Raw genomic sequence first — 69,937 nt, forward strand, 5'->3', positions numbered from 1 at the left:
TTCTGGCTTGTAGAGGACCATTTGCAGAATCAAACACTCATGTTCCAGACAGTGTATTTAGAAATTCACCATCTGGTCCTCAGGCAAGGTCAAACCTGCCCCGGTATCAGTGCATTCGAGATGACAATGATGACTATGATGTGTCATACTCATCTGCCATGTTCACGTGCTAGTCGGAACTAGGAAACTCAGAAATGTAAGACTTGATAACTGTTTGGAGTTATACACGTGCCACGTTCAACCAGTTAGCAAGTCGGACATTTCCGAGTTTCCTAGTTCCGACTAGCACGTGAACGCGGCACAGGCAACATCTCGAACGCACCGATAGTGGGGCACGACGAAGAGGAGACACATCAGGAGAACGAGTTTGGTTGATGCTATCAAAATGTCGGCGCCAGGAGAAGACATGTTTCCGAGTTGAGCAGGACGATTATGAGATGGAGTTACATCGAGATGCCACCGGGCAGCAAGCAAAGTCAGGAGAAGAGATATATTGGGACAGGGACACAGAAAGGTGGATTTCTGAGGAGGAAAGGAAGGGAAAAAGAGGAAGAGGTGGTTGAAGAGAATGAGGAAAGCAGAGGTTGAATTTGAATCTGATGAAGAAGGCAATGAAAATGGAGATGGGGTGTTGAAGATGATGGGTGTCAAACAGAGTGAGCCATGAGCCAGACTGAGTTCTAGAGGAGAAATTAAAGTGAATGAGGGCGAGTTAAGTGAGGTGGAAGGTGTGGTGAAGAGCTTGACATTGTTGAACAAAATAATCTAGTTCAATAGGAGTGACATATTGGGAGAAAGTGGACCCTTGCCTTTTGGCAGATCCATTTGTGGTTTCAGGATGGGTGGGAAAGGAGTTGGGTCCAGTAGAATCCGTGAAGGTGACCTGAAGTGGACTTTTTCTTTTTGTTTATGTTTCTTCTGTACAGAGGGAGCAGGCGCTCCGTGTCACGCAACTTGGGTCAAGATCTGTTTCGTGCTTTGCTCTTAGGAACAGGGCAACATTGAAAGGAGTGATTTCTGGGGAAGCGTTAAGTGTGGAGGTGGAGCAATTGAAGTTGAAGATTCAGAGTGTTTGTGATGCCTGCCGTTTGGTGCGACACAGACCTGGTGGGGAGCGTGGTGAAACAGAGGAGTCACTGTCAGTCCTTTTGAGTTTTGAGCCGGAGTCTTTACCAGACAAAGTCATGTTAGGATATATCAGTTGTCCTGTTAGAGCTTTTGTGGTGAATCCACTGCTCTGTTTCAGGTACAACATTTATGGTCATGTTGCACCAGTGTGTAGGAGGGAGATTCCAATATGTGAGAAGTGTGCAGGAGGGCATTGGACAGAGGATTGTGTCGTTTCGGTAAAGTTGAATGTGCCAACTGTAGGGTTGCCCATGTTGCTGGGGATCGGAAGTGTCCGATGCGAGAGAGGTGGGTTGAGGTGGCTAGAGTCAGAGTAGTGAGTAGTAGATCAGTGCCAGCACACGGATAGGCCAACGAGTGATATATGCTTCAGTAAGGTTGGCTTCTTAGAGTTCATAGCAATGGTTATCACAGAACATATATGTTGTGGTGGCAGCTGCAGAGAGGTATGTGGGTATATGACATTTGACTTCAGAAGAGTTACAGGCCGTTGGCATGGTGCAGAAGCAGATAGGGTCAAAGTGGAGTAGTGGGTATTTCATGAGTTGGAAGGGTGTTTATTTATTTTTTCCTTTTTCCCCTTTGTATCACAAAGTATAATGGATTTATATTATAGTCCATTTGGGGGTGGTAATGCAACATATTGAATGCCAACCACCAAAGAAAAAGAAGAGGACACGTCATACTCATCGTCGACATCTCGAACGCACAGATGCTGTGGCAGGTCAAACCCAACCTCAAACAGTCACGGCCAACTCAACACTACATGGCCCATGGGAGATTTAGATTCCTTCTAACAGCAAAACATATCACATATCACAATACCTGGCAACTGACTCAATGAATAGGAAATATTAGCCAATTTTTTTTGCATCTCTGTGACGATACGGGCTCGCGAAATAACGCTTATTCAGAATAGGCCCTAGACCTATTCGCATCTTGCGCTGTCACGTGGGATTACAGGTGCCTATTTAGGCCTGTCATTTTCAAATGAACACTCACATTGGTGTGTGTTAGTGTTTCTTTACAGTCAAGCTTAGGCCAAGTCATTATGTTGCTTATTTTGCCTAAAAAGATAGTAACATTTCTACTCACCTGCTTGCTTGAAAATCACGTTGGGAAGTCTTCTTCTATTACATCATGGCGGTCCGCAAACAAACGTTTAAGTGCATGCCGCCACCTACAGTGCTGGAATGTACGATTAATCATGATCTGCTCAATTCTGTACTACCATGAAAAAATTATACAAAAACAATGAAAAAATTAATCCCTACTAACTTCTACCAACCCCCCCCAAAAAAACTCCCCAACCGCCTACCCCGTTAATCTATATCTATATCTATATCATACTGAAACACTCCACCCTTAGGATTGTTCAGCATGTCAACAACCATTTCAACAGTAACATCTGTTCTCCGAATATCTCTTTTGCCGTCACAATAGCCTTTAACCTGGCATTTCTGCATATTTTGCATATGATACATCATGACTGATCCTACTGTATATCTCTGAGCCTCTCTCTGCACCTGGCATCCACCAAATGCTGCACTGTGTCCTCCCCCACAATTACAACACTTAACCTCCACATTGCTTCCACATTCAACGTAATCATGTTCCCCTCCACACTTGCCACATCTTTTCTTTCCTTTACACTAATAGCATTAACTGTGGACATAGCTATTGGGACCCCAGTGGTGACTCCCCTCAACCTAGCATAAAGCACATGGCTTTTAATCTTCTTCCCATTAAGCTTTACCATTTGCAGAATCTTCCCTTGCTGTTGCGGGGGGGGTGGGGGGGGGGGGGGGGGGGGTCAATGCAAATAGTCTGGGTATACATTTTATTAGATGTTCAGCAGTCTTATGGCTTGGGGGTAGAAGCTGTTAAGAAGCCTTTTGGACCTAGACTTGGCGCTCCAGTACCACTTGCCGTGCGGTAGCAGAGAGAACAGTCTATGACTAGGGTGGCTGGAGTCTTTGGCAATTTTTAGAGCCTTCCTCTGACACCGCCTGGTATAGAGGTCCTGGATGGCAGGAAGCTTGGCCCCAGTGATGTACTGGGACATACGCACTACCCTCTATAGCGCCTTAGCGCCTTGCGGTCGGAGGCCGAGGAGTTGCCATACCAAGCGGTGATGCAACCAGTCAGGATGCTCTCGATGGTGCAGCTAAATAATTTTTTGAGGATCTGAGGACCCATGCCAAATCTTTTCAGTCTCCTGGGGGGGAATAGGCTTTGTCGTGCCCTCTTCACGACTGTCTAGGTGTGTTTGGACCATGATAGTTTGTTGGTGATATGGACACCAAGGAACTTGAAGCTCTCAACCTGCTCCACTACAGCTTCGTCGATGAGAATGGGGGCATGCTCGGCACTCCTTTTCCTGTAGTCCACAATCATCTCCTTTGTCTTGATCATGTTGAGGGAGAGGTTGTTGTCTTGTCACCACACTTCCAGGTCTCTGACCTCCTCCCTATAGGCGGTCTCATAGTTGTCAGTGATCAGGCCTACCACCGTTGTGTCGTCGGCAAACTTAATGATGGTGTTGGAGTCGTGCTTGGCCATGCAGGCATGGGTGAACAGGGAGTACAGGAGGGGACTAAGCATGCACCCCTGAGGGGCCCCCGTGTTGAGGATCAGCATAGCAGATGTGATGTTGCCTAACCTAACCACCTGGGGGCGGTCGTCAGGAAGTCCAGGATCCAGTTGCAGAGGGAGATGTTTAGTCCCAAGGTCCTTAGCTTAGTGATGAGATTTGAGGGCACTATGGTGTTGAACACTGAGCTGTACTCAATGAACAGCATTCACACATAGGTGTTCCTTTTGTCCAGGTGGGAAAGGGCAGTGTTGAGTGCAAAAGAGATTGCGTCATCTGTGGATCTGTTGGGGCGGTATGCAAATTGGAGTGGGTCCAGGGTTTCTGGGATGATGGTGTTGATGTGAGCCATAACCAGCCTTTCAAAGCACTTTATGCCTACAGATGTGAGTGCTATGGGTCAGAGGTAATTTAGGCAGGTTACCTTGGTGTTCTTGGGTACAGGGACAATGGTAGTCTGCTTGAAACATGTAGATATTACAGAGTCGGTCAGGGACAGGTTGAAAATGTCAGTGAAGACATTTGCCAGCTGGTCAGCACATGCTCGGAGTACCCATTCTGGTAATCCATCTGGCCCTGCGGCCTTGTGAATGTTGACCTGTTTTAAGGTCATACTCACATCAGCTAAGGGGAGCGCGATCACATGAGCTCTCTTTTTCCTATGTCTTTCCACTACAGACCATTCAGATCCTTGACCCTCATCCTCCCGCTCCATATCATCAGAACGGTCATCCATATTGTTCGCATTCCAGCACAGCTGTTGCTTCTCCAACCTTCTTTCCATTTCTTCCATTTTGACCACACTACTCGCCGCCATTTCTCCACTCTGTTCCTGCCAATATCTGTCTTCATGTTGGGAGTTCTAGAGAGCGTGCATTCCCTTCTCATGCACTACTTTACCTGTGTAGTGCACGCACATTGTTTGGGATAATTCATTCTGAATTGTCAGTGACATAATATAAAATGTTGTGCTAATTAAAATGGCTTATACTATTTCCAATTACCACTGTATGTATTGATGTAAAATACATGTTTATTGAATCTCGTTGAGGTGTTTATTTATTGTTTTAAATCATAAATGGATCCACCTGTCGTTAGGTCATACTATGACCATTTCCGTTTTCAGGCTACTTAAGTAATTTGCGCTTTTTCACCTGATGTTGGTGGTGTATAGACAACGTGCTGTTGTTACAGTGTTTGGTTGTTACAGTAAGTAGGCCTAGCCTTCTTTGGATCCTTTTAACCTGTCTTTTTTGTCAACTTAAAACCTACTACTACAACCATTTTTTTTAAATGTTCCTGGACTGTACATTTGTAAATATCCTCAACATCACTTTTGCATTGTAGGCCTACAACACTGTAAATAACTATCCTTTTGATCCCGCTACTCCGTCTGCTGTCCCACTCTGGTCCCACTGTGTGCTCCAAAATCCAACTAACTGGGCTGTGATCCATTATCCATAAAGATGCAATATGCAGATATCGCTCCACCATTTCCTGGTTGCTAAAATTCAAAAATTCGAATAGTTTGCCTAATTTCAGTTTATGTGACAAAACAAGCAAATATAGTTTAGAGAATCATTGTACCATCTAAACCGCTGTGAAATATATTTTCCATAACACAGAAATATTGTATTTTCAGCTGTTTGAAGCTGGTGTACAAAACCGAAAGTAAAAGATGAAAAAACTAAACTTAAGAACGGGAAGCATATAAATAGTGCACATAGAACAGATCTACTGCTTCTTATACTTGCGTTCAATAAGAATGACAGATCTACAACACACTTTTCTATGTGAATTTGGTCAGATCCCCCAAAAAGTTACATAGTGCAGCTTTAATAGGCCAAACAATTTTACACCTCAAATAGTGTCAAGGCTCTACACTAGCAAGCCCGTGTCTGTGATGCTTATTGGATTACGTTACACACTTACACACTGTAACACTTAACTACAGTGTTGCTATAACAGTGTAATTATTGTTTTACAGTAAGTACAGTGTTACAAGAATATTGTAAATTGTTACACTGTATTGTTACACTGTATTTACAGCAGTAAAAAAATGAATAGTGAGAGTTAACAGGTTTCCAATCCTGTGCCACCATTACTCTGTCACATTTAGTGATGTGACTGATCGGTAACACCTCTGTTGTCAAAGCACTGTCAGAGTAGAACAACCTCTATGGAACAGAGCCAAACAGCCTGCTAGCTGTAAGCACAGGGAAACACACACACACACACACACACACACACACACACACACACACACACACACACACACACACACTCACACACCTTTTCACTCAGTGATATGACAGAGATATAGGTGCAGGGCGTGCCAGACCCGTGCCATGCATAAATCGGAAATACCAGAACACACACAAACAAACGTGTCCCCAAACTACTTTGTGGTGCTGGGGAATGCCCTCTCAGTGGTCCATTACCCCCAAATATAACATCTCCAACAGCAATTTCTACTGCGATATATGAGCATATGACAGGGTTGCAGCTGGGATTGGTCAACTGCCCATTTTGACCTCTATTGTGAAAGTCATCAGGGAAGGATGAAGGGATGATAAGGCGGTCACAGTCAGACATGGAGTTCCTGGGTGATTATAGACTCCCCTAACAGACTCTCTGTCTTACAGCACACAGAGAGAAAACCCTCTCTGGGAAGTCCTCCAGCTGGAAAGGACTCTCAACACAGATGGGAGCCTGCCATGACCCATACGGAGAGGTTATACCACAAGCCCTGCGGTTGCAAGACAAAACTGTAGCCAGCCAAGTGAGATACACAAACTCACCCGATCACACACACTTGCAACCTCTCTTCTTCTCTACATCTGTCTTTCGCAAACATTTGGAGACACTCACACATAGTCAGAGAGTCTTGGTTGAGAGTGAGTTTGCATCCAGTGGCTATATCTGTGTGACAACATCAAAATTATTTGGTGGTGCTGGTGAAGAAATGAATTCATCCACCCACCATGTGTACATCATCAACCATTGTATTCGCTGCTGAATCCGGCTATTGACTGGGATGGTTACAGCAGAACACAAGTTTTAGAGGGCCGGTGCCAAAAGAGGCAGGTGTCTGGTGGGCCCTAACAAGCTCTTTTCAATTACCCCTATAGAGTGACGTCACTGGCTGTAACGAACTCCACTCCAAACGAGCTCTGCTACATTCACACCCCCTATCTAGCGCTTGTTAATTTATTCAAGGCCAGGAGCAGAATGTCAGTGTGCTACTGCCCCCCTTCACCTCAGTCCCCCGCAGAGAGAAACTGTGTCATAATGCCGGACTCCTTTTCTCATTCAAATCACGCTTATTGTCTCTGTAAGCGACCGGCTCCGCTCTGAGCACACAGAACAACCGAGGCACTATACAGCGGCTGTATAAAATGAGTCCACCGACACAGGGCTTTGGACACTGGAGAGGCAGGCTGAGAGAAAGAGAGGCCTGTAGCCCTGACAGTAGCAGTATAAAGGGTGGTAACAGGGATGTCTGCTCTCATTTCCATCATGTAAACATGATTCACAGTCTTATCTGCAAAGCATCAAGTGTAAACACACAAACAAACAAACAAGTAGCACCCAGACACACTCCTGTCAGGATAACAAGAGGTGCATTGTCAGGAAAACAGTAGTCCATCACACTCTACTGTAAACATGTTGTTATTCTACAAAGATTGTTATCTATTATTATCAAGTTGATAATAACAGATCATATCAAGTAGTAATGGCAAAGATTTTTTATGGTAGAATTGGTAGATTGACTTGACACTCAACATGACCCATGGAAAATGTAGGCTACTTAAAAAATGACATCATTCAGAAATTAGATAGCTAACAGTGGGTCAACATTAATTCATGGATTTGTTGCATTGAGATCACAGCTTTTTAATGTAAGTCTACTCTAGATTGGCTATTACAGATCGATTACAACGCTGAAAAAACTCAATATAAAGTGCCAGTATAAACTGACTGTCTACATTTATGTCTTAACGTGCTGTCATATTAATTAGATAATTTACTGTTTCTTTGAAATTATTTTCAAGTGAGAGATACCTCAATGGTACCGTTATGTGTCATACTCTTGAAAGGCAACAAGACTGGTCTCTCCCTAAATGTTGCTAATGACATACAAAAAACACTTTACCCGGTCCATTGAGGGGTGGCTTGCGGACTATTTGTCTTGAGCGGAGTGTAACCCCTTACTGCAAGTGGAAAGGAAAGGAGGGCGGAGTAATACCAAGTTGTTTCCCAGCGCAGACTTCAAGCTGAGAAGAAAAAAAAGTTTTTCAAAAGTTCCAGGAGGAGACGCACAACAGCCGTGTCCGAGCTGCGAATGCTAATACGGGATAGGACCTATACGATTTATACACCGTTTTTACTTTTAGTTGATTAATGAACTTTTTGAAGATCCCAGACACTGCCTCTTGGAACTTTTATCTCTCGGTGAACTCAAAGGATGTATTACTGCTAAGTTAACACTTCAAAGAGAAGAGTTGGGACAAATTTCCACCGAGATGGGGGGGAATTATAAAGCTTGGATATTTTTACCAATTTTATTCTTGGTCCATAATTGCGAAGGTAAGGACAATTAATTTATTTGACAGTCACATACATTTCAATTAATGTGTATGTGATTTTTATTCTAAATTTGGCTAGCAGACAAGTCTGGACATATTCTAGCTTTTTCCGTTTTTTTCCCCTTCACAAATTGTTAACGTTACATTTTGTCACCTGTGCGCTGCGCAATTTAAATGGCATCAGATTGAAGCACATGCCAGACAACATGCTAGCTGATCTCTAGTCTAGGTTACAAAGATTTGTTTTAAGCATTTCATTTACAAAAGCATGGTTGGTTGTTAGTGCGGTTCAAAGTTCGATTTCTAACACATACGAAGGCTATTATAACGGGTTAATAACTGGATAACAAGCATTCGTTTTTGTACAGCCTACGGTAATAGGCTACCAATTTTGTAATTGCATATTGTTCTTTGTAGACTGGTAGTGAACAAGGAGTATTCTATCCTGGAATATTTGCCCCCTGAAGTTATTCTAACTTCTAGCAGTGTTTGAGTAACAAAGCCCAATGTATTCAATGGGAGGAAGTTGGGAGGTGTTTTGTGGAGGTTGATACAAATGTTGCATCTTCTATTGTGTGGTTGAGATTTTTGTTTACAGATTGCATCCGATAACAGCAAAGAATCCGCTTGTCTCTGCGGGATTGGTATGCGTCTCTGTGGGTAACTTTGCGAGGCTGATCGCCACGGTGAGAACATAATTACAAGCGATAGTGTGTTTGCCGCTGGCAGCGCTGTGCAAGCAAGCCCGCAAGAACGGAACGCGGAATGTAACAATTGAAAGAAAGTTACTTCGGGCATTCGTCCACAAGTTGTAGGCTAGAAGCACAGTTCACTCACATAAAAACGGAATTTCATATGAATGTCTTGTAGGAGATAAGTATTTTCCCTATTTCATTCAAGTCTTATCCTCGTTCGTGGGGGTATAGGGTGAGATTTGTTTGTGAGTGAAGGGGGGTGATGAGGCAACTTTACCCCCTCCTTATCTGAACAAAGAGCTTTCAACATTTGAACTTTGTTGTTGTGGGGGATGGGATGAGTGCTAGAATATAATTTAACATGATTTAAAAAAGGTAATGTATCTGTCTATGCTGTGTAATAAGCTCCCACATATGGCTCACAAACCTTTTGGATGGATGTTTGATGGGGTTGTGAGTTCCAGATCTGTTTGTGCGCGAAAATCCTTTGAACTAGGCCTACTGTTGAGAAAGTAACCTATAGGTCTATTTTGTTGACAGTAAAATAAAAGTTTATGGTAGCAAAATGTGATTGGTTGTATACAGGGAAGCTCATAGTTGAACTCTGAATTAATTAATTATCTTGCAATACCCCTGAACATTAATCAACTTGAGTCGGCTACATTACACTGTAATTAAACAAATTATGGAAACCATTCATTGGCTTATATGTTATGCCTACCCTCAACGAAACCGTTGGCAGATATTCTTATAGTAATCCCACATAGTCAATAATTACCATATCAAACCTATTATTACTAAAATGATGAATGAATCTATGAAAAATAAATGGAATCCTATCTCGTTTCTCTGTCTACACCCATCTCAGCATCTGCATTCAGTCGCAGATAACGCTATCAGCTCTTGCCAAGAAAGTAAACATAAGCGTACCCATGTAAGCGGGTGTGTCCATAAAGTGTCATTTTAACGAGTGGGAAAATGGAACTGTCTAGCCAAGAGCAACATGTTTGAAATCCAGCACATGGCTTACCGGTATGTTGGAATGATTGATTCTGAACAGCGGACAAGTGTAATTTGATTATATATATATTTTTTAAATGCCCACTTCTCCTCCCACAAATAATATAGCCTGCTCTATCAAATGTCTGGATGAAATTAATATTTCAAACCTGCCCTGAGAAAAGGGCCTGATCACCATGGGTCGGACTCCCTTCATCTCTCCTTCCTCTCCACAGGATTCCGCTGCGTGGATACATACAGACCTTGTGACAATGGAGGAACGTGCATAGACTCACCCTCGCGATGCATGTAAGTGCAACATCATGTTTTATGGATCACACATGTACGAAATCACTGCAGGCCTACATTGTTCCAAATGGTGATATGATGAGGAGGGAACTTTGAAACAGTTTAGGCCCAGATTAGTTGAGGAGTTATGGGGTAGAAACGGTTCAAGTAGGCATAGGTTAGTCATTTGTATCAGTATGCAGAACTTGTGTTATTTAGCGTTGGTTAGTAAATCATTGCATTGCAAATTACTTGAGCTGCACCGCGCTCACAATGGACTGGAACTCAGCCAAGTGCTGGGTGGTTATCGATACAGTGTGGACAATGGCAAGTGTTTACGGTGAACATTTGACACGTTTATTTAAATGTTTCAGTCTGCAATCGAACCACTACTTGGGGTGTAATGTGTGTAATGAACAATACATGGATACATACGAGACAGGTTGAATGGAGTGTTCCAGCCTGGACTTGTTTGCCTTGTGACACACGTTCATTTGGAGTTACACCTGTTGAAGATGAAGAGCTTTGTGAAACATAAATGACAGTATTAAACTGGTCATAGCATGACTAAGGTGTTCCTTATATGCAATTCGGTGGATTGTTTCGTAACCAGCGGAATTCATTTTGAGAGTTTCCCACGGTTTCTATATCGGTGAGGTCGTGGTTCCAGTCCGTCAGAGCGAGAGCAACATGGTTGTTCTCATCAGAGAGCCAGGGGCTGCTGTTTTTACCTTCCCGCCTGATTTGGACGTTTTCTGTGGGAGCTCTCACACTCATTCACAGTGATTAGGGGTCTTTGTTTTTCCAATAGGCAGGGGGTACGTGGGAAACAATCTCAGTAGTTAGGATAAATACCGTGTGATGATGGCTAGGGGGGCATTAGGCTTTTTACCATTGGGGAAAACCAAAGCCTATAATGCATTAGTGTTTGAAGTTGGACCAGAGCTGAGGATGGAACAATAATACTTGGTTCCTTTGGTTTTGACTTTTGTCTGATGAGGTTGGCTGACAGGCAGCTTCCCTCCACTACAGTAGTCTTTAGGACTTGGTTGGAGACACGACCCTCACCTTCATGCTACAGTTGGGCTAAAGGCTATTTGACATCACCACCATCATTCCAATGCTCAGTAGAGTTTCTCAACCAGGCTATACAGTAGATCCCTATGTAGGCTAGGGATTGACCACTGATTCCACCACAGTAGTCTATACTATAGTTGCTGCTTGATTGGAACATTCTACACTGCCGTCTCATTTCATTACTTACATCCCAGTTCTGACCTGTCTGAGAACATGGCCATTGTAAAAGATTAGACACAGACACTGCATAAAGGTATACAAGTGGCAGGCAGCGTCTGTGTAAACGCACGTGCAGCCAGTAACCAACAAACGACCATATAGTTGTCAAATCATTACCCAAGGCAGGGAAAGCGGTGGGTAAATGTGTAATTGTGTTAATAGCTCCTCAAACTGTTCTTTGTGAGATGAGCTCTCTTCTGTTTTCAAACTGGTTAGACTTTCTGGAGCAGAAGTCTTCTCAGGGTCGTCACATAACTCTGCTACCAACTAGCCTGTGCTTCAGCCTTCTCCTGGTCAATACTGTAGTATTGTACATAGTTAAACCCTTGAACTTGGACCAAGCGCGTTCATTCATCTCCCAACTTTAATGGCGTCACGTCACCGGGTTAGTGTTTGCCTTTCAGAGAGTGTGTAGTGTGTTCATGCTTTGTGTTCCTCAGCTTTTTGGCGCTGTGTGTCTATATGTATGGGGCGTGGAGGGCTATCCATTAATGCGTAATCACCCCTCTGGGTCAGTGTCAACAGCGATACATAGAAGAGATTCCCAATAGGAAATCTAAATGCCGTACCACACAAAATGGTAACACGTCCACGGCAGGGCCATGACCGGGGCAGGCAGCGAAGCCTCCGCCCGGACAACGGGGGAGCAGAGTGGTCAAACCAGTCCTAGACAGAGGCGACTGGAGGACCCAGCTCACCCCATCCCCTGGGATCCCAGTGTAACTGGAGAACCACAACAAAGATCCTTTCTTCCCCCAGATACCTGACTGTAACCTGGCACCATCAGGAGAGCTGAGAGCTGGGGAGAGGGTGAGAAAAGGAAAGGGCACAGGAGAGTGAGGGAGGAATGGAGAGAGAGAAATAGCAGATAGAGATAAAAGTGGTAGCTTTAGGAAGAAATTGTAGAGAGCTGGTGAGACACGTGAGATTTTACCTGAAAATCACAGAGGGCAAACTAGCCATTAGCTCTCTGTTTGAAATCAACCTGTGGATTTTCCTACCTGATGTTTCAGAGCAGAAGCTGTTGATCAAGTCCTTCTCTGAAGCTGTGCAACATGGGTTCTCAGGTGACAGTAATATTCTATATTTTTTTTTATTGTCATTGTTACTGTCCCAGAAACCAATGTATCCTCTGTCTGGTTGGCAAACATAAAGACATGTTACTAAACTCTGCTCTAAGCATGCCAGAACCATGAAGCTTTGCTCCCTCCCTGTTAGCCCTGTCTGTCTGGCCCCCTCATGGTTCACTGCTGTGGCCCTGTCTGTCTGGCCCCCTCATGGTTCACTGCTGTGGCCCTGTCTGTCTGGCCCCCTCATGGTTCACTGCTGTGGCCCTGTCTGTCTGGCCCCCTCATGGTTCACTGCTGTGGCCCTGTCTGTCTGGCCCCCTCATGGTTCACTGCTGTGGCCCTGTCTGTGTGGCCCCCTCATGGTTCACTGCTGTGGCCCTGTCTGTATGGCCCCCTCATGGTTCACTGCTGTGGCCCTGTCTGTCTGGCCCCCTCATGGTTCACTGCTGTGGCCCTGTCTGTCTGGCCCCCTCATGGTTCACTGCTGTGACCCTGTCTGTCTGGCCCCCTCATGGTTCACTGCTTTGGCTCTGTCTGTGTGGCCCCCTCATGGTTCACTGCTGTGGCCCTGTCTGTCTGGCCCCCTCATGGTTCACTGCTGTGGCCCTGTCTGTCTGGCCCCCTCATGGTTCACTGCTGTGGCCCTGTCTGTCTGGCCCCCTCATGGTTCACTGCTGTGGCCCTGTCTGTCTGGTCCCCTCATGGTTCACTGCTGTGGCCCTGTCTGTCTGGTCCCCTCATGGTTCACTGCTGTGGCCCTGTCTGTGTGGCCCCCTCATGGTTCACTGCTGTGGCCCTGTCTGTCTGGCCCCCTCATGGTTCACTGCTGTGGCCCTGTCTGTCTGGCCCCCTCATGGTTCACTGCTGTGGCCCTGTCTGTCTGGCCCCCTCATGGTTCACTGCTGTGGCCCTGTCTGTGTGGCCCCCTCATGGTTCACTGCTGTGGCCCTGTCTGTATGGCCCCCTCATGGTTCACTGCTGTGGCCCTGTCTGTCTGGCCCCCTCATGGTTCACTGCTGTGGCCCTGTCTGTGTGGCACCCCTCATGGTTCACTGCTGTGGCCCTGTCTGTGTGGCCCCCTCATGGTTCACTGCTGTGGCCCTGTCTGTGTGGCCCCCTCATGGTTCACTGCTGTGGCCCTGTCTGTGTGCCCCCTCGTGGTTCACTGCTGTGGCCCTGTCTGTGTGGCACCCCTCATGGTTCACTGCTGTGGCCCTGTCTGTCTGCCCCCCGCGTGGTTCACTGCTGTGGCCCTGTCTGTCTGGCCCACTCATGGTTCATTGCTGTGGCCCTGTCTGTGTGGCCCCCTCATGGTTCACTGCTGTGGCCCTGTCTGTGTGGCCCCCGCATGGTTCACTGCTGTGGCCCTGTCTGTGTGGCCCCCTCATGGTTCACTGCTGTGGCCCTGTCTAAGGTGAACGAGCAGGGTCTCAGACATGTGTAGTGGATAGCAGATTACAGGAGTAATCCTTCTGGAACCTGTTCCACTGTTCCACCGTCTCACTGAGCCAGCATGACGGGTCACTTCTGATAGGTGTAGGGGTTGGCTGGTCTGGCCTGGCCTGGGAGGGACTACTATGCTGATGCACCTGTAACACACACCACAGCGATCCAAGTGATTTCTTCTTCTTCTCTGAGTCATGATAACAGTATATTGGATCCAGTACATTGGCTTCAGGGCATGATACTCCCTGTTGTGTCATATTTACAGTCTTAGCTCTTCTCTTCTCTTGATGCGCCTGCTTACATCAGCCTCCTGGAGGGTTGGGGGAGGTACAAAACATACACACGTCATTGGCCAGAACGTTGTTGTTCTCTCTGTCCCTCATTCTGTCTCTCTGAATCCCATAGTTGAACACAAGGCCAAGGGAGCACAAAGCCCAGAGACAGACAGACAGACATGTGGTGCACTTGATGGTGAAGAGGTTGAGTATCACAGAGAGAGTGGCCCTCTAGGTGAGCAGTCAGTTGAAGGGCCACGGGTCCCCTCTGCTCCGCCCTGCCCTGCCCCTGTATGTCTGTGTGTAGATGGAATGTGCAACGGAGGGGCCGCTGGAGTGCCGGAGATAATTAGGCAGATTGAGAAGGTGTCATTCAGAGTGGATCCAGCTGGAAGAATTGGGGGGGGGGGGGGGGGGGGACAGCTGGTGGATGTTGTGATGGTAATCCAGTGAAGTCAGATCTTTGACAAAGGGGGAGAAGCGGAGGGCCAGGTGCTGCCATTGAGCGGCCTGCTGGCCGCATGCTGGGAGAGACGGGCTCGTGCGTGGAGGAATGGAGCCGGCCGGCGGACCAGCCCACAGGCCTCCTCTTCTCTGAACATGCTCCCTTTCTCTCTCACTGCTATTGGGGATGAACGCTCTTTGTCTCTGTGTGTTTTTCCCCAGCTCCTCCAATGGTTTATCTATCCTCTGTGTGTTGTGTCTCTCAAAGCTCACAGTGGTGGACCCCACCACAGATTGCACAATGGCTTCAGATCCTCTGGCAGGGATGGATGGATCTGAAAGATATGTTCTTCTCTCTCTCTCTCTCTTTCTCTCTCTCTCTCTTACTGTCTCTCTCTCTCTGTCTCTCTCTCTCTCTCTCTCTCTTACTGTCTCTCTCTCTCTGTCTCTCTCTCTCTCTCTCTGTCTGTGAGGCAGGCGGATGGAGGGAGGGAAACAGTGGCTCTGTGTGTTATTAATAGCTGTGATGTGACCTCAGTAGCAGAGTGTAGCAGAGTGAGGTCTATAAATTGTAAGTGTTGTGTTTTAATGACCTCCATGGAAGCTCCCGGCCTCTTAGGACATGATGAACGAGGGACAGTTTTTCAGTTTCATAGGGAACAGCCACTTCAGTGTGTGTGTGTGTGTGTGTGTGTGTGTGTGTGTGTGTGTGTGTGTGTGTGTGTGTGTGTGTGTGTGTGTGTGTGTGTGTGTGTGTGTGTGTGTGTGTGTGTGTGTGTGTGTGTGTGTGTAGTAGGGTCTCTGTGTCCTATGAGCTCTGTGTAGTAGAGTCTCTGTGTCCTAGGGTCTCTGTGTAGTAGAGTCTCTTGTGTCCTGGGGTCTCTGTGTCCTGGGGTCTCTGTGTAGTAGGGTCTCTGTGTAGTAGGGTCTCTGTGTAGTAGGGTTTTATGTGTTAATGTTTGCTTTATTTTCAGTTGCCACGAGGAAAGAAAGACCTGAGCAGAATTCTGAGTTCTGTTGAATGTGATTATTGTCATTTGGATCCAAACCAGATAGACCAGGGATTTGATTTGATTTGGATGGGTAACTGGCGGTCACTCAATTAGCCCTGGTCAGCAAACATATTTTAGATTGTAAGTTAGTCTTGCGGCCAGCTATCTAAACTTGTAGTAATCACGGTCGAATTGTTAGTCAATCTCAGTCAGATATCATATTAAAAACTGCAAACATTTCTCTCCGCCCCATGGCAAAATGAGTAGAATTGCAGGAAATGAACTCTAAAACTTAAAATTTCGCTTAGGCCCCCAAAAGATTGCATGTGTGGGTATGGATGCATGTATGCACCCCCCCCCCCCCCCCCATGACGAGTTCAGCTTTTTGTGACCCCCACCCCCATTAAAGTTGCCCATCCCTGAGATGTAATCCTGTACAGTACCCCTGTACAGAGCCAGTTCACCTTGAAAGAGAGATGTACACACATTCTCCACTCACTTGGCACAGATGTCATTTCAACAACAATTTTGATGTACATTTGGTTGAGTTGTCAACTAACATGAATTCAACATGAAATCAACAAAAAATGGCACCATGTCATTGGATTTAGGTACAAAAAAAGAAAATGAATTCACTTACGTTGATGACTTTTTGCAAATCCAATCAGTTTTCCACGTTGATTAAACGTCATCACACTGATTTTGTTTTGTTGCAATGACGTGGAAACAATGTTGATTCAACAACAACAATACAATCCCAGTGGGCAGTCACACGGTGACGGGCAGCGCGAAGCAGGCAGACAACACAGTTAGTTAGTCCTGTTGGCTTTGCCCGGAACACCTTGGGGATAGTAGTATTTTCTCTGGCGTCTTCACGCTGGATTAGAGAGGAATGCTTAGTAAGATTCCTCCTTTCCTTTCCCCTCTGCTGCTCCTCTCAGTGTGTTGTCCTGCTCACCTCCAGCCCGTTCAGCCCTGCAGTCATCTCAGGAAGGCTTCAAACACCATGACCACGGGCTCTCATTTAAAACGGCATGTTTGGAATGACTGGTGGGATATATAGACAATTAGGTTCTCTCACGCCAACATGCAGCGGGAGGGACCCACAGATCACTCGTGTCTGATTGACAGGCAGATTGAGCCATCCCCAATCCGTCATGTCAGGAGGAGACCGCTGACTCCATGGGTGAATCTCAATTGTGTTTCTTGATTCCTTGCGTCCTCTTCCCTCGCCTCCTCAAAACGCATCCATGAGAGAGGATCCATGGCATCACGTAAACACAATTGAGATTCACTCCCAAGGAGTCTGTGGTCTCTTCCCGACTTGAAGGAACCTGTGGATTCAGCTTGTTGGACCTGTAGATAAGATTTGAGGTGGTTGCATATCTAAGGGAAGATGAACAGTATTTATCTGAGACAGCGGTGGTTGGGTCTGAGCAGAGAGAGGAGGTAGCGGGTAGAAGGGGGTTTGTCCCCACTGCTCCTGGATCATGGGGGCTGGAGGAGAACTGGGAGCTGTGGTTCCCAGGCCCTGTCAGAGGAAGTGGTGCCTTCTGACCCGCTCTCATACGCACATTCTGTCTGTCTGTGCAGCTTAAAGCAGCTTCCTCACTGCTCTCTGCCCTCCTCCTTGATCCCTCCATCCACACTGACCACAATACCACCAACAACGTCCACTACGCAATCATGTTACTGCCACAACTCATCATCAGGGACTGTGGTACAACTTGCCTGCTTGTTTCTCTCATGTGAACCCTTCATGTTTTGTATTTGGAATCTTTACTAAGAACAAACACTGACTCACACGCACACAGCACTCAGACACAGGGACACAGAGACCGAGACACACAGACACAGACACAGAGACGCATACACTCAACTGAGCTAGATAATCATTGTCAGACTGTCCATTATTGTGTGGCCCAAAGAGGAAGAAAATATGCAATGAAGTCCTATATTATTACTACATTATGCTTCAGTCCCTATATGTCTAAATCTCGTGCTTAGATAGGGACAGGCCTTCCTCTGATGTCTCATCCCCTGCTTGTTTCTCTTTCTGCTGGGAGACTACGGCTTCTAAAGAGACATGGAATTGGAATAACTGAGGTTGAGCCCAGCCGATTGAGATTCCTCCACATGTTCCCCTCCCTCTCCTCTCAGACCCAGACTAGCTGAGGAGAGGAAGGAATGGGTTCTTCCCTCAGACGACCAGAGGAAATGCAAGCACTCTTTTCCACAACACAGAAATGTGTTCATGTAGCCGCCGAGCAGCAGGGTGCATTAAAGCTGCAATATCTAACTTTTTGGGCGATCAGTTATAGATCTGTCATTCTCATTGAAAGCAAGTCAAAGAAGCAGTAGATCTGTTCTATGTGAGCTCTTTCTATGCTTCCCACTCTTACATTTAGTTTTACTTTCGATTTTGTACACCAGCTTCAAACAGCTGAAAATACAATATTTTTGGTTATGGACAATATATTTCACAGCGGTTTAGATGGTACAATGATTCTCTACACTATATTTGCTTGTTTTGTCACATAAACCGAAATGTTGGCGAACTATTCGAATTTTCGCAACCAGGAAATGGTGGAGCCTATTTCTGCATAGTCCATCTTTAAAGTAGATAGAAACCAGACACGGTTACAGAAAGATACAAGTCAAATCCCACGTTGTCAAAGTGTTTGTTTTGGTGTTTATAAGATGTTAGAGGAGATAGAAGTGAGGACCTCACCCTTCATCTTAAAGTTCTCCAGCGGTTTGTTGGTGAGAGTGCTTGAGATAACGGACATTCTTTGGCCCTTTTCCTAGCGTTCTCCCCCCGGTTTCTTATCACTGTGGAAGATAGTCCCTGTCTTGTAAACATACCTCCAATGACTCTGATTATCACACAGCCTTTCTCCTGTGAAGCGGTCTGCTCTGTGCTGGTCTGTTTGGTTTGGACTCCACATTCTAATCCATCAACCTGTCCTCATAAAAGCTTTTGTTTGAATATATTGAAATCCATTCATTGCTCTCTCCCAAAGTCATTGTGAAATAAATGTTCACCGAGGAGTAGAATAGCCAACTATGATAAATGAACTTGGTCTTTGGATTGGAACAAATGCTGTCTCATCATCATTAGTCACATTTAGGCCTGGCTATACATTATTCCTGAATGAACTTGGAACCAGCACAGTGAGAAACAGGCAAGATATTGCGAGGGAAGTTCTGTCATTTCATGATGGGGAATCATTTGTTGAGAAACTCTGTGAGGAAGTTGCCTTTTGTGCTGGAAAAAGTCATTTGATTTTCTCAGGCTTTGCAGCAGTCTGGTTCAGTTTAGGTGGTGGGGTTCTGTGGTGGAGCACGTTGAAGAATGCTTTGGAAGACCTCGACCCTGGGATGCATGTGATGTGGTTATGGGCGTCTGCTTTGCTATTCAAACTATTTCAGAGAGGGTTTTTTTTCCAGAAGAAAAGGTGTTGACATTTGAGGTATTTCTTAAGATATCGACTTTAGTGTTGCATTGTCTCCTAAAGAATCAGTGTCTTCGTTCCAGTTTAATGTGAGGTAAATGTGTGTGTTTACTGCATTACTGAGCCCTTATTTACATAATTGCAGACATGTGTCACGCCAAGGATCAAAAATGCACCATGTCCATGCAGTCTTCTGACCAGAGAAAACAAGGAGTTACAAAGAGCATTGAGACGAGCAAAGCCACAAGAGTTTGAAATACACTGATAGGCCCATGTGTTCTTGTCCCCTCGAGGGTTAAGAGCGTTTAGTGACAGCTTTTTTCTGCTCAGATTCATATTTGCTTTTCTCTAAGAGGAGGTTAATTGTCTTAATGTTCACATGGTTAATATTCATGCCATGGGGGCGCTCCTCAAACCTCCCTCTGCTCATTTCAATACCTCCATTGTCTGTCGCCAAGCACCATTGTTCAATAAAACGTTGCACTTTAAACTGGGAAACTGTCGTACACACATCCTTTTATAGTTGATCATGGTCATTCTGTTTAATCTTGTCACTAACTGAACTCTAAGTTACCTGTACATACTGTATGCTCTCCAGAACTTTACAAACTGTCTTCCCAGAACCCTGTGTCTCTCCCAAATGCCCCCCCTCCACTCTCACCCTCTCCCCAACCATGGGTTACTGTTGCCAGGCTACAGCTGAGATCTGTTGGTCCGTGTAAGCTCAGGCCTGAAAGACTGTCTGTTTGGGTCACTGCCCCTCCTCCCTCCACTCCGCTCCAACCCCCCCCCCCCTCACACAATGGAGTTCTGACTACTTTAGCTCTTTTATTTGGCCCACAGAACTCTCCCCTACCCCCAACCTGTTGGCTCCTCTCTGAGAAAGAGGAGAGCAGGGAGAGAGAGAGGAGAGGGGGTGTTGGGGGAGGAGGATCTCTTCTTGTTGGCAGTGTGGTGTCAGTATGGAATCTCACAAAGAAATAAGAAATGGAGCTGCTGGTTCCTGGTGGTGATGGTGATGGTGGTGGTGATGGTGGTGGTGGGAGTTTGCCTGACGGGGGCTGTGCTTTGCTGTGGGCAGAACACTGCCTCAGAGGGACTTTTGTTGGAGGTTACCAAATTCCCATACCTTCATAAATTCCTCCCAAAGCAAGCTCGCAAACAAGGGAAGGAAAAAACTTCCATGACAGTTCTCAGAAGTGTAGAGGTTGGAGATTCCTTCCTTCCTGCTGAAGGGGATGACAAGATGGTGGCCCTGCTGTGCTTTCTATCCTGTTATTGTTATTGTCCATCTGTCTTGTATGGGCTTTTGGTTGGTTCACAATACCTGTGGAATAGGTCACCCTCTGAGTGGGGATCAGGCCATTCATCCATACTTGTTGCTCTGTAGGCCGTGACCGTGGTGTGTCGAACCGTGTCACAGATTACTGCGTGACGTCCACAGGTGAGCTGGCCTGCGACCCCTGTGTCAGGCTGGGTGATGTATTGTGTCTGAGAGGGTGGGCTCAGGTTACCTTGCACAATGACCCACAGAGCAGAAAAAGTGTCTCTGGGTTACTGTCACTCACACGGGCTGAACGGAGGTGTCCTGATTCACACACATAAATCTCGTCTCCTTTATCTGGAGAGGAACACATGCTCAGCCTTAACACAGGGTCTGCTTTTCAACATGTAAAACATAGGAGTTACTAATGGGTCTTTGCGGTAGGTCTGTCTGGGTCCCTTGGTGTTGTTCAGAAGCCTCCCCCATAAAGTGTAGAACGTTGGAGTAGCTCAATCTCATTGTCACCAGTTTTGTCATTTCTCAGTGGATCCCCAGCCCTGTGATGTGCTCGCCATACTGCCTCCCTCCTCTTCCAGCAGCTATAGTGGTTGTAAGTTCCTGCCTGTGTTTGGGTGTGTACTGTGCTGTTTCTTTGCATGTGTGCGCACATTATACCATGTGAATATGTGCATCGTTTTTGTTGTCGTTGGTGCCCTTTTGGTTGAAGGTGTAAAAAGTAACTCCATTGCATGTGAGTGTTTGTGAAGTAATGTTGTGTGTGTGTGTTGGTGTTCGTGCCTCGTCTACCAGCCAGGCAGAATAGCTCCATTGTTCTAGCAAGAGTAAAGCCCTGGCAGAGCGGACCAACACCAGACAGCCTGAGTCTCTCTGACAGATGTGGACAGATGCATGGTGCTGGCTGGGGCTGCAGCTGGCGTCAACCCTCAGGTCTGTTGTGACTTGAGGAGATTACCCTGGCTTTTCTGGCCCCGGCCCCCGCTGCACCCCACAGACCTCCCCCTCGTCTGGCTCTGGCGCACTCTCTTCCTCAAAGGTCAGGAGTCAGCCCTCAGTAAATCTTGACAGGTTGCGCAACACCCCCCCCACACACACACACACACCTGCTCTCTCCACATCCTACCACTAAACACTTAACACTCCCTGGCTCTGGTCGAAGGTCCAACAGCTACTGCTCTGCTAGGCTATACTACAGCAGTCTCAGTGGACAAGCACTTTCACAACACTGGTGGAATCCAGGTGGCTGTAAAAGTCTGAACTGAACTCCCAGATTCTGATAACGCTGCCTGACTGAACCACAGGTGCAGGACAAAATAGCGTCCTCCACAGCCACGAGACTGACAGAACCCTGGTTTAGTTATGTGTTGCCAGAGTAGCATGTTGACAATGGCCAAGGCCTTAGACAAAAGAATGTGTGTTTTGGCTGCTGGACTCTGTGTGTTTTTAAAGGAAAGCAAACAATCTCTCCACTGCATTCCCTCCTGCTCTACCGCTGCTGCTGCTCAATCACAGACACACACACACACACACACACACACACACACACACACACACACACACACACACACACACACACACACACACACACACACACACACACACACACACACACACCTAATTTATTCTCACAATCCAGTCATACTCTTTTACCCTTACTTCCTGAATTGTAACATCTCTCAGTCAGTATTATCCACACATTATGCAGCTCTCTCCACAGTCGTCGGTTGAGATTCTCCTCTCTCCCTTAAACTTTTAACTGCCGTATCAACAGAATACAAGTCAAAAAGATTTGAGTGTGACTGCCCTGGTCTCATTCACTGTGCCTCAGACAAACACACACACATACAGTCTCACATCCGCTAGTTTCTAAAAGTAGCGGTAAGTTATTCCCTGTCTGTCTGTCTGTCCAGGAGAGTTGTGAAGGCCTTTAGAACAGAACAACAGGCCGTAAAAGATGGCTGTTCTGCCGTTCTTTCTTCAGCGTTTTAAATGGCCACAGCACAGAATGGCCTCAGAAGAGTTTGGAGTGTCAGTCTGTGTTGTTAGTTTTAAAACCTCCAAGCGGTTCCCCTTCCCCTCCTCAGTCCGTCCAAACGTCTCTTTGTGCCGACGCAGCGCTGTCCTCGTTTCTTCCTGGGTGACACCCTAGATTCCAGACATAGTTACTTTCCTTCTAAATTAACCCAGCCAAGCCATGACAAATAGCAAAGGGGACGAAGGCTTGGGAGGGAGGGGGTGGGAGGTGAGGCTTGCTCGTTCGTCTGTGAGGTTGCCAGGGCAACAGGGATATGGGATTCAGAGAGAGTGTTTTCAGAGCAGGGGACGAGGGATTACAGGAAATATGACATGACATTCTCTCTCGACCAGACCCCCCTCTATACCCCACCCATACCCTCCCAAAGACATTCTCTCTCCAACAGAATCCCCCGCCTTCCCTTCCCACAACCACCCACATCCCCCAGCCAGCTCCGCCCCCTCCTTTCCACAGCCTGACTGACATTATCATTACAATCAGACTGGTGACCTTTGACATCTGACCTCCCAGCGTGTGAGTGGGTTCATAGGGAAAACCAGGCCTATGCTGCAGGAGCTTTGGGACACGGAGGAGTAGCCGTGGAAACTAAGCGAGCCAGCGGCCCCCCCCCCTCTCTCTCTCCTCTCTCTCCTCTCTCTCTCTCTCTCTCTCTCTCTCTCTCTCTCTCTCTCCTCTCTCTCCTCTCTCTCTCCATATTGCTGCCCTAGCTCTTCTTCCATGTAGAGGAGCATAACTCTCCCAGGCCCCAACACTGTCCCAACTGCCAAGAACCATTATGTTCTTACTGTAATGGCAGTTTTGTTCAAAATGACCGGTTGTCATATTAATCAGAGTGGTGCACTTGAATAATCTTGTAATTCTTCTCAGCATGTCATTGAAAGTGTAGAGGGGAAACAAATTGTATGAGGAGGACTTTCCTGGGTTTCTCTGGATTTTAGGTCCAGTGTGTGTGTGTCTCTACGGCTGCACATTCATGTGGGTGTGCCTGCCTCTCCATGCTGAGCCCTGTGGCTTCTCGGTCTCGTCATTGTCATGGCAGGTAGAAAGAAAGGCCACAGAACACTGAGCAGTCTTGTTTTTAGGAAGCGGAGCAGAGCAGCCAGTGGAACACAGTGTAATAGAGAGACAGAGAGCAGTCCGGCTCAGTATTCAGCACACAGGGCCTGGTAACCCACAAGAAGAGTGGCCCCTACGGAACAGCTCCTCCTCCCCCTGCACTAGCCTCAGGCCCCCCATTCAGAGAGCAGAGTCAGAAAAGCAGATTGCGGGAGGAGAGAGAGAGAGAGTAGGTAACAAAAGATGCACAAAAAGTAACAGAGATGATCTACCCCCTCCTGCAAACAAGAAGAGGAAAAGCCATTGTTGTTTTCTGCCCAGGGGTTATTTTACAGTGAAATAGGAGAGCGGGCCCCGAGGGAGGGTCAGGGCCCAGCCATCACTTCCCTGTCATCAGCTTCAAACGACCTGTTTGAAGTGGGAGCCAATTCCCGTCCCTATCCCTCTCGCCGGACCGGGGCTCCCTTTCCCTGGGTGGATGTAGGGTTATCTACCTATCACACTGGCCTCCCTCTCAAACAGACCCCAATAGGTAGTGCTTGCCCACACTGCCCTCCCCTGGGGCCCCTGGAGTACCTCACCCTACCTGCGCACTTTTAGTTCAGGCTTTAGTCGTCCATCAAGATGGTGTGATGCGTTACTGGAAAACAACAACTAGGAAGAGGTCCAGGAAGCAGAGACATTTATTTCTCATCTAGACTTTAGAATCGTTCGCGAGCAGCTCTCAGAGTCAGTGAAATGTTGTTGTGTTAGTGGAGTCCTGGTTCCTAATGTCTGCATCTCTCATATGTCAACTATGTCACAGGTGGTCTAAGCTGCTGGTTTTGGGCGTGCTTGTTTTAACGTACGAGGGGAAAAGTGAGAGCTGAAGTGCGGAAAAGGAGTAATGGTGGAAGAATGTGAACTGGCATGGAGAGAGTGATGCTTTCCATCTGGGAACAACAGAGGGAGAGGGAAATGGAGAAGAGTGCATGTCTTGTCTTTTACAGACAAGAGAGAAAGACAATGACTGATAGCTTACAGCTGTTTCCAAATTAGAAACAGTGTGTGTAAAGTGTGTGTGTGTGTGCTTGCAGTATAAATATTCTGACTGAATGGAACCCACCCAGTCCAGGGCCAAGGGGACTGACTCCTTCCAGGGTCTGAGTCAGAGTCAGGGGCGCCTGCCAAGGTGTCTGTCAGGGGGTGGAGCAGGAACATGGTGGGAGCTGGGAACGGGGTTGCCTGCCTGGCTTTTGGCTGGAAAATCACACTGATGTAGTTCTAGTTAGTTTCACTTCTCTCCCAACTTGCTCAGCTCTGAGGCCTGCTGCTCTGCTGTCAGTCTGTCTGTCAGTCTAACCTAGGGTCTAACATGCCGTGTTCCGTATTTCTGTCCAGATGTCGGCCGGGGTACATCGGGCCTCTGTGCCAAAGCCTGGACCCCTGTCACCGGTCGCCATGCCTCAACGGAGCCGCCTGCAAGAGCCAGGTGGCCAACGGAATGCCACAATTCACCTGTGTGTGCCAGAGAGGGTTCAGAGGTCTGTCTGTCTGTCTGTCTGTCTGTCCGTGTGGATCAGTGTTTACTGAGAGAGTGGTGTCGGAAAGAGCTGATCTGTGCACATTTATGTACAGTATGCAAGTACATTTATGAAAGGCAGTTTAAGGCTCATGCATGCTTATAACAAGTTATAAAGCATATATTAGGTTTAGGTGTTAACTAAAATGTTCATAATGAGACATTGCATCCCTTATCTATCTACAGGTCAAGACTGCTCCCTCATAGACGCCTGTGCCACCAGCCCCTGTGCCAATGGCGCCCGCTGTGCCAGTTGGAATAACCACTATAATTGTTCCTGCCCGCCCGGGTTCCAGGGGAAGAACTGCCGCAACGATATCGACGAGTGCCGCAAGTCTGGCGTCTGTCTCAATGCAGGCCTCTGCATGAACACCCATGGTTCCTTCCGCTGCCAGTGCCCACCTGGGTACAGCGGGCGCACCTGCGAGGTGTCCTCCCTGCCCTGCGCCCCCTCCCAGTGCATCAACGGGGGCACCTGCCGCCCGACCGGAGATCACACCTACGACTGTGCCTGCCTGCCAGGTAAACTGATTGGCTCATAAACTGGCCCCCACACACACACACACACACACACACACACACACACACACACACACACACACACACACACACACACACACACACACACACACACACACACACACACACACACACACACACACACACACTGCCTCAACACAGACCCCAGAGCCCCGCCAGTCACTATGAACCCCAGGTCTTTCTCAGGGTTCCCCAGGCTGTCTGACGTAGCTGCTAGTGCTGTCTGGTGGGATGTGGATCTACTCCCCTGTCTTTCCCAGGTTCCCATGCCTCTCTCTCTCTCTCTCTCTCTCTCTCTCTCTCTCTCTCTCTCTCTCTCTCTCTCTCTCTCTCTCTTTCTGGCTGCTATTAATAGGTTGTTGACGGGATGGGGGGACAAACGGGGGTTGGGAGAGGAGAGTGGGCCTCTGCTCCCTTCAGGAGGAATTTACTTCATGGCCCTTCTGGCTTCCCTCCTGGGAGCTGACAGGAAATGTCTCTGAGCCGGAGAGGAAGTCATTGAAACTGTGAGCGATTATAAAACAAGCAAACATGGCAGGGAGTAGTGGACCTCTGTAGCACAGCACAGCGCTGTGTGTCAGCCTGGTGGTGTCAGGGGCCTCCCTGGTGCTCTGCTGCTGCTGCTGCCTACTGTGGGAAACACCACGCCATGAGAACATGTAAACACTTTTACTGCCCCTCTCTGCCCTTTACCTCCACGGCTGTGGGAAGCAGAGGGGAATGTTTAGGAAGACCATATGAATGGAAGTGGGGGGCATTGGATGTGTTAGTGAGCACTTAACTCGAATGGGAGTGGCTATTATCCCTGAGACTTAGCTTCTTGGCTCACCTCTCCCTCTCTGCTCTCTCTCTCTCTGTCAGGGTTCGAGGGACACAACTGTGAGACGAACGTGGACGACTGCCCAGGGCATAGGTGTATGAATGGAGGCCTGTGTGTGGATGGAGTCAACACCTATAATTGCCAGTGCCCACCTGAGTGGACAGGTCAGTACTGTGCAGAGGATGTCAATGAGTGCCTTATGCAGCCCAACGCCTGCCATAACGGAGGCACCTGCTTCAACACCATCGGGGGGCACACCTGCGTGTGCGTCAACGGCTGGACGGGAGACGACTGCAGCGAGAACATCGACGACTGTGCCACCGCCGTGTGCTTCAACGGCGCCACCTGCCACGACCGCGTGGCGTCCTTCTTCTGCGAATGCCCCGTGGGGAAAACCGGTGAGTCCGCTGGTCCACTGTTTCTCTGTGTCCCTGTTAGGGTTGTGAAATTCCGGGAACTTTCCCCAAATTACCTGGTTTTCCTGAAATCCCGGTCTGGAAAACCAGGGAAGTTTCCAGAATTTTGCAGTCCTAGTCCCAGTCAGCTGTATGTTAGTTAGGGTCTTGTTTGTTTACTCACAGGAGGACAGTGTTCCTGACATGGCTCTGTTTGTCACTGTGTCCCCTCCCTCAGGTCTGCTCTGTCACCTGGACGACGCGTGCGTCAGCAACCCGTGTAACGAGGGCGCCGTGTGTGACACCAACCCCCTGAACGGGCGCGCCATCTGCACCTGTCCCGCCGGCTTCGTGGGCGGAGCCTGCAACCAGGACATGGACGAGTGTTCCATTGGTAAGATGGCATATTATTTAGCACCGCCCTCTGCTTTGTGTTGGTCCTATCTCACCTGGCCCCGCCCTATATGTACTGTGTGTGAGCGGGTGCACTGACCCCTGTTCCCTCTGCCTACAGGTGCCAACCCCTGTGAACACTTTGGGAAGTGTGTGAACACAGAGGGGTCCTTCCAGTGCCAGTGTGGCCGAGGCTACGCCGGCCCCCGCTGTGAGATAGACATCAACGAGTGTCTGTCCATGCCCTGCCAGAACGATGCCACCTGTCTGGACCGCATCGGAGAGTTCACCTGCATCTGCATGCCAGGTAGGACCACACCCCAACCACCTGGAGACACCTCACAGCACAGAACTACAGCTAGGGAACTACAGGGAACTACGGCTACTGAACTACAGCCAGAGAAATACAGCCAGGGAACTACGGCTACTGAACTACAGCCAGAGAACTACAGAGAAATACAGCTAGGGAACTACAGGGAATTACAGCTACTGAACTACAGCCAGAGAACTACAAATAAGTACAGGGAATTACAACTACGGAACTACAACCAGGGAACTACAGCCAGGGAATTACAGCTATGGAACTACAGCCAGGGAACTACAGCCAGGGAACTACAGCCCAGTCCTGTCTCATCTCATCTCTCACTGCTCTCCCATCCCTCTTGTTTACTATAGACCCTCTGAGCCCCAGACACGATGATGGCTTTACACTTGACTTTCCCAGAGTAGCAGTAGCCACAGCGCTAACCCTCCATCAACCCTCAGCACTAGATCTTATTATGTAACACGTTCTCACTGCTGCTGCTGCTGCTGCTGCTGCTGCTGCTGGCGGTGGTGGTGGTGGCGGTGGTGGTGGTGGTGGTGGGCTAGAGAGGTGCTCATAACCTTGACACCGGTGGTCCCAGTAAGACAGCCAGCCAGTGTGTTAGTTAGAACGGTACAGAGTCAAGGCTGCCGACCCTCCTTCACAAACACATTGAAACTCTCACGCACAGCACCGTCCTCAGTCCATGCATGCTGGCTGGGGGTTTGGTTTGGGGGACTATGCAAATTAGGGATGGGAGTCGTGGTCTATAGGGCTGGATGGTGAGAGAGGGAGAGAGAGAAGCGAGGCGAGGGGGAGGAGTGTGCTGTGAATAATAATGAGCGGTGGAGTGGTGGGAATGGAGCAGAACAATAGGGCCCCTCTGTGCTCCACTTTACACCCCTCATACACACACACACACAGAGAAGAGAAGGGAGAGAGGCTTTTTCCCAGAGCTTCTACCCTCCCCCTTCCCCTCCACCTCCCCGTTAATTTTCCACAGACAGCTCCCTTCCTCTCTCTCCACCCTCCTCATCATCGGCTAGCCTGGTGGAGCGCCATGTGGAGTGGCCGATTCTTCCTGATTCCACGCCACCTCTGTCTCTTCAGAGCCGCCGCAGCCCAGTCCACACTCAGCTTCACCTCAATGGAGGGGACACTGCAACGCTCTATAGCACAATTCCACTGAATATAGGACAGTTGTTAAGGGGGAAGATGACCCAGGGACAGGGAGTGGTAACACGGTGTGGAACCACGGTGGGGTTTGGTGATCCAGGTCACAGCCTTAGCCCAGCCAGCACTTCAATTAGGTGTATTTGTGATGGTTTCCCATCCAGGGAGTAAAAGCTAACGTTCCCCCTGTGGTTTGGGACTCTGACAAGAGCAGTGTTGATTGAAAACCTTCTGTGGCCTCGCCTCCTGAGACTGTGAACTCTTTCCACTGCTAGAAGTCCCCTAGATAGATAGGGAAACTATATAGTCATGTCTCCTGGACATAGAAGGCCCAGATGAATCGTTTTTCACTTCACATTTTTGTATTTTATGAATAACTATGATCTTTGATATTTGTTTTAATAATGTATATGCAGGGGGGTGTTCTTTAATAATGATGTTGATTGTCCTGTTTGAAAATCCAATAAATATATGTTAAAATATATATATATATGCGTATTTACTTTCCAGGCTACATGGGGACCTACTGTGAGGTGGATGTGGATGAGTGTGAGAGCAACCCTTGTGTGAACGACGGTATCTGCCGGGACATGGTCAACGGCTTCACATGCACCTGTCAGCCAGGTAAGACCCGTTTCATGTCTGAGTCTCTCTGAGCTGTTGAGATACAGCAAAGAACCTCTCCAGCCTTTCATGAATGAAAATAGCTGACCTGTGCCGGTGTTGGTCAGTGTGAACCGAACGGGTGTGAGATGTAGAGTTAAATGTCCCTGTGAATCAGTGCTCCTCTTGCTAGTTTTGTCTGATGGGAGTTTAGAGCAACCAAGCCCAGTCATAAAAGCCACGCAGGCCCCAGAGGCAGCCTGCCTATCCTTTCCACTGAACAAAGACACTATTGTGACCCCCCACAACCCCTCCCCCTTCCTCTCCCCATCTATGGTGGAATGTGGAAGGGACAGCAGTCCTACTAATGAGATTCTTATTCAGGTTGGCAATTTACATCTGGGGCAGACATCCCCCCTCACCCCCCATCTAGCTATTGAGCCTGTGTAGCTGATGCAGGCAGGGAGGGGGGGTCCCTGAGAGAGAAAACAATCCCACTGTCTCTCCCCCTCTAACCTCCTGCCCCAAGCAGCAACACAGACACACAGAGACACAGACCAGGTCCATCCTCCTCACACTGTTAATCACCACTAGGTATTCCTAAACCGACCGCACCAATTGACTCCTCCAAGGGCCCCTTCCCCATTGATTTCTGTTGCTTTGCCAGCCAAACCTTTTCTCAGACATGGAATACAAGTTCATTTAAAGCCTATTTTGGTGTTTCCATCTCAACAAATTGAGAACGAGCTGTTTCAGACACTGTAGAAGAACGTGTACAAGATGAAATGGCTCAGCTAGACCAAGGCATTAACCATACTCACTATTCTGGTTTGACATTTACATTAATGTCGGGGCAAGAAATCCATTTAAATGGTAAGCATGTGGGAGATAACATCTTGCTGGGTTAAGCGATTGGTAGACATGTTGGAAGTTGGAACCGTGACTTGACATTAGCAGACATTCCAGAACACAACATAGTCCTTAAGAGTCCAGACATTCTCAAATTCACCAGACATCCCAGAATGCATCATAGTCCAGACGTAACAGAACACTGCAGATTCTAGACATTGCCGAACCTAACCCTCTCCAGAACCATGTTTAGGTCCTACACTATAGATCACAGTAGACATTTCAAGTCCATGGATCACCCTGTCCAGACACGTTAGAACCTTACCATCCCACTGTACAGACGTCCCACACCTAACCTAGCCTGGAGACCTCTGGCTGACCTCACTGTGGACCCGTCTACTGGAGCTTTTCTCTGACCCTTCACCTCTGTATTTGCCTGTCCCAGGGTTTACTGGCACCATGTGTCAGATCGACATTGATGAGTGCGCTAGCACGCCCTGCCAGAACGGAGCCAAGTGTTACGACCGGCCCAACGGATACGAGTGCCGCTGTGCTGAAGGTAAGGAGCAATAATAATGTCGATTTCTTTATGTCCGTGTGTGTGTTCTGTGTTTGTGTGTGTCAGTGTGTACATACATGAGTGGTCCTAGACTGACAGTCAGCCCCTACAGCAGGCAGGTCTGTCCCCTCACCTCTATAGGGGTTATAGATGGTGATGGTCTCAGTGAGAGTCAGTGATAGTCGGGTCAGATGACTCCCTGGTTGTGTGTCTGTTGCGGCCTCAGACTGCTGGTTGGACTGGACCTGGGAGACTGTTGCTGGAGATGTGCTGGAGATGGACTGAGGCTGAGCTTGGGTTGAGACTGGGCTGGGGTTGAGACTGGGCTGGGGTTGAGACTGGGCTGGGGTTGAGACTACGCTAGGGTTTAGACTGGGCTGGGGTTGAGACTGGGCTGGGGTTGAGACTGGGCTGGGGTTGAGACTGGGCTTGGATTGAGACTGGGCTGGGGTTGAGACTGGGCTGGGGTTGAGACTGGGCTGGGGTTGAGACTGGCCTTGGGTTGAGACTGGACTGGGGTTGAGACTGGGCTGGGGTTGAGACTGGGCTTGGATTGGATTGAGACTGGGCTGGGGTTGAGACTGGGCTGGGGTTGAGACTGGGCTGGAGTTGAGACTGGGCTGGGGTTGAGACTGGACTGAGGTTGAGACTGGGCTGGGGTTGAGACTGGGCTGGGGTTGAGACTACGCTAGGGTTTAGACTGGACTGGGGTTGAGACTGGGCTGGGGTTGAGACTGGGCTGGGGTTGAGACTGGGCTTGGATTGAGACTGGGCTGGGGTTGAGACTGGGCTTGGCTTGAGACTGGGCTGGGGTTGAGACTGGGCTGGGGTTGAGACTGGACTGAGGCCCCTAATCCCCCTCTTCTCCCCAGCTGGTCCCTCGGACCCCAGGATCACACACAGGGTCACCCAGGGCCAGCAGCTGCTGGGGGTGCGGGGGGTTAGGGCTGGTCATCCCCCCCGACATCTGTTCCTCTGTACCCCACAATACATACCCCCGCACACTCCAACACGCTGCACTGGCCTTATGGTATATCTTAGCTCACTCAAGATCATTCCTATTCATATTAACATCTATGTGTAAGACTGTGAACAGCTCAGCTACAGTGTTTTTAGCTGTTTCTTGAGCAGGTGTGTTTGTGTTAGTAGGTCTAGTGTGTGTGTTTGTGTGTGTGTTTGTCGGAGGCTGTGTCTATGTGTGTGTATGGGGGTATCTGTTGCATTGTTTAGCGGTGGCCAGCTGCTTGGTATTCCCTGTGTCGTCGTTCCCCCCCCCCCTCTGTTGTTGAGTGAAGTGGCCCTGTTAGACGTGGCGTGGCCCATTGTCCCCGGTGGGAACAAAGCCAGGCCTGTGAGCCTTGTCAAGGGCCCTACTCCTTCTACACCGCAAGGCCCTGGCCCACAGCACGATGGGGCCTACCTAGCACCCGGCACAGCAGCGCTCAACTCGCTCTGCACCACCACACGGCTCTGCTCTGCACTCTAACGAACCAACTAACACTGCTCAGTCTCACACAGACACACCACCGTCGGCATGGAAACCACGGGGCCCAGAACTCCAAACTGTAGAAGCTTTCATAGAGAGAGAAAGAGTGGGAAATAGGGGGAGGAAATATAAAGGGATAAAGAGGGAAGTGGAGATGGAGAGAAGTGAATGGGAGAGGGGAAATGGTAGGAGGGGTTTGGATGAGGAGAGGTGGCAGGCAGATTTAAAGAGAAATAACTATCTAAAAGATGAAGAGTGAGACGCAAAGAAACCCCAGGAGGCCTGTTCTAATTCCTGTTGTCTCTCCCCCAAGGGTACGAGGGCACACTGTGCGAGAGCAACACCAACAACTGCCAGCCCGACCCGTGCCACCACGGCACCTGCGTGGACGGCATCGCCAGCTACACGTGTAACTGTGAGGCGGGCTACACGGGCTACCGCTGCGAGAACCAGCTGAACGAGTGCCACAGTAACCCCTGCCAGAATGGGGGCAAGTGTGTGGACCTGGTCAACAAGTACATCTGCCAGTGTCAGCATGGTACCTCAGGTGAGAGAGCAGTACCAACAGAGATTCATAACACTAAATATCTTCTACTTTATTCTGGTTATAGACACAGATTTTCTGCTGGGGTCTCTGTCATAGTACTGCTGTTTGATTGGCGTTCTCTCTCTTGTACACACAGGTACCAACTGTGAGATTAACTTTGATGACTGCGCCAGCAAACCATGTGACTATGGCATCTGCAAGGACGGCATCAACCGCTACGACTGCGTGTGCAAACCAGGCTTCACCGGCCCTCTGTGCAACGTGGAGATGGACGAGTGCTCGTCCGGACCCTGCCGGAACGGGGGGACGTGTGTGGACGAGGAGAACGGCTTCCACTGCCAGTGTCCCGAGGGCTTCCAGCCTCCCTACTGTTTCTCCCAGGTGGACGAGTGTGGCAGCAACCCCTGTGTGCACGGCGCCTGCAGAGATGACATCAACGGCTACCGCTGTGACTGTGAGCCCGGCTGGGTGGGGAAGAACTGTGACCTAGATCGTAATGACTGTCTGCCCAGCCCCTGTCAGAACGCTGGCACCTGCATTGATCAGCTGAACGGATTCACCTGCAAGTGTCGCCAGGGCTTCAGAGGTGAGCCTGCTGTCCTACCCCAAACCTTATCTCTATCCCCGACCCTATCTCTATCCCCAACCCTATCTCTATCCCTAACCCTATCTCTATCCCTAATTAGCCCTATCTCTACGCCTAACCCTATCTCTATCCCTAACCTTAACCCTATCTCTATCCCAAACCCTATATCTATCCCTAACTCTATCCCTAACCCTATCCCTAACCCTATCTCTATCCCTAACCCTAACCCTATCTCTATCCCAAACCCTATATCTATCCCTAACCCTATCTCTATCCCTAACCCTATCTCTATCCCAAACCCTATATCTATCCCTAACCCTAACCCTATCTCTATCCCTAACCTTATCCCTAACCCTATCTCTATCCCAAACTCTATCCCTAACCCTATCTCTATCCCTAACCCTATCTCTATCCCTAACCCTCTCTCTAACCCTATATCTATCCCTAACCCTATCTCTATCCCTAACCCTATCTCTATCCCTAACCCTATCTCTATCCCTAACCCTATCTCTATCCCTAACCCTCTCTCTAACCCTATCTCTATCCCTAACCCTATCTCTATCCCTAACCCTATCTCTACCCCTAACCCTGGCTCTACCCCAAACCCTATCTCTATCCCTAACCCTGACTCGATCCCTAACCCTGACTCTATCCCTAACCCTGACTCTACCCCAAACCCTATCTCTATTCCGAACCCTGACTCTAGACACACAGAGGCACTACAAACATACACCAGGCACCCGTGATGTATACACTCTCACAGTATACACACACATGGTAGATAAACACCAATGACTGTTTGAAAATAAACTTGGAGATGCATGTATGCACCAAAACATTTGAACATCTACAGACCGTGTAAACTTCTGTACGTTGTTCTCATGCCAACTGATGCTTCACACAACTCAAGAGGCCTTGTTTGGTTTGGTTTCCAGATCATCCATAAAGGGTCCCATAACGCCCCCTAGTGTATATCTAAAAGAACTGCAGAGAGTGACAGAGTTTACTTAGTAAGGTTTATCCCCATGTTAAATGAACCTACTCAATGACTCTACTCTGTATCGTAATCTAACGCATCTCCCTTGTGTTCGCTCTGTCCTGCGTTGCCTAGGTAACCTGTGCCAGGTAAACATCAACGAATGTTCGTCCAGTCCGTGTCTGAACCAGGGCACGTGTGTGGACGGCGTGGCCAGTTTCACCTGTCTGTGTGAGCTGCCCTACAGCGGGCCCACCTGTGCCGACGTGCTCACCCCCTGCTCCCCCAACCCCTGCGCCAACCATGCCCTGTGCACCAACACACCTGACTACCTGGGCTACCAGTGCAACTGCCAGCAAGGATGGCAAGGTCAGCTGTGCAACATTGACGTGAACGAGTGCATCGCCAACCCGTGTAAGAACCGTGGTACCTGCACCAACACACTGGGAGGGTTTGTGTGCTCCTGCCGCGGCGGCTTCACCGGACCCAACTGTGAGACGGACATCAATGACTGTGCCCCTAGTGAGTGACCAATGAGAGACTAGCAATATTCTATTACTGTACTTCATTATCCATAGGACCACAGTCTCTGCTGCTGCTGTACAATACTGGCCTCCATATCTGCTTCTACTTCCTCCAACTCCAGTTTATCACATTATCCATAGAACTATAGTACTGTATAGACATATCATCCTCCTCTCCCTCCATCCCTAACCCCTCTCTCTCTCTCTCTCTGTCTTCCTGCAGACCCGTGTCTGAGTGGGGGTTCCTGTACGGACGGTGTGAACTCGTTCCGCTGCAGCTGTCTGCCAGGCTTCACGGGGCCTCGCTGTGCCGTGGAGGTGAACGAGTGTCAGAGCGCCCCCTGTAAGAACGGAGGCACCTGCACAGACTACGTCAACAGCTACACCTGCACCTGCAGACCTGGCTTCACTGGCATTAACTGTGAGACCAACATCCCAGACTGCACTGAAAGGTGAGTCTCATAGTCCGCTGTGTTTGTGTGCGTGCACGTGTGCCCTTTGTGACCTTTGAAACAGTGCGTGTTCTGATGTGTGCAGAATGGATCAGCAGTGATGATTTAACTATATTTTACCCTACACCCACAGCTCATGCTTCAACGGAGGTACCTGTACAGACAAGATCAACGGCTACTCCTGTACCTGTCGCTCAGGCTTCACAGGCTCCCACTGCCAGTATGAGGTGAATGAGTGTGACTCCCAGCCCTGCCTCAACGGAGGGGTCTGCCAGGACGCTCTGGAGTCCTTCCGCTGCTCCTGCCCCAAGGGATACACAGGCAACCGCTGCCAGGTACACACACAGCATATACTATACTATTATATACTATACAATTATATTCTATACAATATTTTATATTCTATACTATTCTGTTCTATACTATTCTATACTATTATATTCTATACTATTTTTTGCTACACAATACTATTATATTCTATACTATTCTTTTCTATACTATACTATTATATTCTATACTATTCTTTTCTATACTATACTATAATATTCTATACTATTCTATATGATACTACTATATTCTATTCTTTACTATTCTTTTCTATACTATTATATTCTATACTTTTCCATTATTTTCTATACTATGCTAATCTATTATATTCTATACTATTCTTTTCTATACTATTCTATACTATTCTATACTATTCTATACTAATCCAGAAAGCATTAATACAAACACATGTTCAGATACTGTGGTGTTAAGCTGGTTCTCTTCTCTGTGTCTCCAGATGCCAGTGGACTGGTGCAGACGCTCGTCTCCCTGTCAGAACGGAGGGCGCTGTCGTCAGAAGGACGCCTCCTTCTCCTGTGAGTGTCTGGGAGGCTGGTCTGGACGCTACTGTGACATCCCTGGGGTTTCCTGTGAGGTTGCCGCGCTCAAGAGAGGTACGGGCGCATGCTCTGTTCTTGTTATTTGTGTGTGTGTGTGTGTGTGTGTGTGTGTGTGTGTGTGTGTGTGTGTGTGTGTGTGTGTGTGTGTGTGTGTGTGTGTGTTTACTGTAAGTGTTTAGCGCAGCGGTGTCAAACTCATTTTGCCCCAGGGGCCGCATTCGGTCTTCAACGAGGTCCAGAGGGTCACACACATCTTTATATTTCCTCTCCATCAAAGTTAGCAAAGAATTGTCCTCTATCCATAGTTGTGGGATTTTCTGATGCTCCCTGACGGTCTAGCCTCATTTTGGTGATTATTAGCGAGCTGGAAACAATCAAGAAACTGTATGAATGTAGGTCCATTATCATTACTACACTGTTTCCATTTGGTTTTAGTCATTTTAAAGTATATTGAGTTCGTACATATATATTTTGTTTTACTCAAACCACCCACAGGACGTATGTTTGACACCCCTGGTTTAGCGCATGTATGCAGTATGTGTTTGTATTTATACCGTGGTATAACCGTCCCCGTCTCTTGTCTGCTCCCAGGCCTCCAGACAGACGAGCTGTGTCATCACGGAGGTCACTGTGTCAACACAGGCAACACCCACTACTGTAAGTGTCCCACAGACTACACAGACAGCTACTGTGAGAGCCAGGTGGACCACTGTGAGGACAAACACTGTCGCAACGGCGCCACCTGCAGGGGCTACGTGGGAGGATACCAGTGTGACGTGAGTCGGATTAGTCAAGTCAGAATTGTGTATAAACTGCAGTTTGTCTAATAACTCTGACGTGAATGTGTTGATGTTGTAATATGGTTGTAGATATGATGTTAATGGTATGTGTCTATGGCCCTACAGTGTATGCCGGGCTACACCGGAGAGAACTGTGAGATGGAGGTCAACGAGTGCCAGTCTCACCCGTGTCAGAACGGTGGCACCTGCATTGACCTGGTGGGACACTACATCTGCTCCTGCCCACCTGGCACCTTGGGTATGTCCTCTTCATGTCCTCACCCATGTCCTCTTCTGTACTCACCCATGTCCTCTTCTGTACTCACAACCTGTCCTCTTCCATACTCACAACATGTCCTCTTCCATACTCACAACATGTCCTCTTCTATACTCACAACCTGTCCTCTTCCATACTCACAACATGTCCTCTTCCATACTCACAACATGTCCTCTTCTGTACTCACAACATGTCCTCTTCTGGCCTCACAACATGTCCTCTTCCATACTCACAACATGTCCTCTTCCATACTCACAACATGTTCTCTTCCATACTCACAACATGTCCTCTTCCATACTCACAACATGTCCTCTTCCATACTCACAACATGTCCTCTTCCATACTCACAACATGTCCTCTTCCATACTCACAACATGTCCTCTTCCATACTCACAACATGTCCTCTTCCATACTCACAACATGTCCTCTTCCATACTCACAACATGTCCTCTTCCATACTCACAGCGTGTCCTCTTCCATACTCACAACATGTCCTCTTCCATACTCACAACATGTCCTCTTCCATACTCACAGCGTGTCCTCTTCCATACTCACAACATGTCCTCTTCCATACTCACAACATGTTCTCTTCCATACTCACAGCGTGTCCTCTTCCATACTCACAACGTGTCCTCTTCCATACTCACAACATGTCCTCTTCCATACTCACAACATGTTCTCTTCCATACTCACAGCGTGTCCTCTTCCATACTCACAACGTGTCCTCTTCCATACTCACAACATGTCCTCTTCCATACTCACAAAATGTTCTCTTCCATACTCACAACATGTCCTCTTCCATACTCACAACGTGTCCTCTTCCATACTCACAAAATGTTCTCTTCCATACTCACACCATGTTCTCTTCCATACTCACAAAATGTTCTCTTCCATACTCACAACATGTCCTCTTCCATACTCACAACGTGTCCTCTTCCATACTCACAACGTGTCCTCTTCCATACTCACACCATGTTCTCTTCCATACTCACAACGTGTACCGTTATTTCCTTGTGAAGTGAATAAAGAGGAGAGAATCCTATAGTGAGTATAGTTACATGCACACAATAATACGAGTATTGTGGATAGTCAGATTAACATATTAGTTAGTTTAAAACATTTACATGCTTTGCAAGAAGAACGATTTCCCTAATAATCCTGTTTGCATGGACACATCTGAAATCAGGCTGCCCGATAGAACTTTGATGAATGCAGAAAATTGCCAATCAAAATAAACTGTCTACCACAGCGGCCATGTTATTTTTGGGAGGCCTATTTGATAGACTTCCCTATCTGAGTTTGGACATGTAAAGTTTGTATGTGAAAGCTACTTCTGGGATGCATACTTTCAGCTTTTCCGAACTCACTTCACTCGTGCAGAAGGGAGGCTGGGCTGCTGGTGCTGCCTGGTACATGTACAGATCAAATACCCTGCTGGTGCTGCCTGGTACATGTACAGATCAAATACACTACTGGTGCTGCCTGGTACATGTACAGATCAAATACACTGCTGGTGCTGCCTGGTACATGTACAGATCAAATACACTACTGGTGCTGCCTGGTACATGTACAGATCAAATACACTACTGGTGCTGCCTGGTACATGTACAGATCAAATACACTACTGGTGCTGCCTGGTACATGTACAGATCAAATACACTACTGGTGCTGCCTGGTACATGTACAGATCAAATACACTACTGGTGCTGCCTGGTACATGTACAGATCAAATACACTACTGAAAGTCAGATTAAGCCGTTAACATGTCCTAATAATTAGAGAAGATTGCTCAGAAAACCAGGTGTTTTAATCGGCGTATGCTTACTACCATTATAACCTTACGCTGATTAAGATAAGCAGAGTAAGGTGTTTACATGACTAATGCCATACTCTGCCTACTGCCATAATCCGTTTGATATTTCATTACTAGTGTGCATGTAAACATACTCAATATTGATAGCTGTCCATCTCTCCTACAGGTGTTCTGTGTGAGATCAACGAGGATGACTGTGCTCCTCCTCTGAGGCTGCGCGGGACTCCTCCTAAGTGTCTGAACAACGGTACCTGTGTGGACAGGGTGGGGGGCTACCGCTGTAACTGTCCCCCTGGCTTCACTGGAGAGAGGTGTGAGGGGGACATCAACGAGTGTCACTCCAACCCCTGCAGCCCCGCCAACAGTCTGGACTGCATCCAGCTCCCCAACGACTACCAGTGTGTCTGCAAGCCCGGCTTCACAGGTAAGGAGGGTGCGCTTGTGTGTATAGTCGTATTGTTGTGTATATAAATGTGTGTGTTTGTATCTGTTTGCGCCACTCTAACGTGTGTGTGTGTTATTGTGTGCAGGTCGGCGGTGCCAGAGCAGGTTCAGTGTGTGCGAGTCTCAGCCCTGTCAGAACGGAGGGGCCTGTTCTGTCTCCAGCAGCTCAGCCCTTGGATACGCCTGTACCTGTCAGCTGGTAAGTATCAACATGTCACTGTCGCACACTTTTACCCAGTGTCTAGTCCGCCTGTGGAAACAGCTGATATTTCTACAACCATCTCTGTCTCCCTGAACTTCCCTGCTCACAGAGGATAACCTAGAACCATATGTCAAAGCCCCCTGGATTTATTACCATGCTACCGTCCTGTAGTTGACCACATCTGTTTCTTACCCACACTGCCGTTGTATGTGATTGTTCTCCCTCCTCAGGGCTATGCTGGGAACAACTGTGAGAGGAGGATGACGTGTCGGGAGTTGTCTTGCTATAATGGAGGTAGTTGTGCTCTGACCACGCGGGGCGCCCGCTGTACCTGCCTGACAGGCTACGCCGGGCCCCAGTGCCAGCACCGTAGTAACGAGGGCTGCTCCTCCCAGCCGTGCCGCAACGGAGGCCTCTGCACCGAGGAGACCAGCTTCCCCTTCTTCCTCTGCCAGTGTGCCCAAGGCTGGACGGGCAAGCGCTGCGAGCAGGGCAGCACCAGGCTGGTAGAGACCCTTCCGCCGCCCGCCTGCACCCTGGCCGACTGCCACGGCAAGGCCAACGACGGTGTCTGCGACAAGGAGTGCAACACATTCCCCTGCCGCTGGGACGGGGGCGACTGCTCGCTGGCGGTGAACCCGTGGGCGCGCTGCACCGACCCGCGCTGCTGGCGTGTCTTCAACAACAGCCAGTGTGACGAGTCGTGCAACAACGCCGACTGCCTCTACGACAACTTTGACTGCAAGAACAAGGAGAAAATCTGCAAGTAAGTACTCCACCACCAGCATTCTGTTCTGGACTCTCATTCTTTCACCTTACCCTCTATATGAAACCCTCTAAGCTGATCTCTGTAACTCTCTGTCTCCACCAGTCCCATCTACGAGGCGTACTGCATCGACCACTACGCTGACGGCCGCTGTGACCAGGGCTGTAACTCAGAGGAGTGTGGCTGGGACGGTCTGGACTGTGCAGGGAAGGTTCCAGAGAACCTGGCTGACGGGGTGCTGGTCCTGGTGGTCCTGCTACCCCCGGACGAACTCGTGAATACGGCCCCTGCCTTCCTGCAGAAGCTCAGCGCCATCCTGAGAACCACCCTGCGCTTCCACCTGGACCACAACGGAGAGCCCATGATCCATCCGTACACCGGCAAAGAGGCGCGCATCAAACGAGAGCTGCAGCCCCACCAGGAGGTCATTGGGTCCATAGTGTACCTGGAGATAGACAACCGTCTGTGTTCCCAGCGGTCTGACGACTGTTTCCCGTCGGCAGACAGCGCAGCAGACTACCTGGGAGCCCTGTCAGCCGTGGAGATGCTCCACTTCCCCTACCCCATCAAAGAAGTCCGCGGTGAGCAGAAACCCACTGACACTATACCAGGATACAGAGATAACGTTACAAACATTTATATACATGTCATTTCTCCATCAAATACTGTAACCACAGCTCGTATACTAAAGTCCTTGTTATAACATGTAGGTGAGAAGATGCAAGGCCCTGTAGACATGCCAGAGTGGGGCAAGCTGATGCTGGTGGGCATGGCAGCCCTGTTCCTATTGGTCATCCTGGTGGTGGGCGTGCTGATTGGCCGCAGGAAGAGAGAACACAGCACCCTGTGGTTCCCCGAGGGCTTCTTCCCCAAGAAGGAACCCAGCAGCAACAAGAACCGCAGGGAACCCTTAGGCCAGGATGCACTGGGCATGAAGTGAGTAACCACACTGTTGTGTCCTCAGTACACTTACAGCACTCCTATGGTGACTCCAAATCAATGTATCTGCTCCACTATGGTAGTGTGACTGTGTGTTACCTGTCTCTCTCCAGATACATGCCCAAGACGGTGGAGGAGTCTCTGCTTGGTGACCACAGTGACTCGTGGATCGACACAGACTGCCCCGAGGCCAAGAGACTGAAGGTTGAGGAGCCCAGCATCCTGTCAGACAGTGAAGACACTGTAGACTGTAGACAGTGGACCCAGCACCACCTAGCGGCTGCAGACATCCGCATGCCCCCCTCCATGGCCCTCACCCCGCCCCAGGGAGAGTTCGACCAGGACTGCATGGACGTCAACGTCCGAGGACCTGGTCAGTATTGAAATGAATCACATGGAGCGTCGTTGTGTCATGAGCAGTGTTGTATGTGTCTGGACTGGAATCCTTGAGGCTGTAGTATATCCTTTAAAAACCACTCCTCCTGATTCGTATTTCCGGTGTTTATTGTTAACGTAAACTCGTACATCGCCTTGGTCCGTACAATTGCCCTTATTTAAGCGCCCCAAAAACGTAATACTTCCAGATCAACTGTAATGTCAATACCATTGTAAAGCACAATTTATCCCCTTTCCAACAGAATCAATTACATGACCTAAACGCTGCCAGTTTCTGCATAATTCAAGCAGGCAATGAGCCCCGTCGGGTCTTTTTAAAAATGACGGGTGGGGAAGCGAAACTAATGCGTGATAGTGAGAAGGAGAGATGTTGTGTGGGAAAATTGCTTTTTTTCACTCGATCTATCCAACTTATCACCTTATCGCCTCTAAAATGTAAATAAAACACTATAAAGAGTTTATATAATGTGTCATTACATACCTATTTGAAGGTTTGTGTCGAATTTGAATCTGGTTTTTAGGGCGGTGCTAAAGTGATCTTAGAAGTAAACAGCGGCTTTGAGAATGATGATCGCATGCAATGATGACGCAAAAAATGACTAGGTATCCTCTCCTTACCCCCGTCACTGTCCATTTCTTGTTTTTAAACGATGAGAGAAGTGCTACACCTGTTGGAGAGAGATTGTAAGTCAGAAGTAGTTGCTTTATGCGTGCTGTACGTTACGACATGACACGTCACGATGTAACGGAGGGTCCGTTTTTTCAACTTTTCTCCAATACTATAGAGCCATTACCATGTCGATCAACGCTTGAATAGAAACCTAGTTCACACCCCCGATTTTGAAGTCAACACAGTCGCTACAGTCCCATTAGTTTTCTTTGTAGCCTCGTTTGAATGTTGCGGTTGCGCACATTTGTACGGAATGGGGTGAGTTTACTTTAGTTGCTACGTTTGAGCTCTTTGATCTGTTCCTGTCCATTGTGTTTTGATTGACACATTGACTGACCCTTTGCCTCTCCCGTCCTTCTCCCCTCCAGACGGTTTCACCCCTCTGATGCTGGCGTCGTTCTGCGGAGGCGGTCTGGAGCCCGAGCTCCCCGAGGAGGAGGAGTCAGAGGAGTGTTCTGCCAACATCATCTCTGACCTCATCTACCAGGGCGCCACATTGGCCGCCCAGACGGACCGCACCGGAGAGACCGCCCTTCACCTGGCTGCCCGCTACGCCCGCGCTGACGCCGCCAAGCGGCTGTTGGACGCCGGGGCCGACGCCAACGCGCAGGACAACACAGGGCGCACGCCGCTACACGCCGCCGTGGCTGCCGATGCCCAGGGGGTCTTCCAGGTAAACACACTTTTCAGATGCTTAATGTTTAATGTTATATCTTCACACTTACTCAATGTATTCCTCTGTCTTTCTATACGCAGTATTACACATGTAAGACTTGACTTTGCTACTTCTTACGGTTGCCCACTTTCTGAGTAGACTGCTGTGTCATCTGCCAGACTGACATGTTATTTCTCCCTGTCTGTCCTGGTTAGATTCTGATCCGTACCCGAGCTACAGACCTGGACTCTCGTATGTACGACGGCTCCACCGCCCTGATCCTGGCTGCCCGCCTGGCCGTAGAGGGCATGGTGGAGGAACTTATCACCTGCCACGCAGACATCAACTCTGTCGACGAATTGGGTACGTGATTGGCTAAACTAGTGTGTGAGTGTGTGTGTTGAAGAGAGAGTTGATGCAGTTAAATGGTGATGCTGTGTTTCGTGGTAAGAGGTAGGATGAGTAACAACAGTGTGTGTTCCTCCCATCCCAGGTAAATCTGCTCTGCACTGGGCAGCTGCTGTCAACAACGTGGAGGCCACCATGGCCCTGCTGAAGCACGGAGCCAACAAAGACATGCAGGACCTCAAGGTACACACAACCCTCCACCTATATCTACAACTGTCAGCTCCACACAGTCATACAGTCTTGAATATATAGAGATATTGAGGAGCCAACATGTCTATTTCTCTCTCTCTCTCTCTCTCTCTCTCTCTCTCTCTGTATATTAGGAGGAGACGCCTCTCTTCCTGGCGGCGCGTGAGGGTAGTTGTGAGGCGGTCAAGGTCCTCCTGGCCCACTTTGCCAACAGGGAGATAACTGACCATATGGACCGTCTGCCACGGGACATCGCCCAGGAGAGAATGCACCATGACATCGTTCAGCTGCTGGATGAGTACAACACAGTGAGGAGCCCCCAGGGCCACGGAGGGGCCCCACACCACCTGGCCGGGGGACACACCCTGTCCCCCCTCATGTGCCCCCCCAGCGCCTTCATGCCCGGCCTGAAGAACACCCCCCAGGGGAAGAAGAGTCGCCGCCCCGGGGCAAAGGGTTCAGGTCTGGGAGGGCAGCATGCCCAGAACCTCAAGGATTCAGCTAAGGCCCGCAACAAGAAGCTGACCCTGGACATGCAGAGCGCCCTGCTGGAGAGCTCTGTCACCCTGTCGCCCGTCGACTCCCTGGACTCCCCCCGCGGAGGGGCCAACAACGCCGGCTACATCACCAACCCCTGCTCCCCGGTCGCCATGCCTTCCTCGGGGCTCTTCCACTCCATGTCGGTGCCCAGCACTCCCATGGTGCACAGCAGCATGATGGACGGCTCTGGCCCCTTCGCTGTGTCTCTGGCCCAGCTCAACGACCTGGGAGATGGAGGCATGTCCATGCAGGGCCGCGTGTCCATGGCCAGCCAGGTCAACCAGGGCCCCCACGGCTACGTGCTCAACGCCGGCCAGCTGGGGCTCAACATGGGCCTGGTGAGCCCTGTCAGCGTGCCCTTCGACTGGCACAGCCGCATGCCCTCCTCCTCCCAGTGCGGGGGACAGGTGGTGAACCTGGTCCACAGCAGCCAGGCGGGCATGCACCCTCAGAGCCCCATGCAGCAGCAGCAGAACAGCCTCATGATGCAGCAGCACCAGCAGCACCAGCAGCACCAGCAGAACCTGTACCGCAGCGCCCAGCAGGCCATGCTGCAGCCCACGCCTGTCATCGCCAGCACGCCCATCTCCCTCAGCCCCGTCAAGCTACCCTCCATCGCAGAGCAGCAGCTCCACAACCACTCCATGGCCAGCCAGCAGAGCCTCCGCATGGGCACCTCCTCCCCACCCACCCCCCAGACGACACAGCCCCCTCCAGCCTTCTTCCAGCAGCAGCAGCCTCCTCAGCCCCAGCCAGCCCCTCAGCCCACCTCTCCACAGGCCTCCCAGGCCCCTCCTCCCCAGGCCAGTGGCAGCACTGCAGGCTTGGAGGACTACCCCACCCCGCCCTCCCAGCACAGCTACACCTCCACCATGGATGCCACCCCCAAGCATTACCTCCGCCTGTCCAGCGAGCATCCCTACCTGACCCCCTCCCCAGAGTCGCCCGAGCCCTGGTCCAGCCCCTCCCCCCACTGTGTGTCTGATTGGTCAGACTCCACCCCCAGCCCGGCAGTGGCCGGTCCTGCCCAAACGCAGATCCCCCATGTCCAGGAGTCCAACGGCAAGATGCAGGTATTTGCATGAACCCCCAAGGCACCTGGTTAACACCTGGTTAACACCTGGTTAACAGAGACCTGGGGGAGAGGAGAGAGGAGATGACTGGCTGTAAAGGCCTGTGTGTCTGGAGTTTATGCGTCAGCCTGGTTCCAAGATTTCCATTGGATTTGGATTGACTGTGTTTTATCACGAGGACCGTCTGCTAGTGTTGTTTGCAGAGAAAGAGTAAAGGGAAATGTGTCTGGATATAAAAGAACAGACAATTTAATGAAGTAAGACTTATTCTGTCACAGATGGACTTGTTTTTTTATTATTATAAAAAGTATATGAAGAAAACGAAGTCTTTCATTTCAAAGACTTAGGGATGCTCTCCTGAAAAACTAACAAACTTTTAAAAAAGTAGATAAAAGAAAGCAAAAAGCAACAATGTTGAAGGGAATTCCTTTATTTTTATTTATTGTTTTTTTGTGTTTCTCAGAACTGCCTTTTCAGGTGTTTTCTCAGCCTCTTTCTGTCCGGTCCTCTCACACAGTGTTTCACACTCACCTGTTATATGGAACACATGTCTTGGGCTCACCTGAGTCCAATGGTGTTACAAGGAAAACGACTAGTGATTCAGTCACTCACTCTCCACCCAGCCCACCACCACCACCAGTGTCTAACACTCTGTAGGCAGATCAACATGGGGTTCAGACAGGAAGAGGAAGAGATCTCACCTCTCTTGACTGATGTTATTTATTTAGGCCAACAGGTAAAACGATCAGATTGGCTTGGGAACAAATATGTACTCTTTTAAGTTGGCTGTCATTAGTGATATTATGTTCTGATTTGATGAACTAGGAAAAAAAGAACTGATTACATTCCGTAGAAGTATTATGTGTAAGAATGTAGAATGATGGTGCTCTGAAGCACTTGACGGGACAAAGCGTTGGGAGGGTGATCGTGAGGTGGGGTTCTGACACTGCAATGAGGCACTCTGCTTATCCACACACAGAGCCAGGAAGGCATTTAAACATTCATTACAGTACATTCATTGGCCAGTGTTCAGTCAGACAGACAACTCAACAAAAACATTGATGTGTTAAACTTTCAACTTCCCATTGACTTAAGCCACGTTCTCCCCCAGGCCGTCTGCGTGTCAGTCCCAGGCATGCCTCGAGTCATCCTAGTCATTAGTCTCATTGGTCCTGGTCTACAGGGTTTGCCCCCCAGTCTGCCATCACTACTTCAGTCATGCTGCTTGTTTTCACTCATTCTGAATATTCATTCAGATGAGGGCATTATTATGCCAATTCTAAAATCAGCCTGTCACTGCCCTTTAGTTTAGGTTTTTACTCAGTTATGTGTTTGTTTTTTTATATGCTGTATATGTGTTGACACCATGGTTACCTTTTTGAACATCTAATTGGTGTACTAAGCTATGTTTATCAGCTGCTATTCTTTTACCACTCCCCTGCCAACATTCCTGCATGTTGCCTGTCAGTGTGATAGCATGTTTTTGACTGCCTCTATTCTAATTCGTTGACCGCTGGTCCTGTTTTTGTGTAGCCTGAGTCCCACATCTATTTGTGCTCTCTTGCCGACTCCGTTTCTGTCATTGTTGTGCATGCGAGACCGCACACATAGATCTGGGACTCAGGCTAGCTATCGTGTTGGCCAATAGAAGCACATCCTCTTGCGGTTCCATTGGTAATTGAGGTGCTGGTATGTTCTCCTGCGGTCCAGTTACGGATAAGTCTGTGTACTGATTCCAACTCTGGTGCGCTCCAGTCGTGGTCAGTCAGTCGTCAGTCAGTCGGTCAGTGTGAGGGCGTGGCTGGTGGGTTGGGACTGTTAGTGCTCTGTCACTCCTCAGGGAGGTGCTATTTTATAGCATGCAGAGGAGCGTTCCCCTGCATCTTTAGCAGCTTGCACCCCACTAGCCACGGAGAGGACATTGACATAAGACGTGGAAGGAGAGAACACTACTATGTAGTGCTGCGCCCCCCTACGGTAGCTCTTTACTATGGATGTCACTCCCCAGGGATCCAACTAACCCTCACAACCAGACCACTGCTGCTCCCTGGATAGGCTACTTACTACTGGGAAAGCCAATCAGATCCTCCTCCCCTGTTCGATTTCATGACTATGTTTCCTTCACTGGTCCAAGCCTGTTCACTATAACCAGCTACAGTACAGTCAGACCTGGGAGGTTTCTGGGTTGGACTAATACTAGGTTCAGATTCCAGTCCAGGGTTCATTTAGTGAAGTGTTTATTTGTTCTCCTTTGATTTCCTTTCCTGGCGACACTACTATGCTCTGTCTGTACATTTCAGATATCCCAACTTCTGTCTGTAAATAATGTTTGTCCTGGTTAGATCTACTTGTTTATGATGCATCTTGTGTTTCTAAAAATGATTATGTACTAAAAAGGACAAAAAGAAAATGTACTTCCTTTTAGGATTATTGTGAAAATTGAGGATGTGACTGATATTTTATTGGTCTTGTATTATTAGAAGTCATAGATATTTTCTATCATTATTAATTCCTATACTTGTTTAAAAGTAGTTTAAAAATCATTGTACATAAAAAACCGTTCCACAATGTTTCTTTCTACAGACAAAAGTTGTAAAATAAGTCACTTCTAATAAAAACTGTAGGGAACTACATTTCTGTGTATCTTTTTGCATTCATCATATTTTCACACATTTATATTTGACTTATAATAATGTACTAATTATTAAGTATTGCATGTGAATAGAGCAAATAGTTTCAAACGTAGAATATGATGTTGATTGCCGTTTTAGTGGATGGTTAAAGGCATCTCCTTTACAGCCTTCCTGAGACCTAGAAGTACTGTCTCCCTGGGTTTAGAAATGCCTTAGCATTTCTGGGTCAGTGGTATTGACAGTACTTCTTGAGTACGTTGTTACGGCGCTGAGAGTTGTGAGTTCGTGCCCATGTCGGGTGGAATTTCCACTCTGTCACATTTGCAGTGGATTTCCACTCTGTCACTATTGCACAAAAGTAAATGAGTCTACAAGGAGGGACAGGCATGTTCTTTAAATGGTATAAAACTGAACTTCCAAAGACCTTGCTATTCATAATTTTCCTCCATTTCAACGTTACTCTCGGAGCAAGGAAGGATCACAACTTTGGACAACTTCCCTAAGGTCATTTTATCCTATCAGAGAAATAATGAAGGTGAGATTGGTTACCTTGAATAGGGGGTGGGGGATTATTATTCTATAATAATGTCTTAAAGTTCAAGTTTACATTTATTGCCGGCTTTGGATGTGCTCATTCTACTACTCCCAGTGGCAGTCAATACTCTTACCATATGATATCATGCCAGTGGATTGTGTTGATGTGTATAGAAGGGGCTTTGGACACAGTGGAGTGTACACCATCTACCCTGCAGGAACAACCTCCCCCATCCAGGTCTACTGTGACATGGGCTGTGAGGACCAACCTGAGGGGGGGAAATGGACAGTGTGTACAGTGACTAGACCTTTTGTTTATAGTCTTTTGAGCTTCATCAAAGTTTGTTTCACTACCACTACCTCAGGGCTCAATCCATGTTGTTGTTTGTGCAATTAACATTTGAAGTGGAACATCTCATATTTCTGTGGAAAATCTCAAAACGCCCCTCTATTCCAGGTGATCCATGAGAGAAAGGATGGGACAGTGAACTTTTACCATGGATGGGACCAATACAGGAGTGGGTTTGGGCAGGCATCCGGAGAGTACTGGTTAGGTAAGAGCATGACGCACTGGACACATTTGAAATGTCTATGCTGAGATACGAAATGCATTAAATGTCTGTTCATGTGTATTATTACTATCTTTAGTACTCACCTCGTGTTATGTTCTCCACCAGCACCTTGTGTTCTCCCTCAGGCCTAGAAAACATCCATCTCCTCACTCAGAGGAAGAAGTATGAGTTGAGGGTGGACCTGGAGGACTTCGAAGGGGCTAAAGTCCACGTCCAGTACTCCTCCTTCTCTGTCGACTCCGAGCATGAAGGATACAAGCTGCATTTAAGTGGCTTCAAAGATGGAGGTGACGGTGAGTCTAAAGAACATTTACATTTCTCCTCCTTTCCCGTGAAATAACAGTATTACAAATCTGAAAGGACTACTTGGTCGATACAGTATGAAGAAAGTTATACTGTTGTCACGTTCTGACCATAGTTCTTGTGTGTTGTGCTTGTTTTAGTGTTGGTCAGGACGTGAGCTGGGTGGGCATTCTATGTTGTGTGTCTAGTTTGTCTGTTTCTGTGTTCGGCCTAATATGGTTCTCAATCAGAGGCAGCTGTCAATCGTTGTCCCTGATTGAGAATCATATATAGGTGGCTTGTTTTGTGTTGGGGATTTGTGGGTGGTTGTTTCCTGTCTTTGTGTTTTGTCTGCACCAGAAAGGACTGTATCGGTAAGCCACATTTGTTATTTTGTATTTGTTTAGTGTTCAGTATTTACGTAATTAAAATCATGTTGAACATGAGCTACGCTGCGTCTTGGTCCGATCCCTGCTACACCTCCTCTTCTCATGAAGAGAGGGAAGGCTGCCGTTACAACTGTAAATGGAAATGTGGAACAATTCCTTCTGCATTTCAGGAAAATCTATGGATGAACACAATGGGCAGAAGTTCTCCACCTTCGACAAAGACCAGGACACTCACGCTTCAAACTGTGCTAAATCATATCTAGGAGGATGGTGGTATGGAGAATGCCACAGTGTCAATCCCAACGGGGTATATCTGTGGGGCGACTCAATCTATGGTATTGGTATCAACTGGGTGTATTGGAAAGGTTATAAATACTCTTTAAACGCCATTGAAATGAAGATAAGGCCTGTGGAATAAGTTCAGAACCTCTCACACTGTCACGGCCGTTGAAAGAACTGGACCAAGGTGCAACGTGGTGAGCGTACATTTTCTCTTTATTAGAAAAGACGCCGAACAAAACAATAAACACTACAAAACAAACCGTGAAGCTAAAGGCTATGTGCCATAAACAAAGTCAAGAAACCAAGACAGGTGGGAAAAAGGGATACCTAAGTATGGTTCTCAATCAGAGACAACGATAGACAGCTGTCCCTGATTGAGAACCCTACCCAGCCAAACATAGAAATACAAATAATAGAACATAGACTACCCACCCCAACTCACACCCTGACCAAACCAAAATAGAGACATAAAAAGGATCTCTAAGGTCAGGGCGTGACACACACTCACACTTTGTATTCAAATATTACCTTTCAAATTATGAAAATATTTGGAAAGCCAGTGAAGTTTAAACATTTTAAAGCTAATAAATTGAAGGGAGAAAAGTTTTGCCTCGTTTTATTGAAGTGTTGCCAGTCTTACCATAAACCTTCAATACACTGTTAAAATACAGTAGTAACACACTAATGTCCTCTAAAAGCTGAAGGAACAGAAGGAGTCCAGATTGGTCTGAGACACACTGAGCCCTTAGTCCGTATGGCTAGGTTACTGTGTTTGATTAGAGGCCCACAAACATCAGTCCTTAACTTGTCAAAGTCTCATCTTTGTTGAGCACAGTCATTGATAGTTTAAGGAGTGGTTATGATTGTTCATAAGGAAGGGTTCTGGTCTGAGGCGTGGGTCTTTTACTAAGGATTTATCAGGAAGGTCTCAACAGTACTCTTTTGTTGTCTATACACAAACATGACTAGCAGAAAAGAGAAGGGGGCTTGTCCACTACAGACTGGAGTCACTCAATGACTCACGCCTTCTGCTCTCTCTATCCCCCTATCTCTCCTCACCGGGTTATTCACTCTGTCTCTCCAACCTTCTGCTCTCTCTATCCCCCTATCTCTCCTCACCGGGTTATTCACTCTGTCTCTCCAACCTTCTGCTCTCTCTATCCCCCTATCTCTCCTCACCAGGTTATTCACTCTGTCTCTCCAACCTTCTGCTCTCTCTATCCCCCTATCTCTCCTCACCAGGTTATTCACTCTGTCTCTCCAACCTTCTGCTCTCTCTATCCCCCTATCTCTCCTCACCAGGTTATTCACTCTGTCTCTCCAACCTTCTGCTCTCTCTATCCCCCTATCTCTCCTCACCAGGTTATTCACTCTCTCTCCAACCTTCTGCTCTCTCTATCCCCCTATCTCTCCTCACCAGGTTATTCACTGTCTCTCCAACCTTCTGCTCTCTCTATCCCCCTATCTCTCCTCATCAGGTTATTCACTCTCTCTCCAACCTTCTGCTCTCTCTATCCCCCTATCTCTCCTCACCAGGTTATTCACTCTCTCTCCAACCTTCTGCTCTCTCTATCCCCCTATCTCTCCTCACCAGGTTATTCACTCTGTCTCTCCAACCTTCTGCTCTCTCTATCCCCCTATCTCTCCTCACCAGGTTATTCACTCTCTCTCCAACCTTCTGCTCAATTGGAGCTCTTCCCCGTCCTCTTCTGCAACATGCGCAGCAGCCCCAGACTGGCAGTGAATAGACTGTCGTGCTTGAATAGCAGCTTATAAAAGGTGTCTAGGGGTAGACGACCGGTAGGGTCTGCGTGCTTCAGGGCAGTCATGGGCATGTACACACGGTTGGTCTGGTGGCGAAACGGAGGCTCCTTCACTGTGATCAGTTGAAGTGTTTGCTGCAAGAGAGTAGAGTAGAGCGATTAGTATATTCTGTTCCCCATTTAGCCACCAAAGGATGACATGTTGAGACTGCATACCAAATAATACTAGGATAGTAGTCACAAAATATAAGATAGTGACATAACAGAGTGTTACCTCTGCTATTTCCTCAGGTGTCTGTGCGAGAGTGTTGAACACCTTCCTAGAGTAGGGCAGGTAGATCTCACGGAAGATCCTAGCAGTCTCCTCGTCCGCCCCCGCGAGGTCCATCTTCTCAGCGTCCTCGTACACCTTCCTCTCAAACTCTGTCCCCACCGGACCAGGCTCCACTAGAGTCATCCTCAGAGTGGAAGGACAGATGGGCAGAGCAGGGAGAGGGACAGATGGACAGAGCAGGGAGAGGGACAGATGGACAGAGCAGGGAGAGGGACAGATGGACAGAGCAGGGAGAGGGACAGATGGGCAGAGCAGGGAGAGGGACAGATGGACAGAGCAGGGAGAGGGACAGATGGACAGAGCAGGGAGAGGGACAGATGGACAGAGCAGGGAGAGGGACAGATGTACAGAGCAGGGAGAGGGACAGATGGACAGAGCAGGGAGAAGGACAGATGGACAGAGCAGTGGACAGAGCAGGGAGAAGGACAGATGGACAGAGCAGGGAGATGGACAGAGCAGGGAGAAGGACGGATGGACAGAGCAGGGAGAAGGACGGATGGACAGAGCAGGGAGAGGGACAGATGGACAGAGCAGGGAGAAGGACAGATGGACAGAGCAGGGAGAGGGACAGATGGACAGAGCAGGGAGAAGGACAGATGGACAGAGCAGGGAGAAGGACAGATGGACAGAGCAGGGAGAAGGACAGATGGACAGAGCAGGGAGAAGGACAGATGGACAGAGCCGGGAGAGGGACAGATGGACAGAGCAGGGAGAGGGACAGATGGACAGAGCAGGGAGAGGGACAGATGGACAGAGCAGGGAGAAGGACAGATGGACAGAGCAGTGGACAGAGCAGGGAGAAGGACAGATGGACAGAGCAGGGAGATGGACAGAGCAGGGAGAAGGACGGATGGACAGAGCAGGGAGAAGGACGGATGGACAGAGCAGGGAGAGGGACAGATGGACAGAGCAGGGAGAAGGACAGATGGACAGAGCAGGGAGATGGACAGAGCAGGGAGAAGGACGGATGGACAGAGCAGGGAGAAGGACGGATGGACAGAGCAGGGAGAGGGACAGATGGACAGAGCAGGGAGAAGGACAGATGGACAGAGCAGGGAGAGGGACAGATGGACAGAGCAGGGAGAAGGACAGATGGACAGAGCAGGGAGAAGGACAGATGGACAGAGCAGGGAGAAGGACAGATGGACAGAGCAGGGAGAAGGACAGATGGACAGAGCAGGGAGAGGGACAGATGGACAGAGCAGGGAGAGGGACAGATGGACAGAGCAGGGAGAGGGACAGATGGACAGAGCAGGGAGAAGGACAGATGGACAGAGCAGTGGACAGAGCAGGGAGAAGGACAGATGGACAGAGCAGGGAGATGGACAGAGCAGGGAGAAGGACGGATGGACAGAGCAGGGAGAAGGACGGATGGACAGAGCAGGGAGAGGGACAGATGGACAGAGCAGGGAGAAGGACAGATGGACAGAGCAGGGAGAGGGACAGATGGACAGAGCAGGGAGAAGGACAGATGGACAGAGCAGGGAGAAGGACAGATGGACAGAGCAGGGAGAAGGACAGATGGACAGAGCAGGGAGAAGGACAGATGGACAGAGCAGGGAGAAGGACAGATGGACAGAGCAGGGAGAGATAAAGGACCACTGTTGAACTGAGGGAATCCTCCTGCTTGCACATGCATGTGCGATCGGCTATTCCCTATCTCAGGCTAATCATCTACATCAAAACATAACCTGCGGGTTCACTGTCGTGGCATTAGGGCAAAGTCTTATTACTGCTGAGTGTTGATTTAGTTACTGCTGTATGACTCATGTGGAGTGATGTGGCTGGATCTCCTTTAATGTAGACTCACTTCACACTGAACTTCATGGCTTGTACTGCTAGACTCTCACAGAACCCCTCCACAGCAAATTTTGAAGCAGAGTAGACATCATTGAAGAGTAGCCCTACCAATACAAATACAATCCATTCATTCGTTTTAATGTACGATTCTATTGGGATAAGTTTAGGAAGTAAACACCTTATTTATTTCTGAAGCTGCATTTATGTACTGACTACTCACCCTGAATGCCCATGATGCTGCTCATCACCACAATATGTCCGCTTCGACGTCGCTTCATATCAGGCAGGACCTCCTTCACCAGCCGCACCAAGCCAAAGAAGTTGGTGTCGAAGAGCCCCTGCATGTCAGACACACTATGGCACTCCAACGGCCCAATCATGCCTACACCTGCGTTACTCACTGAGGGAGACAGATAACGCCATGTCACGCCCTGTTCACTCAGTATGGATGACAATGTGTTATCACTCATGGTGTACTGTATACAGTACAAGTGAGTTTATATTGGAGTGTGGTTTTTATTGTCATGTGCACTAGTACCGTGAAATGCCAACAACGCAGTAATCACTATCGGAAGTACTATAACATTTTTAAAAAGTCAAGTAGAACAAAAATGCACAAGAAATAGAAATAAGAAGAAAATAAGTAGGCTGTATACAGGGTCAGTTCCAGGGTCAGTAGGCTGTATACAGGGTCAGTTCCAGGGTCAGCAGGCTGTATACAGGGTCAGTTCCAGGGTCAGTAGGCTGTATACAGGGTCAGTTCCAGGGTCAGCAGGCTGTATACAGGGTCAGTTCCAGGGTCAGTAGGCTGTATACAGGGTCAGTTCCAGGGTCAGTAGGCTGTATACAGGGTCAGTTCCAGGGTCAGAAGGCTGTATACAGGGTCAGTTCCAGGGTCAGTAGGCTGTATACAGGGTCAGTTCCAGGGTCAGCAGGCTGTATACAGGGTCAGTTCCAGGATCAGTAGGCTGTATACAGGGTCAGTTCCAGGGTCAGTAGGCTGTATACAGGGTCAGTTCCAGGGTCAGCAGGCTGTATACAGGGTCAGTTCCAGGGTCAGCAGGCTGTATACAGGGTCAGTTCCAGGGTCAGTAGGCTGTATACAGGGTCAGTTCCAGGATCAGTAGGTTGTATACAGGGTCAGTTCCAGGATCAGTAGGTTGTATACAGGGTCAGTTCCATGGTCAGTAGGTTGTATACAGGGTCAGTTCCAGGGTCAGTAGGTTGTATACAGGGTCAGTTCCAGGGTCAGTAGGCTGTATACAGGGTCAGTTCCAGGGTCAGTAGGCTGTATATAGGGTCAGTTCCAGGGTCAGTAGGCTGTATACAGGGTCAGTTCCAGGGTCAGTAGGCTGTATATAGGGTCAGTTCCTGGGTCAGTAGGCTGTATACAGGGTCAGTTCCAGGGTCAGTAGGCTGTATACAGGGTCAGTTCCAGGGTCAGTAGGCTGTATACAGGGTCAGTTCCAGGGTCAGTAGGCTGTATACAGGGTCAGTTCCAGGGTCAGTAGGTTGTATACAGGGTCAGTTCCAGGGTCAGTAGGCTGTATACAGGGTCAGTTCCAGGGTCAGTAGGCTGTATACAGGGTCAGTTCCAGGGTCAGTAGGTTGTATACAGGGTCAGTTCCAGGATCAGTAGGCTGTATACAGGGTCAGTTCCAGGGTCAGTAGGCTGTATACAGGGTCAGTTCCAGGGTCAGTAGGCTGTATACAGGGTCAGTTCCAGGGTCAGTAGGCTGTATATAGGGTCAGTTCCTGGGTCAGTAGGCTGTATACAGGGTCAGTTCCAGGGTCAGTAGGCTGTATACAGGGTCAGTTCCAGGGTCAGTAGGCTGTATACAGGGTCAGTTCCAGGGTCAGTAGGCTGTATACAGGGTCAGTTCCAGGGTCAGTAGGTTGTATACAGGGTCAGTTCCAGGGTCAGTAGGCTGTATACAGGGTCAGTTCCAGGGTCAGCAGGCTGTATACAGGGTCAGTTCCAGGGTCAGTAGGTTGTATACAGGGTCAGTTCCAGGGTCAGTAGGTTGTATACAGGGTCAGTTCCAGGGTCAGTAGGCTGTATACAGGGTCAGTTCCAGGGTCAGTAGGTTGTATACAGGGTCAGTTCCAGGATCAGTAGGCTGTATACAGGGTCAGTTCCAGGGTCAGTAGGCTGTATACAGGGTCAGTTCCAGGGTCAGTAGGCTGTATACAGGGTCAGTTCCAGGGTCAGTAGGTTGTATACAGGGTCAGTTCCAGGGTCAGTAGGCTGTATACAGGGTCAGTTTCAGGGTCAGTAGGCTGTATATAGGGTCAGTTCCTGGGTCAGTAGGCTGTATACAGGGTCAGTTCCAGGGTCAGTAGGCTGTATATAGGGTCAGTTCCTGGGTCAGTAGGCTGTATACAGGGTCAGTTCCAGGGTCAGTAGGCTGTATACAGGGTCAGTTCCAGGGTCAGTAGGCTGTATACAGGGTCAGTTCCAGGGTCAGTAGGCTGTATACAGGGTCAGTTCCAGGGTCTGTAGGCTGTATACAGGGTCAGTTCCAGGCAGGGTCAGTAGGCTGTATACAGGGTCAGTTCCAGGATCAGTAGGCTGTATACAGGGTCAGTTCCAGGATCAGTAGGCTGTATACAGGGTCAGTTCCAGGATCAGTAGGCTGTATACAGGGTCAGTTCCAGGGTCAGTGCCAAAACCATATTTACAATGTGCAGGGATACTGGAGTGTTAGGGTTAGAAATGTATAGGGGTAAGGTGACTAGGGGTAAGGTATCAGGACATTTAATAAACAGAGTAGCAGCAGCGTATATGATTATTGCATGTGAGTGTGTGTAGAGTCAGTATGAATGTGTGTGTTATGTGTGTGTGCGTGCGAGTGCACATGCGTGGAAGCCTAATATTCACCGAGTACATCCACCCGTCTGTCTTGCAGGCTGTCCACACACTCTCTGATGGAGTCTTCACAGCAGGCATCCAGCTGTCTGATCTCCAGGGATCTGTTCAGGGTGTCCCCAGCCACTCTCTCCAGGGGTTCCCGCTTCTCTAGGTCCCTCATGGTGGCAACCACTGCCTCACACAGACACACTGCAGGTTAACAACACTTGCATTGCATCTCAACTGATGGGGTTGAGCGTGTCAAACTGTCAATTTCATTTATGAAAACCACCATGTTTTACAATCAAGGGTTCAGTGCCTCTCTGACCTTTGAATCCCTTCTCCTTGGCCAGTCGTACAGCCACAGCCATCCCGATCCCAGAGGAACAGCCTGTCACCAGCACCCTCCTGGTCCCCATGGATACCTCACAGCAGCTACAGTTGCTCCTGATTGAAACTGGGTTCTCTGCAACTCTCCCAGAGTCCTTTGCAGTTGGAATGCATGGACCTTAGTGACCAGTCAACCTTGCGGCCACGGACAGTGTGTGAAGCAGGTGCTTTGTTATAAGATTAGAAGGCTAATCCTATGTGTCTATCCTGGGAACGCATTGGCTCCATAGACGGGTTGGCTGTTTAGCAACAAAACCGACACGTGCGCAACTATGGGGCAAAACTGACGGGGTTGGCTTAGATTGTTGACAACATGTAAACTATATTTTGTTTACAATATTTGTTGAAAACATACATCAATTTGCAGTTGTTGTCTCTCAAATACATTGTTACAGTTGTTGGTTAGCTAGCTAGTAAATTTTAGCCATATTAGCATTGACATGAAATCAGTCAAAACACCTCAAAACAAGAGATGTTATCAAGAACAAGATGAAACGAGCCACTTCTGATTCCCCTCTTGGCAGTTTCTTGGCAGTTTTGCTAGCTATCTGTCCATCCAGAATCAAAACACGCCACATGGAAGCGCGCCCATCGTTTTTGTGACGTTGTCAGCTAACCCGTCTATGCTGTAGAGCCAAACCGATTGGTACAACGGTTCTGTGGGGTCGCTGCTTGCCCCACTTGATTCAGATGTCAGCACTAGCGGTCCTGGGGGGGCGGGGGACAGGGGGGGGGGGGGGGGGGGCAGTGCCCCTGTGACAACAATTTTGGACCCCCTTGTGGCCCCCTTAAATGTGGAGTATGAAATAATTTTTACATAACTAATTTTTGCTATCTTTCTTTTTTTACATCCGTTATTAGACGGTGGCAACGTGGAACATGGTCTTTTGCCTGCTAATGCCTGCAATGCAGTGAAGAAAACGATATGACAACAATAACGTCTAATGTAACTGGCCCATCTAACAGTACAACTGGCCCCAGCTTGGCCCCCCCCCAGTTGAAATGGTCTAGAACCGACACTGGATGTCAGTAGCCTGCTGATGACTTAATTTCACTCTAGTACGCCAGCTAGTAGACAAGGTTCATTATATGGATGGGTATGTGGATTTCAGTAACAAAGCCTCACCTCAGGCCCCTAAATTAATTACAATAATTTAAGTATTTTTGCTGGGCTTTACAAATGCAAATTATTTAATGACAATGGGTCTGCACCGCTTTACAAATCTAAATACATTTCTAATATAAATCTTTAAGTACATAGCATACACACATGCTACCCATGATGATACATTACATCATATTATATACTGGGTGGTACGAGGCCTGAACGCTGATTGGCTGACAGCCGTGGTATATCAGACATATACCATGGGTATGACAAAACATTTATTTTTACTGCTCTAATTACGTTGGTAACCTGTTAATAATAGCAATAAGGCACCTCGGGGGTTTGTGGTATATGACCAATATACCACGGCTAAGGGCTGTATGCAGGCACTCCGCGTTGCGTCGTGCTTAAGAACACCCCTTAGCCATGGTATATTTGCCATATACCACACCCCCTCGTGCCTTATTGCTTAATTACAAACTAAGTTGTTCGAGACCTGAATGCTGATTGGCTCACAGACGTGATATATCAGATGTATACCAGGGGTATGACAAAACATGTGTCTTTACTGCTCTAATTACGTTGGTAACCAGTTTGTAATAACAATAAGGCACCTCGGGGGTTGTGGTATATTGCCAATGTACACTGCTAGGGGACGTGTCCAGGCACTCCGCGTTGCGTCGTGGCTAAGAACAGCCATATACCACACCCCCTCTGGCCTTATTGCTTAATTATAATGTAATAGTGAAAGTTATGCGAGTTCAGGTCAGCCTAAAAGCCTGCAACACAAAGTTGAAGAAGTTGCCAGCTGCGTTGCTTGCAATGACTGTTAAAAAGGTTGCTTTGTGCTGCTATCTGAAATGCCGCTTGTGCCGGTTAAAACAGCTACAGCAGCCTATAGCTACACCCGTTATAAATGGCTATAGTGTACCGGTATACTAACCTGTAGTGTGGGAAATAGTGCGCAGTTGCTACGGTGCACGTATATATCCCACGTATATGTGTAATCTAATACAGATATATCTAGGTAAAGATTGCCAATTTAGAGCAACGTCTAAACATGTAGGTTATTCTAACCAACGCTAAAGCAAAGTGAACAGTCACATAACGACAACCGAGCAGCAGCTAGCCCGATGACCTAACTGGTTCATGTCATTTTGCAAACTGTGGCTGCTCTACTGGGAGTTGTAGTTCTTCGTCGGCAATTTACATTAGGTTTTAAATCGTTGGTTTAGGAGAAGGGGCTGGAAGGAAAATTATGTGGATATATTGAAGCAACATCTCAAGACATCAGTCAGGAAGTTAAAGCTTGGTTGCAAATGCGTCTTCCAAATGGACAATGACCCCAAGCTTCCAAAGCTGTTGCAAAATGGCTTAAGGACAACAAAGTCAAGGTATTGGAGTGGCCATCACAAAGCCCTAACCTCATAGAAAATTTGTGGGCTGAACTGAAAAAGCATGTGCGAGCAAGGAGGCCTAGAAACCTGACTCATTTACACCAGCTCTGTCAGTAGTAATGTGTCAAAATTGACCCAACTTATTGTGGGAAGCTTGTGGAAGACTACCTGAAACGTTTGACCCAAGTTAAACAATTTAAAGGCAATGCTACCAAATACTAATTGCGTGTATGTAAACTTCTGACCCACTGGGAATGTGATGAAAGAAATAAAAGCAGAAATAAATCATTCTCTCGACTATTATTCTGACATTTCACATTCTTAAAATAAAGTGGTGAGCCTAACTGACCTAAGACAGGGAATTTTTACGAGGATTAAATGTCAGGAATTGTGAAACACTGAGTTTAAATCTATTTGGCTAAGGTGTACGTAAACTTCCGACTTCAACTGTATGTAGGAATAGAGGAATAGACTTCTATAACCCCTGCAAACCTCTCTGGTTAGCAAAGTTAAAGGGATTGATAGGACTTGTAGGGGTAGAAGCTAATATGGTGTGATTTTAATACCCATAATGAAGACGACAATGGAAGTACAGTTTAACAATGTATGGATAACAGGGGATTAGTGTGTGTTAATGATGGGAAGGAGACGAGAATCAATGTGGTGAGTGGTAGAGAGTCATGCTCGGACTTGGCATTGGTATCTGCAGCGGTGGCAGGGAGGTGTGAATGAATGGGAAGTGATGAGAGAATCCACGGTAGGGAGTTTTCCGGTTGTGTGTGTGTGTGTGTGTGTGTGTGTGTGTGTGTGTGTGTGTGTGTGTGCGTGCGTGCGTGCTGGAAGTGGTGTTGGAGGGCCCGTATGAGGCACCCTTTCCTCTGGTCTAAAAAAATATCCCAATGCCTCAAGGCCATTGCCCTGTGTAAGGTGCTGTCTTTCGGATGGGATGTTAAACGGCTGTCCTGACTCTCTGTGGTCACTAAAAGATCTCATGGCATTTATTGTAAGAGTAGACGTGTTAATGCTGGTGTGTTGGCTAAATTCCCAATCTGGCTCTCATACCATCATGGTCACCTAATCATCCCCAGCTTACAATTGGCTCATTCATCCCACCTCCTCTCTCGTAACTATTCCCCAGGTTGTTGCTGTAAATGAGAATGTATTCTCAGTCAACTTACCGGGTAAAATAAAAAAAGAACATACGGTGGTGCTTTGAGAAAGCTAACTGGAAGATGTTAGTACCTGTGTGAGCGTGTGGGACAAACGTGATCAATTGAGAGGTCTGTGAAGGACCGAGGCAGTAATGTCTGTAATTATATCAGCTGCCGATGTGACTGTTCCAGTGTGTATCATGAAGTATCAAAGGAAGAGAGCGATGGCCAGAAGAATGATTAAGACAGTGAAAGGGGAGGCATGGCGTGAATTTTGCTCCACTATTGGTATAGGGGCCGAAATTGGTGAGGTTTGGAAAATGTTTTTAAAAATGATTGGGAAGGGTTAAACTGCTGAAATTCCAGTGTTGGTAGAAGGAAACGTCACAGCTGTATCAAGCGAAGAAAAGGCAAATGTCCTCGGAGGTGTTTGCAGCGGTTCATAGATGTGAGCACCTGTGTGATGAGAGTAAGAGGAGACGTAGGGAAAAGTTAAAGGAGCATGGAAATGTCTTAGAGAGAAAAGGGGAGTCAGGAGAAGCTATGGATGTTTGAGATGCCAAGGGTGTTGGGAGGGCTGCGGGCAGACTGCTCCCGAAGATAGGGTGTGTTATGTGATGTTTAAGCATGCACCAGACAGTGTGTTGGAAGCAGTGTTAGGGTTGTATAATAAGGTGTGAACTGGGGTGATACCTGCTGGGTGGAAACGTGAGCTGGTGTTGCCCTTTGTAAAACCAGGTAAAGGTCAAATTGTTCTTCAAAGTGTTATCCTATGGGGACAGCCGAAGAACCCTTTTAGGTTCTAGATAGCGCTTTTTTTCCCTAAGAGTCTAGGGTGTCTGAGTTTAAGTATTTAGGTATGTGGTTTGATGAGAGGCTTACGTGGAAGAGACATGTTGAGTATATTGAAATGAAGTGTAGGAAGGTGCTGAACCTCATGAGGGCAGTGGCAGGATATGATTGGGGGTCGAATAGACAAACACTGTTGTATTTGTACCAGGCGTTGATCAGGTCATCTGTGGATTATTGGAGCTTTGTATATGGATCGGAAGCCAAAACGGTACTACAGCGCCTGGATAGGATACAGTCAAGGGCCCTGAGATTGTGTGTGGGTGCCTTCAGGACGACACCTGTTGATGCATTGCAGGTGGATAGGAGGGACAAACTTGCATTAGCGTACTGGGCGAGGTTGAAAGGGAGTTCAGAAGGACATCCTGCGGTCACGGCACCTGGGGAATGCTGGGAGCGAGGACTGGGTAAGCAGAGGGCGTACTGGTGGACAATCGGGCAGAAGGTGGTAGAGTATGGACTGGGGGAAAGAGGGAAAGGGCCGACAATTGCATTGGGGAACGCTCCTCCATGGCTGTTTCCTAAACCAAGTGTAGATGTGGACATGATTGAGGGCAGGAGAGAATTGGGTGACGTGAGACGGTGTGTAGAGTTTTGATATATGAAGCTAGTTCAAAGGATCCAGTCAGTGGTAGGGTGGGGGCACGGGTGTATATCCCAGATTTCAATGTTACTTTTCATAAGCGGTTAACTGATTATGTGTCAGTGTATGCGGCGAGTTGGTGACCATGATTCTAGGTTTGAGATGGGTGGAGATGGGTGGAGAGTGGTGATCTGCTCTGATTCGGCTGCAGTGTTGGGTAGTGTGAAGATGGGCAGGTCGGATAGGTTAGACTTGTTTAGTGGAGATGACGGTGCTGTTAATGGGATTTTGGAGAGGGTGGGAGTGGTGGTGAGCTTTTGCTGGGTTCCCGCCCATGTGGGTGTGGAGGGTAATGTGAAGGCCGATGTGGTGGCTAAGAGTGCTGTGAGGAGAGAGGGGGTAGATATTCAGGTCCCGCTGGGCCACAGGGAAGTCAAGTCCTTAATCCGGGCAAAAGGGTTTGATCTTTGGCAAAGGCAGTGGGATGCTAGGTATAAGGGGAGGAAAATTGTTTGCGTGCACCGGTCAGTAAATAAAGAGGTGGGGAGAATGGGATGTAGGAGAAAGGAAGGTGTGTAGAGTAGACTACGGTTTGGGCACACAGGTTTGAATGCCACGTTGTGGATGATAGGGAGACATGAAACAGGGCTGTGTGATGAGTGTTTAGTGGACGAAACAGTGGAGCATGTGTTGATATTTTGTGAACTGTATGACGTACAATACCAGTCAAAAGTTTGGACACACCTACTCATTACAGGGTTTTTCTTACATTGGAGAATAATAGACATCAAAGCTATGAAATAACACATATGGAATCATGTAGTAACCAAAAAAGTGTTAAACAAGTATTATATATATATATTTTACATTCTTCAAAGTAGCCACCCTTTGCCTTGATGACAGCTTTGCACACTCTTGGCATTCTCTCAACCAGCTTCACCTGGAATGCCATTCCAACAGTCTTGAAGGAGTTCCCACATATGCTGAGCACTTGTTGGCTGTTTTTCCTTCACTCTGCGGTCCAACTCATCCTAAATCATCTCAATTGTGTTGAGGTCGGGTAATTGTGGAGGCCAGGTCATCTGATGCAGCACTCCATCACTCTCCTTCTTGGTCAAATAGCACTTACACAGCTTGGAGGTTTGTTGGGTCATTGTCCTGTTGAAAAACTAATGATAGTCCCACTAAGCGCAAACCAGATGGGATGGCGTATCATAGCAGAATACTGTGGTAGCCATGTTGGTCAAGTGTGCCTTGAATTCTAAATAAATCACAGACAGTGTCACCAGCAAAGCACCTCCACACCATCACACGACCTCCTCCATGCTTCACGGTGGAAACCACACATGCAGAGTTCATCCGTTCACCTACTCTGCGTCTCAGAAAGACACGACGGTTGTAACCAAAAATCTCACATTTTGGCTCATCAGACCAAAGGACAGATTTCCACAAGTCTAATGTCCATTGCTCGTGTTTCTTGGCCCAAGCAAGTCTCTTCTTCTTATTGGTGTCCTTTAGTAGTGGTTTCTGTGGAGAAAATCGACCATGAAGCCTGATTCATGCAGTTTCCTCTGAACAGTTGATGTAGAGATGTGTCTGTTACTTGAACTCTGTGAAGCATTTATTTTGGCTGCAATTTCTGAGGCTAGTAACTCTAATGAACTTATCGTCTGCAGCAGAGGTAGCTCTGGGTCTTCCTTTCCTGTGGCGGTCCTCATGAGAAACAGTTTCATCATGGCGCTTGACGGTTTTTGCGACTGCACTTGAAGAAACTTTTCCGGATTGGCTGACCTTCATGTCTTAAAGTAATGATGGAATGTCGTTTCTCTTTGCTTATTTGAGCTGTTCTTGCCATAATATGGACTTGGTCTTTTACCAAATAGTGCTATCTTCTGTATACCACCCTTATCTTGTCAAAACACAACTGATTGGCTCAAGCGCATTAAGAAGGAAATACATTTTACAAATTAACTTTTAACAAGGCACACCTGTTAATTGAAATGCATTCCAGTTAACTACGTCATGAAGCTGGTTGAGAGAATGCCAAGTGTGCAAAGCTGTCATCAAAGCAAAGGGTGGCTACTTTGAAGAATCTAAAATCTAAAATGTATTTTGTTGTTTAACACTTTTTTGGTTAATACATGATTCCATATGTGTCATTTAATAGTTTTGATGTCTTCACTATTATTCTACAATGTAGAAAATAGTAAAAATAATGAAAAACCCTTGACTGAGTAGGTGTGTATAAACTTTTGACTGGTAATGTAGATAGGGAGAGATTGTGTGAAACGGTTAGAGAGGCTGGACGGGGCTGGGGTTTGGGTGGTGTAGTGGGGGGAGTAAATGGGAGGGACGTGGTATTTCACTTTCTTAGACGAACAGGACTAATAAAGATAATTACATTTTGGTAGGCTGTTACTGGCCTTACACTCCAGTACAGTAGGTGGTGGTGTATGCACCTTAAAAGTTGGATGGGATCCACCAATCCAATCCCAAAGAAGAAGAAGCAGAGAGGGCTGGTTGGAACGGTTCACTTGAAAGGGGTTCTGAAGAGGAATCCTGGAGCAAGAACGGGAATATTGGGACAGGGACAAAGAAATGTGGATTTCTGAGGAGGAATGGAGGTGGAAAAAGAGGAAGAGGTGGTTGAAGAGAATGAGGAAAGCAGAGGTTGGATTTGAATCTGGAGGAAGATGGAGATAAAAATGGAGATGGGGTGTTGAAGATGATTGGTGTCAAACAGAGTGAGCCATGAGCCAGACTGAGTTCTAGAGGAGAAATGGAAGTGAATGAGGGTGAGTTAAGTGAGGTGGAAGGTGTGGTGAAGAGCTTGACATCATTGAACAAAATACAAAATAATCTAGTTCAATAGGAGTGACATATTGGGAGAGAGTGGACCCTTGCCTTTTGGCAGATCCATTTGTGGTTTCAGGATGGGTGGGAAAGGAGTTGGGTCCAGTAGAATCCGTGAAGGTGACCTGAAGTGGACTTTTTGTTTATGTTTCTTCTGACCAGAGGGAGCAGGCGCTCCGTGTCACGCAACTTGGGTCAAGATCTGCTCCATGCTTTGCTCTTGATGCCCGCCGTTTGGTGCGACACAGACCTGGTGGTAAGCATGGTGAAACAGTTTGAGTTTTGAGTCGGAGTCTTTACCAGACAAAGTCATGTTAGGATATATCAGTTGTCCTGTTAGGGCTTTTGTGGTGAATCCACTGCTCTGTTTCAGGTACAACGTTATGGTCATGTTGCACCAGTGTGTAGGAGGGAGATTCCAAGATGTGAGAAGTGTGCAGGAGGGCATTGGACAGAGGATTGTGTAGTTTTGGGAAAGTTGTGTGTGTCAACTGTAGTGGTGCCCATGTTGCTGGGGATGGGAAGTGTTCGGTACGAGAGTGGCAGGTTGAAGTGGCCAGAGAGTAGTGCAGAAGGTGTTGTATGCTGAGGCAGTGAAGAAAGCAGAGGCGGATGGGTCAAAGGTGAGGAATCCTGAGAGGAGCCCAGTGAGTCTTAGATCTGTGCCAGCACAGAGGGAGAGGCCACAGTGTTTTCAGCTTCAGTGAGGCTGCCTTCTTAGCGTTCATAGCAATGGTTATCAACTGTACCGCAGAAAGGGAACGTAAATCACAGAAAATAGATGCTGTGGTGGCAGCTGCAGAGAAGTATTTGGGTATACGACATTTGAATTCAGAAGAGTTACAGGGTGTGTTGAGTGGGGGTGTTCCGTCCTCCCAGGCCATTGGCATGGTGTAGGAGCAGATAGGGTCAAAGTAGTGGAATGGGGTAGTGGGTTTTTTAATGAGTGTAGCTGGCAGCTGGGTGTGAGATTTTTTAGATGTTTTTTAATTAGTGGTATATAGTTGTAGGGTTGGTTGGTGGTGAAATGTATATATACATATGTATTACCCCTTTTTATTTTTGTATAATGTGATTGAACATACACTGCCGCACAGTAGGTGGCGAAATGCACAAACAAAATGTGCAACGCCATGACACCAAATAAGAAGAAGAAGAGGTAGCGGGGGCTGGTTGTGTGTTCATTGGTTGGTGTGTGTTTGTTTTTACGGTGTGGCGTGCGTGTGCGTGCGTGGACGCGTGGTACGTATGACCAGTCTAATGATACGTTCAAAACAACTCGGAACTGGGAATCCCGAAATTAAAACAAATGGGAACTCGCACAACAAAAGGGGCTCCGACTGGAAAAAAATTGATTTGAACGGTCATCCAACTCGGAATTTCAACTCGTGAACTCGGCCTCTTTCCAGAGCTCCGACTTATCACCCTAAAGATCCCTGACGTAATGATCTGACATCGTATTGTTCCAAGTTCCCAGTGGTTTTGAACGCGCCATCTTATCAACGTGAAAGTTGTTAACGTTAGTCAACACACTGCAACTGCAGCGCTACAAGGAAATAGATCGATTGTTGCAAAATATGTTGCCATAGAACGACATATACAAGGGTCAAAAAAAGCCTAGACGATAACAAAATGAGCTGTCTGCAAGATGAATTTGAGGTAGGCTACGGTAAACTTAGTTTTCATTTGGCCAGTAACACTGTTTTATATGGTCGATTTGTATGCGCCTTTCTTGTTTGTATTGTAGTCCTACGGATCCAATGTCCAATTTGGGTTTTGGTCGATGTGAAACTTTTAATGTTGGATAATAAATATGTTTTTTAAAATCACATTTCTCATACGTTTAGCCCAAACTTAAATAACGTCATCAAACACTATAGAGTTATTACACTTTATAAATAGGCCTATGTGGTTAGAGAGGACAGGGCAAGAGCAGTGTGTTTCATTGTGCGTTGTGTTGTTATCTGTTTTTGAATAAACCATGCCCCTAGGCTGCATTTGCATTTGTTGCAATGCTCTGTCGATCTTCCTGTTGAATGTGCCCGATCTTCTATTTTATTTACAACATGATTGAGACCAGCCTGTTTATTTTAGATTCTTATTGACCTTTTCTTATTTGTCTGTTAACTCAGCTGGAGAAAAGTGTCAGGCGGTTCAGGGAGACATTCCATGGAAAGATAGCGGTGGAAAAGGCAACCTTACTGATGAGACGCTATGCCAACAATCATCAAATGGTCACCTGGGCAGTTATACTGAAGAAAGGCAACGGTAAAGAAATGGTTTACAGTAAATGCTAACCCCAGTCATACCACCATAGGAAACCCTATGGAGGGGTTTCCAAGACACCAGGTCCTGTACTAAAAAGCTTGTACAATGGGGATTCTCCGTTAAATGTGCCCCTTAGTCCAGGAACAAAACTAGGATTCATCTGTCCTGGAAACTATCCCTTAAAGTGGCAATCTGCAGTTGCTACATCCATTTGTTGGACTTATGCATTTATGATATGTACCCATTGATTCTTGAAGAATATAACTTATAAATGCCTCATGAGCTTAGTTCAACTGTCGTAACCCATCAGAACCCAAAATATAAGCTTGTTTTACTCCATTGTTTGTAAACAAAGTAAATGAAGAAAAAACACCATATAGCCTCAAAACATGGTTAAAACTATCATTTTTATATCATGGATGGTCAGTCCTTGCATCCATAGCTCTGTGTATACATTTAAAAGTGTCTACATTTCTCCAGCCCCATCCATACATGTTTTACAGAAACAGGGGCGAGGAAGACTGTTATTGTTTCAGCTGCTGATTTCCTCTTTATCCTCTCTATTCAGACATGCTCTCTGGTGGTTTAACAACCATACCTATTTTATGTGCGTCAAAGGGTTGGCCATGTTGACAATCTAATCTCTGATTCGTCCTCTTTCTCTACTCTTGCCGTGCAGAGCTGGATGATGAGGACAGAAAATGCTTAGAGACGGATCAGGCAGTCAAGGTTACATTAATGAATTCCATACTATTCTCTGTCGCTTTGTGTGTGTCTATTTGGCTTATGGGTGTATCCAGGAGGGTCTGTAATTCTTTGAAAATGTGGTCTTTGTGGTCATAAACATGATAGTTCAGTTGTACCCTGACCCTTGACCCACCTCTCTCTCTTTCAGAATGTGGTGCAGAGACTCACAGCTGAGGACAGGGAACCTCTGGTCCCTCCTGCACAACAGGTACAACACAGTCACAGTGTTAGTTAGTCCTCTTTCATTGGGTTAAAGAGTCAATGTTCATCAGAAGACATCTGGATTTCAGGCATTTCAGTATAATGCAAAAATCTCTGTTGATGTTGAAGTTCCGTATTCCATAACCATATTGGTAATTTTAATAACACGTTGGGAATAGATTTGTGAGCTATTATAGCAACACTGTTCAAGGCCTGAAAGAGGGAATAAAACTCATCATATTACATTGGTCCTATATCCAATCTGATGATCAGGTTGGTAAATTGGTTGCCTTGACTATTTCTAATTCTATGACTTACATTTGTCTTCCCTACAGCCCCGAGGAAGCAGACAGCCTGAAGACGATAATGATATCAAGGTCAGTCATCCACAGGCTATTTACCGACTTTACTGGTGGGGAAAGAGATGAAGGGTTAAGTGGATGGCTAACTGAAAGGTGTGTGTGCGCATCGGTGCGTCCCTGCCATTATGTGTGTGGCTTGTGTGTGTTGAGTCTTCAGGAGCTGGGAGAGCGTCTGCGGGTCCTGCCTCTCACTGAGAAGAACAAGAGAATGTTTGATAATGCCCAGCGCCACCTCACCCCCTCTGTCCTGCACCAGTTTGCCTGCCAGACCTGTGACAAGGACTGGTGGCGTCGGGTGCCCCAGAGGAAGAGGGTAATGCTCTTCCATACATACCCACCTGGTATCCACCGTGGTCTTCACACATTTGTACACTCTGTTTGATATGCATGCCAAACCCATTCATAATAGTTCAAATGTATTTCTCCATGCCTGTAACTGTGTTTCTGTTACCTTGTTACTTTGTCTTAGAATGTGTATTTCACATGGCCAGTTCATCTACTAACCGGGGCCTCCACTGACTGTCATCTCTCCTAGGTATCTCGCTGTCACCTGTGCAAGAAGAAATATGACCCTGTCCCTGATGACAAAATGTGGGGTATTGGAGAGTTCTGCTGCACCAAATGCACACGCTCCTTCAGGTAAAAGCTGGAGCTGTCCTGTACATGTGTGATTATGAGAAATTATACATGTGATTTAATCTCTATGCACTTGGTTTGATTTGTCCATCAGGGGCTTTGGGAGGATGGATTTGGGCTCCCCCTGCTACTCCTGCCGAACTCTGGTGATCCCAACAGAGATTCTTCCTCCACGCAAGGGAGGGGTAGGAGTAGTAGGACCCAGAAAACCTATCCCACACAGCTGCCTCGCTGAGGACTGTTACAACAGACAAGGTTAAACTACACACCACACACATTGCACTGTACAGAGAGTGTGTTACTACAAACAAGTACCACCAGATGGCGTCCTTTTACATGTCTGTCTGGCTGCTGGCTCCAGCCAACTAACTGGCCTTGTACTTCCATTCCAGAGCCCCATGTTCCTGGGACAGAGTGTGTCCACCCCCGCAGTCGCCAGAGGAACAGGAAGCCTCGCGTGGTCAATCCCAGCTCCATCCACATCAGCTCCGGCTCCACCGTCA

The 69,937-nt window shown here is 47.8% G+C and overlaps 4 protein-coding genes across 6 annotated transcripts in view; 3 read left to right on the top strand and 1 right to left on the bottom strand.

The window, feature by feature from the left end:
• The first annotated feature begins 8,013 nt into the window (after positions 1–8,013).
• LOC120037228 (neurogenic locus notch homolog protein 2-like) lies at positions 8,014–48,082 on the top strand. Its single transcript, XM_038983407.1, has 27 exons — positions 8,014–8,311; positions 10,241–10,313; positions 25,024–25,166; positions 25,391–25,726; positions 26,606–26,962; positions 27,198–27,353; positions 27,474–27,659; positions 29,340–29,453; positions 30,727–30,840; positions 32,640–32,873; positions 33,010–33,459; positions 34,571–34,957; positions 35,183–35,411; positions 35,545–35,746; positions 36,196–36,352; positions 36,890–37,074; positions 37,204–37,336; positions 39,334–39,591; positions 39,698–39,810; positions 40,044–40,579; positions 40,685–41,160; positions 41,290–41,515; positions 41,632–41,891; positions 42,953–43,257; positions 43,455–43,602; positions 43,733–43,830; positions 43,971–48,082. Exons 1-27 carry the CDS (start codon positions 8,248–8,250, stop codon positions 45,459–45,461), a joined length of 7,431 nt encoding a protein of 2,476 aa, XP_038839335.1. The 5' UTR covers positions 8,014–8,247; the 3' UTR covers positions 45,462–48,082.
• A 462-nt stretch (positions 48,083–48,544) lies between these two features.
• On the top strand, positions 48,545–50,299 carry LOC120037261 (microfibril-associated glycoprotein 4-like). Its single transcript, XM_038983437.1, has 4 exons — positions 48,545–48,617; positions 49,074–49,170; positions 49,314–49,481; positions 50,030–50,299. Exons 1-4 carry the CDS (start codon positions 48,612–48,614, stop codon positions 50,275–50,277), a joined length of 519 nt encoding a protein of 172 aa, XP_038839365.1. The 5' UTR covers positions 48,545–48,611; the 3' UTR covers positions 50,278–50,299.
• A 1,150-nt stretch (positions 50,300–51,449) lies between these two features.
• On the bottom strand, positions 51,450–59,519 carry LOC120037239 (retinol dehydrogenase 8). Of its 3 annotated transcripts, none has more exons than XM_038983421.1 (7): positions 59,331–59,519; positions 57,218–57,414; positions 56,920–57,081; positions 54,259–54,438; positions 54,049–54,142; positions 52,179–52,362; positions 51,450–52,039 (listed from the first exon to the last, which is right to left on the bottom strand). In XM_038983421.1, exons 2-7 carry the CDS (start codon positions 57,306–57,308, stop codon positions 51,824–51,826), a joined length of 927 nt encoding a protein of 308 aa, XP_038839349.1. In that variant the 5' UTR covers positions 57,309–57,414; positions 59,331–59,519; the 3' UTR covers positions 51,450–51,823. The 3 variants fall into 3 exon arrangements, with proteins under 3 accessions (XP_038839349.1, XP_038839343.1, XP_038839355.1); XM_038983415.1 differs by having other exon boundaries at positions 57,218–57,374; positions 59,331–59,518; XM_038983427.1 differs by lacking the exon at positions 54,049–54,142 and having other exon boundaries at positions 52,179–52,351; positions 57,218–57,374.
• A 6,992-nt stretch (positions 59,520–66,511) lies between these two features.
• The window catches only part of LOC120044565 (shiftless antiviral inhibitor of ribosomal frameshifting protein homolog), a 4,310-nt gene continuing 884 nt past the window's right edge, over positions 66,512–69,937 (top strand). Inside the window, exons 1-9 of the mRNA XM_038989230.1 lie at positions 66,512–66,879; positions 67,353–67,488; positions 68,168–68,217; positions 68,384–68,443; positions 68,772–68,813; positions 68,956–69,111; positions 69,334–69,437; positions 69,529–69,689; positions 69,827–69,937. The exon at positions 69,827–69,937 is cut by the window's right edge and continues 884 nt beyond it. Coding sequence (XP_038845158.1) covers positions 66,853–66,879; positions 67,353–67,488; positions 68,168–68,217; positions 68,384–68,443; positions 68,772–68,813; positions 68,956–69,111; positions 69,334–69,437; positions 69,529–69,689; positions 69,827–69,937 — 847 coding nt within the window. The 5' untranslated portion in view covers positions 66,512–66,852. The remainder of the gene's footprint in view (positions 66,880–67,352; positions 67,489–68,167; positions 68,218–68,383; positions 68,444–68,771; positions 68,814–68,955; positions 69,112–69,333; positions 69,438–69,528; positions 69,690–69,826) is intronic.

Source organism: Salvelinus namaycush, chromosome 3, assembly GCF_016432855.1.
Source record: "Salvelinus namaycush isolate Seneca chromosome 3, SaNama_1.0, whole genome shotgun sequence".
Taxonomy (NCBI): domain Eukaryota; kingdom Metazoa; phylum Chordata; class Actinopteri; order Salmoniformes; family Salmonidae; genus Salvelinus; species Salvelinus namaycush.

What these genes read in the sequence shown, in the direction of transcription:
- LOC120037228 (XM_038983407.1), top strand. Translation starts at nt 8,248, where the DNA reads ATGGGGGGGAATTATAAAGCTTGGATATTTTTACCAATTTTATTCTTG. An exon ending in CGACTGTGCCTGCCTGCCAG is followed by an intron (nt 25,727 to 26,605) that starts GTAAACTGATTG and finishes TCTCTCTGTCAG; the next exon opens with GGTTCGAGGGACACAACTGT. An exon ending in CCCCATCAAAGAAGTCCGCG is followed by an intron (nt 41,161 to 41,289) that starts GTGAGCAGAAAC and finishes TATAACATGTAG; the next exon opens with GTGAGAAGATGCAAGGCCCT.
- LOC120037261 (XM_038983437.1), top strand. An exon ending in ATCCGGAGAGTACTGGTTAG is followed by an intron (nt 49,171 to 49,313) that starts GTAAGAGCATGA and finishes GTTCTCCCTCAG; the next exon opens with GCCTAGAAAACATCCATCTC. An exon ending in CTTCAAAGATGGAGGTGACG is followed by an intron (nt 49,482 to 50,029) that starts GTGAGTCTAAAG and finishes TCTGCATTTCAG; the next exon opens with GAAAATCTATGGATGAACAC.
- LOC120037239 (XM_038983421.1), bottom strand. Translation starts at nt 57,308, where the DNA reads ATGGGGACCAGGAGGGTGCTGGTGACAGGCTGTTCCTCTGGGATCGGG. An exon ending in CAAGGAGAAGGGATTCAAAG is followed by an intron (nt 57,082 to 57,217) that starts GTCAGAGAGGCA and finishes TGTGTGAGGCAG; the next exon opens with TGGTTGCCACCATGAGGGAC. An exon ending in GCCATGAAGTTCAGTGTGAA is followed by an intron (nt 52,363 to 54,048) that starts GTGAGTCTACAT and finishes TTCCACTCTGAG; the next exon opens with GATGACTCTAGTGGAGCCTG.